Source organism: Podarcis melisellensis, assembly GCF_964234715.1.
Source record: "Podarcis melisellensis genome assembly, chromosome: 10".
Lineage (NCBI taxonomy): Eukaryota > Metazoa > Chordata > Lepidosauria > Squamata > Lacertidae > Podarcis > Podarcis melisellensis.
In genome coordinates, this window is record NC_138542.1 from 24,113,143 (window position 1) to 24,185,231 (window position 72,089).

The 72,089-nt window shown below is 41.5% G+C and overlaps 1 protein-coding gene across 1 annotated transcript; it reads left to right on the top strand.

Moving 5' to 3' along the window:
- The first annotated feature begins 11,320 nt into the window (after positions 1 to 11,320).
- On the top strand, positions 11,321 to 41,494 carry PPP1R3A (protein phosphatase 1 regulatory subunit 3A). The gene is made up of 4 exons (XM_081928941.1): positions 11,321 to 12,186; positions 34,354 to 34,412; positions 34,532 to 34,668; positions 37,031 to 41,494. The coding sequence occupies exons 1-4, from the start codon at positions 11,366 to 11,368 to the stop codon at positions 39,851 to 39,853; spliced, it is 3,840 nt and encodes a 1,279-aa protein (XP_081785067.1). The 5' UTR covers positions 11,321 to 11,365; the 3' UTR covers positions 39,854 to 41,494.
- Positions 41,495 to 72,089: the final 30,595 nt, after the last annotated feature.

A 72,089-nucleotide genomic window follows, 5' to 3' on the forward strand; every position in this document is an offset into this window, starting at 1 on the left:
CTTTGCATTTAAAGTTATAGGGATTCATGGACTCTCCATCTCGGCATCAAAAGATGCTAAACTACTAGGCACATATAGGATAATTATATCACACTTCCGTGATCAAGAGGTGAAGGAATAAAACACCTCAACCATTAATGCCAGGAGCACTGACTTCCACTTTGAAACTGCTGCACTTCTGATGTGTAGATATTGCAGAAGAGACAGAATTATTAACTGCACAGTGATAGGTTTTTGAGTGCACCTTGTCCTTCAAGGTCTGTCAATGAACACAAAGCCAATAACCTGTTTGCACAAGGTAACTGAATACATTTCACCTCGATAACTGGTGATGAACCATAACTTCTCCATGTGCTTCTTTGCAAATGGCGGAACATGGTAGACAAAGGAATGGACATTCAGGGCTGTGGCCTCAATTGAACTGAAGGAGGGAAATGCTTGTGCGGGACATTATCTTGGCACCATTGTCTTGGAATACATTCACGCATGAAGGTGGCAGGAACAAAATGAACAGATCCCTTTTTATTCTTCCTAAAAAGATGACCAGGGGTCTGGAAATCAAGCCTTCTAAGGAAAGGTTGAAGGAGCTGGGAATGTTTAACCTGGAAAAGAGGCGATTGAGAGGAGATATGATAGCCATCTTCAAATATCTCAAGGGCTGTCACATGGAAGAGGGAACAAGCTTGTTTTCTCCTGCTCTGGAGGGTAGGACTCGAACCAATGGCCTCAAGTTGCAAGAAAGGAGATTCTGACTAAACATCAGGAATAACTTTCTAACACTAAGAGCTGTTGGACAGTGGAACAGTCTCCCTCTTGAGGTTGTGGACTCTCCTTCCTTGGAGGTTTTTCAGCAGAAGTTGGATGGTCATCTGTCATGGATGCTTTAGCTGAGATTCCTGCATTGCAAGGGGTAGGACTCTTTCAATTCTACAATTCTATGATTCTATGAAAAGAAAAAAGACAGAAAGGGGGACATGGTTCTTCCCTTCCTTCTGCCTGGTTGGCCTTCTCTCTTCTCACCTTACCAGGTGTTGGCGGTGACAGCAGAAGTCATTGCAACAGCCTTCATCTCCCGCTTTCTTCTCACAGCAGATGGTGCTGCTCTTGTGCAGTGAAGAAGCTCTAGATCAGGGCAGTTAACCCATTATGATCCAAGGGACACATTCACCCTGGACCAAGCCTCTGGGGGGCCAACAATGGATGTGGCTATCCCACACTCTCTCACATACACACTGACATGCACACACATCCCCACAGGCAGGGATGGGGGAGAAATGCAATTCCTTTTTGTGCTTAAAGGCGAATCTATTGAATCTGAACTCCCCAAAACAATATGAAAGCTAACATGCACCCGCCGTTCACAGTTCGCACTTATCTGAACTTTGCGATGCAGTTAGTTAGCAAAAAAAAAGTGTGTATATTAAGTTACACATAAAAATGCATATATTGGTGAAAAGAGCACACAAAAAGCATTAAGTTAGGAGAAACTGCTTGCAAAAATGTGTGCATTACTTCAAGCTGCATACAAATTTTTGTGTTCACTAGGAGAAATTTGCACTAAAATGCTGATGAATTTGCATGAGGATTTTTAAATTATTATTTAAAGGAAATCACAAATGGATGCAGAAACTGAATTTGACGGGGAAAATTAGAAACAGGTACAACTGAAATGGACTGGTCCACCCCCCCCCCATCACAGGATGCACAGAAGCAGACAAATTCCAACTCGGATGATTTGTGCTATTTTCTGCTCTCCATCCATCAATTGATTGTTTTTCTTTTCACATGAGCCCAGAGGCACAGCACTCTGGGAAATGAACCTGATAGGCACAACTGCTTGAAGCGTCTTTGCTCCACAGCAGTAGCAGCCTGTGAAAAGTAAATAAATGGGTAGGGAAGACATTGTAGTCACTGCCAGAGGTGCAACACTGTTCTTTTGTAGCAGGGGCTGGTTTGTGGTGCCTGGTGGTACCATTGGCACACAGCCTAAGGCAAGAACAGCTAGTTCATATAGATAGAAAATGCACAATAATCAGCACGCACTAAATAAAACAAATAGCATTTTTTTTGGGGGGGGGAGATAAACCTTCAATTTAAGATAAGGCCAGGACTGTCACAGAATTAATTATTTGCTAAATGTAGGATAAAATAACATTTCAACCAAGTTATTTTACTTCTGCTTTTGCTTGTTTTCAGTCCTGAAATACGAAATATAAAACCAATGGGGCTGAGATCTGATCAACACATTCAGGAAGATCATTTTATAAAGCCCTCTTGGAATGGTATGACTTAGAAATGCAGTGACCGGTTGCATATTCAAATAATCTCCTCTGTGGCAAATGCCCTGAACACAGAAAACTCTGGCAGGGCTACAGCAGAAACCATTCATCCTAAGAGGCCCATTTTGTCACAGGTGGATTTTTTGAACTGACGCAGCTGAACATTCAGTCAAATGATTTTCCCACAGTCACAAGAAGCTGGGAATAATGTGCTTTCCCCCTGAATATACAAATCAACCTTTACTTCAAGCAGTGTGTTGGGGACTGTCTGCCGGTATAAGAAAAACTGAGCCAGTGGGGCTTATTTATAGGAGTCCGCATGACTTCAGCCTAAGCTATTTATGTCAGTCACTTGGCATTTAATATGTACACTCCAAAAGTAGCTGCGCAGAGAAAAGGATAGCCTCCTGCCTTGTTTATTCGAGACACACACTTGAATTAAAACATATTTGTGCCTTTTTAAAACAAAAACTTTTTATCGACCGTGAAGAATAATGTCTTTGGTTCAATGGGTCCATTTGGCATACTGTTTGTTTGTCGTGTGATAACTGAAGTAAACACCAAGATATTGGAACTAAACTTTGCACATATGTTCAAGACAGAATTCCATACCTGAAGTTTCAGGTATCCACAAAACTCCCACCCCACTTTAATGTGAGGGGAAATGCAAAAGACTATGCAACACAACATTTGCATCCAACACTGAGATGTTGGAATGAAAGTTTGTGTACACATTTTGAACGCTGTTCTAAGTTTTCAGGAGGGAATTTAAAATAGATGGCAATGTGATATCTGAAAAGAGGTCTCTCAGACACTGTGCCTTACTAACTAGTATAATTTGTATTTTCAATTATGGTAATTGTCTCTAAATGGTTTCATCTCAGGTACCAGTAGTTATCTGTATAAGCATGTTATCTTCCATCTCCCACTAACATTTCTAATCTTTCATCAAGTTAAATCTAAATTTATTAGCTGAGTTCTCTCTACACATGTTCCAGCTTCTCAACATCCTTCCTAAATTGTGGCACCTATAACTGGATGCAGTATTCCAATAATACTAGCAAGAATGACTTCTAGAAAAGGATGGCACTTTTTCAGATGGCATAAAAACCCCACACGATGAATAAACATTTATGTCATTGGCTTCCCAGTCCATAGTTCCACATGAGTATGCCTAAAGCATACATTAACTGTATGGTATAATAGCCAATGCTTTTGGTTTATTCCTGTTGAAGCAGAAGATATGAGATCAGACTATCCCCATTACAATGATAAGTTCATTGTTAATAAATGTAAACAATGCAATGAACTTCACACTGAAATAGGACTATACAATGTGTTGACAGTCATATCATCGTTTCAGATTATATCAGCAGTAACTGCAGTTTTGTAAAAGTCAGCAACTCTTGCTATCTTATTGAATAAAGAAGAATGTACTGCACTAACAGCTTAAAGCTTTCTAAACAGTAGCTATTTGCAATCATTATTGTTAAAGATAATGCTGTGAGGTTTGCTAAACAATTCCTGAACAATCACTTAGATGAAATGGTTTGTGATTTCCATGCAGCGATGCTGACTGTATTCTCTGAAGCATCATTTGCAACTGTGGAATATAATATTGACAGTGTAAAAACCAAAAGCGAGAGACTCCCCCAAGCAACAGCTGTGACAATAAAAGACATCGGTTCACTGATTTGCAGTACAATCTCAGTCATGTCTGACCCTAAGCACTCTTAATGCGAAACCAATTTCCATTAAAATAAATGAGACTCATTTTCAACAAAGTCCCCGTATTACACTACTGTCTTTTACAGCAAATATTTTTATCACGTTGTATTTATTACAGTATGAATTGGTCATCAGGGATGAAATGTCCAGCTGAATTGGTCCAATCCAAGTGCAAGTAGCATCCTCTCAGGTTCTGAAAGCTATAGCTGAATGCGTCTCTACTCTGTTGATTGAAAGGGCACATACACAAGGAAGCAGGGGACATCTGTTGAACATTCAGGAAAATGTTCTACTGTACAGTTGAAGAACGTAACCCATAAAACAAATCCACGAAGTTCCATTTTGCTTCACTGAATTGTATCGCAGATGAAAACTTTCCATGGGAAAAACCAAAGTTAACCTCCAGCCCTTGGAAAGCATTTTCACAATCAGCATTTCCCAGAAGGGATCCCAAATGTAGGGATTCATTTGAGAAGGCAAAACAAGTATCAAACAAGAGCAATTTCCTCATGGTGCAAGGTAAGGTGTGCTGTGATGTGGGTCATATTCCCTTTGGCATCCTTGTTGGTGCAGCCTGCGGTGTTGCCGAAAGTCACCACACACAAAATCGTTTACATTTGCCAGATGCTCCAGTAATTTCCTTTGCTGTCTTCACACCTTCCCACTTTGATAAAGCAATCATTTAGTGAAAGATTGTGCCTGACACTGTTTTTCCAGCTTTGGCCTCTTTTCCTGTAAAAAGGAATATTTTCTTCAATATATTTGTAAACAGCAGCTAAGGTGAGCTTCCTTGTAGGTGAGGAAAGAATCTCATTAGCAATCAAAGTGATGTAAGATAGTAGTGGCTTATCCGCAGCATCTTCGGTTATGTGTTTTTGATAGACTTCTTTTGGCATATAGCACACCAATGGCTGGTCTGGGAGAAATTCCACTGCATGCGCCTACCTTTTCTTGGTAGGTTCCACAGGTGTTTGGAATGTCTGTGCTGCTCTCAAAGTTGCCAGTCATTGCAGTAGTCCTGAATTCCCGGGTTACTGCTTAGGCTTTACAGTATTTTATGGGAAGATTTTTGGTAAAAGTATTCATTTGATACAGCCACTTGCAGCCAAAGTAAATGAGGTACACACAACCTAAATGGGTGTTCAGCTTCAGCTCATATTCTGCTCTCTCTTTTATACTGGGTTAGCTACTCATATTTACAAGAAATCAAGGTGCAAATGCTAACTGAATAGGGGAGGGGAAATGAAACAATTATAGCAAGAAAAGCATGAAGATAAACAGACTGCCATTCCCTTCTGTATAATCTGGGAAAACACCCTTCAGTGTTCCCCACTGAAAGCCAAGGACTGAAGGGAAAAAAGATCACAGTTTGATAGCATTGTGAAAGGGTTGGACCATGGTAGGCAAATTAAGGCCTGGGGGCCGGTTCCGGCCCAATCATCTTCTAAATCCGGCCCACGGACGGTCTTGCAGTCAGTGTGTTTTTACATGAGTGGAATGTGTCCTTTTATTTAAATGCATCTCTGGATTATTTGTGGGCCCTGCCTGGTGTTTTTACATGAGTAAAATGTGTGCTTTTATTTAAAATGCATCTCTGGGTTATTTGTGGGGCATAGGAATTCGTTCATTCCCCCCCCCCAAAAAAAAATAGTCCAGCCCCCCACAAGGTCTGAGGGACAATGGACCAGCCATCTGTTGAAAAAGTTTGCTGACCCCTGGATTAGACCCTTCGCTGACATGCAGAACAAACTGATATCACTGCTTGGCTCCTGTGCGTGACACCTAGTCAAACATGTTTGCATTTGACAGAACACATGCTTGCCTGATAGAAAATACAAATTGAAGTGAAATTTGTTGCGGACTGGGCTGTAATTATTTCCAGTCTATTGCACAAAATCAAAACAGAAGCTTTCATCTCTGAAGCCCTTCATTACTGGTAGCCTAACCAGGCATCCCCAACCTTCAGCCCTCCAGATGTTTTGGACTACAATTCCCATCATCCCTGACCACTGGTCCTGTTAGCTAGGGATTATGGGAGTTGTAGGCCGCAGGTTGGGGATGCCTGGCCTAAACTTTTGTTAGTGCCTGACCAGGTCCAGTCCAAGAAGACTCCTGAGGAAGAGCAGGACTCACAGCACTTCCAGGGTCTCTGAAGAGCAGTTGGAGCCTGCCATTCCAACGACACCCCGTCAGTAGCACAAGAAGACCCCACACCATCTGCCTGCCTGATCCAGTTTGAGATACCACCACCCCTCATCATTCTAGGCCCTCCTGGAGCAAAGGCTATGATGAGAAAGATTAGAATGAACAATGAAGCACCCCGTTAGCTGCATAAGGTCCACCTACCTATAGTCCTGTTTAAAAGATGAGGGATGTTCATGTAGGCATGTGTTCAGAGTGGGATCCAGCAGAGAGCCAAGAATAGATGGAACAGCCAACTCTATGTTGGTCCAACAGGTCCTTGTAGGCTCTCCTGGGGGAGTCAGTGCACTCTCTCTCTCTCTCTCCACCCACCCACCCACCCACACCAGGTGGCCGAGGAAAAGCACAGTCTTTGAGTTCAAACCTTTCTTCTTGGTAGCCCTTACTCATGATGCTGGTCACAACAGAGCAATGATCTGTAAAAAAAAATCTGCAAAAACAGAGTTGCCAACAAATTTAAACTAGAGGGAATTGCAGAGGGAATTTGGAAGTTTCCTGCTGAAGCAAAACAATCATGTTTCCCCCATGCAACTGAAAGGCATGCATGCTGCCCTCAGCAGACTGCACAAGTGAGTGGAAAGGAGCCTGCCAGCTGGCCTCTAAATAATTATGAACAGTGCTCACAATTGGTTCATTGGGACCAAAATATTGTTTGGAGACAGGCCTTGGCTCAGACCAGAGAGAGAGAAGACTTCACCTCTCTGGGTGAGCCAGATCCTTCTCCTTTTACATGGATTTCTGCAAAGAATACTTCACTTTACTCAATGTCTTAGGAGGTGTCTTTTTTGGTATGATTATAGCATGTATTTAAACAACCAAACTAACATGTGGTAGGCATCTGCTATCTCTTCAAGAACTTAATAAAATGGGTGGTAATGATAAAGTTCTTAATAAAATGGGTGCAAATAGACTTCTTCAATATTTCCAGATAAAGAGTATCAGTAAGAGGAATGAAAAATTACCTCAGTTTGGGAAAAGACAGCATCTGAAACATTAATTGCATCAGTTAACTCAAAAGGTTTAGCTGGGAAATGATATTTTTCATCAGATTCAGATACCAGAATCTAATTACATGCAAAAATGGAAAAAGGGCATTGGGATTAATATTCTATAGAGAGAATGGATCTGAATGTACAATAATACTGTTAAAAACTTCATAAGTTGTTTGTTGAAGGAAACCTTTATTAAAAACACAGCTTCAATAGCACCTCAATACCTTAACCTCAGGATAACAGAAATGTATGAAAAAGCTGCCATTGATAAACAGTTTTGTATAGTGCTATTTTTATTTATCATGCAAACACACCAGTCCATGAAATGCAAGTTTAGCAGGTGATAAACTGACCACTACTAACGTATCAAGTGATTGTGCAGTGTGGTCCTGGAACATGTGGTGCTAGCCAGGACCAGCCCAGTACATTTTGGCACCTGAGGGAAACCACAAAATGGCGCTCGCCCATCCACCAGGGAACAAGAGGGGACTAAAAATATCTCTGCCAGGCACAAGGGGAGGAGTGAAGATCTACACGAGGCACAACTGTGGAGTGCAGTGGCAGCAACAATGAGCAATGCATTTCTTGGAAGCCAGATCTGCCACCTAAGGCAGCCACCTCACCTTGCCTCATGCTGTGCACCAATTGTGAAATCTTCAGAAAACCCACAGCTGGCTTTTGGAGCTGGAGATACTGAAGAAAAGAGGTGGTTAGCTAATAACGCACATGTGAACTGTTGAAGCAGAGATGACTTGAATATCTGGAGGGGGGCCCTCCTGAACTTGTTGGATGCCAACTCCCATCAGTCCCAGCCATCATGGCCAATGGTCAAGATAATGGGTGATGTAGTTCAACAACATCTGGAAATCCTCCCTTTCCCCATACCAGGATGATTTTTTGATAGCTTCTTGGTTTTTATTCTTATGAGGCTGCTTCTATTTCTCTTGTGGAAAGGCCAAGGAATTTGTTTGCTGCAAATGAGGTTGCCTTGGCTCAGTGAGATACAGTTTGATACACAGCACATCTGATCTAAACACACCCATGGGATAGATCAGACTGGATTAATATTTTAGCAGTTTTCATTACCTATTTTGGTGTACAGAAAGACTACACACACATTCGCCTTTTACACATGTCTCATGCATAATGAACCACCTTTTATATACATATAAAAAACAGCTGAAGATTACAAAATGAACACCTAGGACAGAGGCCTTTTCATCTAGCTGGAAAAGGGTATTCGAAAGATTGCATCAATCAATTAGTTAATTAACACCGATTCTACCTTCCCTTATGGTCCAGGGACTTCCCAATTATTTATTTAAAGAATGTGAAACAATCCTAACCACAAGAACTTTAAACAATTAAAACAACAACAACAACTAAACATTACAAAATAAAAAAGCCACGGCGACAAAAAAAATCCAGTTTACAAAGGGCCAAGTCCCTTACAAAACCATTTTACGTTCCGCTTGCCAATGTAATGTATCTAAGTACATGAATGAAGCCTGAAAATATACTATACAAAACAGAGACGTTAAATGTCAATATGTTGTGACTACCAATATGTTGTGACAGTAAACTGGACAGAAAATTCATGGATGTTGGTGGAGCCACATGTGAGACCAAGTCAGAGAATTCTTCCAACAGAAAACACCCCTGTTTTGAATTTTTCTTGCTTGAATTTTTCTTGCTGAGATGGTGAAGAAATTCAGAGAGGGGTAAGACTTTTTTTATGCAGTGTGTGGTGACTGCAAAGAAAAAGAAAGGAAAAGGAAATTCCATGTGAGGGAATTTGGAAATGGATTAAAAATAAAACCATCAGTATGATCATTCCCTTAATACAAGTCTGCAGTGTGGATCACAAGTGCAATACAGTATACAGTTCTGCTCACCCCATCTGAACAAGGACACGTTGAGCTGGAAGGGGTGCAAAAAGGTGCAATCAAAATTAAGAGGTTTGAAGTAGTGTCTATTTGGAAAAGAAAGCTAAAGCATTTGGCCCTTTTTTACTTTTAAAAAATGTGACGGGGTGTGGATAAATGCTAAGCATTTTAATAAAATTAGGCATGGCGTGAAGGAAGCAGATAGAGAAAAGGTATTCTTACTCCTTGTCCCATAATAGAAGAATCTGGGGTCATCCAATGAAGCTGATTTGTTGGAGATTCTGAACAGACAAAATAATTTGTAATTTATGGGATTTTGTGGCAAAAGACATAGGATAGCCTCTGGGTTAGATGACTTTAAAAAGGCTTAGACAAAGTCACATGGGGTAAGGGTAGCAGTGGCTGCTAATAATGGTGGCTATATGAAACCTGCATGCCTCTGTATGCCATTTGCTGCAGAGGCATGTCATCCGGGGCTTGTTGTATTCATGCCTTGTTTTTGCGCTCCCCAGAAATACCTAATTGGCTACGGTGGGTAACAGGATGCCAGACTAGACGGGACTTCAGTTTAATTCAGAATTGATTCTGAATACCAGTATGGAGCCTGATTGTGCAATAAACATGTAATTGCACCATATGCAGTTCCTTGTTATTCAGATGTAACTGACATCAGTGTATTCACATTCCCTGAACAGCTACATTTCTGCATCAGTTAATAGACTTTTTTTAAAGTCCTCATGGAAATTACTGTTATTGTTGTTATTGTTATATTTCAGGGCAGTTCACAGCATAAAAAGATCAGCATTTCTCCTAATACACACATTTTTGCAGGCAATTTCCCCCAATACAATGCATATGCAATTTTCTTTAAAAATGTATTTTTTGCAAACTGTCCCCTAAGACACACATCTTTGCACACATCTGATTGGAGAAATTTCAAAGGACAGATGAGTTTTGGCTCATATATTGTTTCAGTTAAGTGCAATTTAGGTAGGTTCACAATAAAATCCTAACCGAACCAAATTTATTCCCCATCTGTAATCTATTCAGGGTAGGCTTTATCTCTTTTGCACAATGTGCAGGTGCTTTCTAATGCTGACACAAAGTCATTGCATATATATATGAATGGGCGGAGAAAGACTATTGTAGGGGCTGGTCAAAAGATGACTCATGCAATGCCGAGAGCTACCTGATACAATGTAGTATTCAGTTATAATGGGATTATATCTGACAGGCACCATAGCAGGGCAGATTTGCCACACTTGCGCCACATAGGACACATCTGTTTTGCAGTTGCTAGCTGGCAATGATCACAACCTTTTATTAAAATCCTACAACATTCCCGCTGGCCCTCTCTCCCTCCTTCCATCTTCCCCACAGTGCTTCATGTGTTTTGACATGAGGCAGTTTCATCCTTTGCTTCAAGTGTAAGGGTTAGAATCAGTGCTGTTTGTCTAGAAAAAGAAGTGCCAGAACTCACCATGAACACCTCGGTTGTTCTCTTAGAACGGCAATGGAACCCACCTGAGAGGTGCCGGAACTGAGTTCCATTGAGTTCCTGTTGAAAAAAATGCATTTGTTAGACTCTTACCTTTTGAAAAGCATTTAAGCTGAAAGTATTGTGGATTTCAGGACACTATGCATTAAACCACAGGGCAAAAACTATATAGAAAGGATATTAAATGAAACTTAAGGCAGCTATAGGAATGACAGAGACAAGGAGTGGCATCAATACCAAATTAAACCAAATTAACTGATTACAACCCTAGGAACTGTCTGCAAAGCGTAGATTAACATGGTTCACGGAGGGCAGATACTGGCTCCCTGCCCTTAAAAAAATACACGTATGCAAGGCAAGTCAAACTGCCTATTTTGTGCATAAGATAGAAATCTCATACAATATAGGAATCTTCAAGATGACAAAATAAACATCCCAGATCAGGAATCTATGGTTGCTTTCTATCACTTGGAATGTCAACTTAGTATATTATGGATACGTATGCTTTTATGTTTGCTTTCATGATGAAAGTGGTTTCAGGTTTTAAGTTGTTGGCTGGTTGACATCTGTTTCAAAATGGATGTTTTCACAGTAATGCTATCAGACTGAAGGCCTTTGGAGAACAGGCGAGCATAGTTAAAAAGCCATTGCTTCTATTAATAGAGCAGAGTCCCTTCTGCAATGTCAACTGTAATATTAATCCTTGTTTCAAATCACAGGTCTCAAATATCAGCTGCCACTACTCAGACGGGTCTCTTTCGGTTTATATCAGAGAACCCAATGGAGTCTTTTGAAGAACCTGGTCAGGTTAGTAGGGAGAACTTATTAGAAGTTCCCACTTTAAGCGATTCTCTCTCAGAAGATGAAGATGTTAAAGCTACACTGCAGCACCGCTTCTCCCCCAGCCCCCGGAGGCGGAATTCAGATTCTTCTGAAGAAATGGAAGCAGAAGCCCCATCCAGCATTGCAAGAAAAGTTTCATTTGCTGATGCATTTGGTTTTGACCTTGTATCCGTTAAGGAGTTTGATACCTGGGATGTTCCAATTACATTACCAAATGACGACTTAGAAGATGAAGTTGTGCCTGTGGAGGAATTCTATTTATCTCCACTGTTTATACTGCCTGCCACACAAGAAGAGCTTTTGCAAAAAGTGCGTGCACAGAAAGTATGGCTAGAGTCTGTCGAGTTCCTGCCAGGGATAACATGTATGAAGGGCATCATCCGTGTTCTGAATGTATCCTTCGAAAAGCTGGTCTATGTCCGAATGTCTTTGGACAACTGGCAGACTTATTATGACATCTTAGGAGATTATGTGCCTAATTCTTGTGATGGCGAGACTGACCAGTTCTTGTTCAAGATTTCATTGGTTCCTCCTTATCAGAGAGAGGACGCTAAGGTTGAATTTTGCATCCGTTATGAGACATCGGTGGGAATATTTTGGGCAAACAATGACAACCGTAATTATATTTTGATCTGCCACAAAAAGGAAACTGCGCCACCAGTGGAAGAGAATAAAGCCCAGGGAGAAGTTACAGATAAAGTCCAGGAAGGTGTTACAGACAAATATATCAAAGGCTGCTTAAAGACAATACCAAGCAGGTGAGGTTGAATCTTACACTTCCTTCCTTTTAAAAAAGTATTGTAAAACTTTCAATGATAGTTTCCCCAAAAGATGTCCCTATCTCTTCAAAGAAGGAGATGCTGTTAATAACTTTTTCAAAATCTGTCCCTGTGGTTAGTTTTATGCTTTGATACTACTCTAAATAAAATGTATATATATATATATATATATATATATATATATATATATATATATATATATCCAGAGAGGTTAACTTGAGGGAAATGTAATTACCGTAGTCTTACATCCTAAGTGTATTACCAAAATAGTATGAAAGTCATAACTACTAAGTAAAGGTGAAGCAGTTCATTACAGGTGAAACAGCTCATTCCTGATGCCTAAAATGTCGAGCATAGTTAGACTTTGATCACTTCCTATTTAATTTCACTGTAGAAATTTAGCAATAAACCTGCATAGTTGTTGTATACTCCTGAGAATTTAAATGGGTTTTGACGATAGTTGGGAAATGTTTGAAGTGTTTTTAAAGGCCCGTAATCCTTTAAAAACAATTATATTGGTCATAACAGAGCTCTGATAAAGAATTAGTCTGACCAGGGGACACTTTGAGATGGGAGAAGAGGTGGGAAGACCACCTAGTATATGTTATGCCACCAAGTTCTGTCGCCACAGAGACCAGCTTATCTTTCACCTTTAGATTGGTAACTTGTGAAGGGGCAGGTAGCAGCATCCTTGCTTGAGAGGTCTGCAGCTGTTGACTCATGCATGAGAGGAATATAGCGGAATGTATTTAGGATTTTGTTATATTTCAGTCATAAAGAAAACACACAATGTAAAGATCTATGTTTTGGTTGCTCTGAGAAAAGCAATAATCAATTTTGTTTTGTTTTGTTATTAACCATCATCTAGGCCAGGGATGGGAAACCTGTGGCCCTCTGGAAGTTGTTGGACTCCGACTCCTATCAGCCCCAACAAGTAGGCTCAATAGCTAAGCATGCTGGGAGTTGTAGTCCAACAGCATCTGGAAGGCCACAGGTTCTGTACCCCTGATCTAGATTCTGCTGTTTCCTATCTGTTACCGGTATATGTTTTGACCGGAAGTCTACAAGTGTATATTGCAGATGAAATGTTGGGTCCCTAACAATCTCTCTGTTATCTCAGAGATCTTAGCTATCTTTTTGCAGGTTTAAAACAAGCAGCCTGTAATGGCGCCTGCTCTGGTTATATAGATGATTTGCTTCGTTGCCATGGCATAAAATAATGCACGGAGATGCTTTCTTTTGCACAATGATCCATTAGCCCTGTTGTGGTCACAATCAGAGCTGGCTCTATATCTGAGCCGCAAAACATTTGCCTAATGGACTCCTAACATTGGCGGGCTGCCACAATATTGGTGGCTCCTCTTTGGGCATATTAGTGGCAGTGGGCAGCAGTTGTGCCATGATCTGTAACAAGGAACTACCATTTCAAAAGTCGTTCCGTGCCTTGTGATAATTTTGGCTGCTGTTCCGTTTCACGAAGTAAGATGGGCCCAAGGGAGCACAGGTGGGTAGGCAGGCCCAGTTGACAGAAGGCATCCACAAGTGGAGATGCTCAGCAATTACCTGAGGTGCCAAGGGCTGGTGGTGGGATTCTGCAGATTGGATTTATAAGATTAGATCCAATTAAGAAGAGCCTTGCTGGATCAGACCTGACCTATCTTTTCTAGCATCCCATTCTCACAACCACCAGCCACATGCCTACAGGAAGCACACGAACGGGATATCAACAGAGAGGTGCTGCTGAGAGTCCTGCTGCAAAGCAGTGCTTTCGGACATCCCCTTAGACTCACAACTTGTATGGTGTGAGGAGGATGTGCATGAAACATGAGTCCAAAGCCCTTTAGGGTGTGGGGAACTAGTTGTGCAGTTCTGTTGGATCCTGGCCCTGACCTCCAAAAGCATAACACCTATGCTGCCTTTCATCATATGTTAGACCTGCATTTGATCACGAGTTTTCTGTAAGCTCTAAACTAAGCTCAGGCACCTGCTCCCTTAATAGTTTGGACCCTAAGGGGATATTTTGATAACAATGACCTATTTGTATATAGTTGGTCATGATTCTAAGGACTCAGATATAAGGCTGACAATTTGTGACGCAACTGAATTAGTCTTAAGGGTTGAACTATGCAGGACAGTGGCAGGGTTTTCTCCCCCACATGCCTGCCTGCCTGCCTTGTTCACAGATGGGGGGCAAATGTATTCATCTTAATCTGATTTTGCTGAATTAGGATGGCTTCTTCTGTGGGCCTGATATAACATGTATGTTGTCGCCATGGTTAATCTGTGATATTATTATTATTATTATTATTAATAATAATAATAATATCTTCCACACCCTCCCCAAGGATATACAATTCAACAAATACATAATTCGAAAACCCAAAAGAAAAATATTCTAAAATGGATTAAAACATTCCAAAAACAATTACAGTTAGAAACTTCTAAAAGGGACTGCAATGAAAAACCTCTTTCTATCCAATGATCTTGAGGTAGCCAGGAACAGCCATGAAGGAGCATTTTCAAATTTTTCCTAAAAGTTAATAACAAAGAAAAAAGCACACCTCACTAGGGAGGACATGTCACAAATTTATGGCGAAAGACTATAATCTCTCTATCTCTCTATCTAACAATTGGAAGTGGTAGGATCTGACTGAGCACTAAAAGAAGCGCATAGGAAAGATGTGCTAAATCCTCTTTCCTGCCTCCTTTCCCCTCAGTCTGTGGCTTAGACACTTTTCTCTATTCCTTGCTCACTTCTAGTATCAAAGCTAAGGTGGGAGAAAAGTACTTGGAGCAACTGCGTGAGGGGAGATCAGGTGGTGTATGTGTCAGGGGGATGCAGTGCCCCTCTCCCAGGAACAGGTGGTGTGCTTACTGATGCAATAGAGGCGCACGGTGGTGCTGAGATTGGGGGTGCCCAGCCACACCTCAGAATCCATGCAATGTTCCCATTGGTGTGCTCATCTTGCCCTGACCTCTCAATCACCTGGTGGCCCATCCTGTTAAGTGGCAAAAATGCTGCTTTTGGGGAGGGCGACCACTCAGTACCTCTCCAACTCACCAGATGCCCCTTTGTGCTCTCATATATTCCTTTCAAAGGTTGCCTATGTGGCATGGATAGGCATACCTGCATCTGTAGAGACCTTCCTTGGTACCCACAGGGTTTCTTTCTTTGGCTTCACCACCTGCAGAAATTAACCTTGAAAGAAGAGCCAATAGGATAGTTTGTGGTGTGTGCTTTGTTGCAGGGTGTGTGTGGTGTCCACGATCCAAAGGTTTTACTCGTAAAATAATGCCCCGTCTCACAGGTTGTATGGGAATAAGGGAGATGTGTGGCTGACACCATCACCATGTTTTTTATTATTATTTTTTGTGTTTTTTATATTTTGCTGGAAGCCACCCAGAGTGGCTGGGGCAGCCCAGTCAGATGGGTGGATGATGATGATGATGATGATTTGTAGTTTCAGATAACCTGTTAACCTCTTTTATGTATTACAGTGGTACCTCGGGTTACATACGCTTCAGGTTACATACGCTTCAGGTTACAGACTCCGCTAACCCAGAAATAGTACCTCTGGTTAAGAACTTTGCTTCAGGATGAGAACAGAAACCATGCTCTGGCGGCGCGACAGCAGCAGGAGGCCCCATTAGCTAAAGTGGTGCTTCAGGTTAAGAACAGTTTCAGGTTAAGAACGGACCTCCGGGACGAATTAAATACTTAACCCGAGGTACCACTGTAATTGTAAAATGTAATCTGTTGCAGATTTTTATATATATTCACATGTACTCATACATTTAGAGAAAATACAGAGTGTTTATTGGGCTGTATCTTCAAACTACCTTTCTTTCTCCTTCCCTGCCCCATGTAGTTTAAATTGTTTGCTAACGTTACCTGGAATAATTTACAATTGTTACCATTTTTCCCCAGACAGAGATTAGGGCCCAACATTTTGGGCAAGATGAATCTTCATATTTTTATAGACTAGCCATCATGTGTCTCTTTGTTTTTAATAAAATGCTTCACTTGTAACAATGAGGTATCATTCAAAAATATGCAGTGAACAGAAATACCTGCTGTAACAAAAGTAATTAATAGACCTTGACATTAGAATTTTGAAATCTCCCCAATTACACTTACAAGTCACCTCCTGGACTCCAATTTGTTTTATCCATTGGCGATGTCACAGCAATTAAGCCAATGGCACCCAGGTATCCCCCTCCCAAACTTCCTGCTTGTGGAGCATGAACATTCTGGTAATCTGATTTAGCGCAGTGCGTGGAGACTCGCCGAATGGGCGGCTCGGTTCGGGGGTGGCTCATGGGCCAGTTAAATAACCCCCATGGGCTGCTTGTGGCCCATGGGCCTTAGGTTGCCTACCCCTGATCTAGATGGTGCTGTGAAAGTCATTCTGTCTCTCTCAGACTAATGTCTCTCACTCCATAGTAGTGAACATAAATGAGACAATATGGCAATGTGTTCTGTACACATTGTTTTCCTGAGGCTGCTGCCACTCCCCAGTAATATGATTGTTGTTGTTTAGTCGTGTCCGACTCTTTGTGACCCCATGGACCAGAGCATGCCAGGCACTTCTGTCTTCCACTGCCTCCCGCAGTTTGGTCAAACTCATGTTGGTAGCTTCGAGAACACTGTCCAGCCATCTCGTCCTCTGTCGTCCCCTTCTCCTTGTGCCCTCAATCTTTCCCAACATCAGGGTCTTTTCCAGGGAGTCTTCTCTTCTCATGAGGTGGCCAAAGTATTGGAGCCTCAGCTTCAGGATCTGTCCTTCCAGTGAGCACTCAGGGCTGATTTCCTTCAGAATGGATAGGTTTGACCTTCTTGCAGTCCATGGGACTCTCAAGAGTCTCCTCCAGCACCATAATTCAAAAGCATCAATTTTTTGGCGATCAGCCTTCTTTATGGTCCAGCTCTCACTTCCATACATCACTACTGGGAAAACCATAGCTTTAACTATATGATTAGAAAATATTAATAATATAAATATATAATAAAGCAGCTCACTGTGCCTGGGAGCTTGGAGTGCCCCCTTTCTATACCTTGGCCCCACACAATTGAATCATCAGTTTGTCTCAGTCATGTCTGGTGATACTCAGAAATGTTATCAGCCATGGATGTTGGCAGACTGAGATAGAAAATGGGAAGTGAGGAGGTTGGCTTTGGTATGGGGCTAGGAATTGGTTGACAGGGCTGTCGCTCTACATTGCCTTCAAGAATGGCTGAGACATGGCCATGTTAGGAGTGGGCAGAAATGGCCAGAAGTCATGAGAAATCTTATCAGGGGTACTGAGGCCCGTGGGATGGTTCAGAGAGGTTGAGGCAGAGGCCAGAATTCCCTCTCATGAAGGAGTGAAGGGGATGGCAGTAATATCTGAAGCAGACTAGAGGGATCAACTGCTAGCACAAAACATATCACTATGGGGTGCTGCTTCTAACTGCTTTAGGATGGGGGTACTTACCTATTTTACTTACCTGAACTAGTCACTTCTACTGTGTACATAATGAAAATGCATAGTAGTATCTTTCCTGAGCTTGTTGCATCATTCAGCGCTCCAGGGAAGCAGGGCGCATTCCTGGATCACAGTCACACATTTTCAGTTTGCCATATGATCTGATTTTGTGATCTGTTCTTTTTCAAAGAAAGGCACAGTCAATAATTTTTGTCATCACTGTGTTAAGATAGTCAGATATTAGTTATATAATTCTTTAGAGCCCAAGTTGATGCATCTGAAATGTTAGTGAAGGATTTTTTTAAAAAAAGAGGTAATATGTGATGGAGTACTAGATCTATTCTGTCATAGGTCTAAGATAAACGAGAGACCAAATATTTTAATATTGAAGTGTTCTATCACAAGGAACCACAACTAAAATACGCATGTAACAGTGGTTGCTGCCAATGTAGGTAGAATTTATTATATAAATCTGGACAATTATGCAGGATTTTGATTTGCTGAAACTGTCTGCTTTCTTTTAAGAAAAAAAACTAACTCAGCTGCAAGCAGCTGTGGAAATGTTTAGAAATATTAAAGTGATGGGTTCTAACCCAACTAAGTTCTACTCGGAGTAGACCCATTGAAATTACTGGCCCTCTTAGCCATGCTCATTCATTTCAATGTGTGTATTCTGAGTATATACTGTAACAACGGATACAACCCAGTGTCTGTAAAAGCCTTAGTACTAATTCATACATTTAGCAAAAGTATGGGGTACAGATTATCCCAAGATTACAGCATGACTATATATGTGTGTGAGAGAGATCACAAATCTGAGTGTATCACCTGATGATGATGATGATGATGATACCTAATACTGGGAATCGTACAATAAAGGGAAATAATACAACCTTGCCAATAGCTTACACCTATAAAACCTCATATTGAATTCTGCTTGCATGTGCAAACCTGTCATTCCTAGGAGCCAACTCCTAGGGGCCAAGGTCCCTTCAGCCTCCCCCATAAAATATTTTAGGGGACTGCCCCCCAAGTTGATGGGCGTTGTCATTCAAATGGTGTGCATGTGCCGTGTCATGTGATTGATTATGTGGGATGGGGCTTACCTGCCCTCCAATGTTTTGTTCAAGTTGGCACTCCTGCCAACTTAGGGAGAAGAACTGGTTGCAAATATGTTTCTGGTTGTAATTCAAAGTATTTGTGATTAAAGCCTTTAAGTGGCTTAGATCCAGGATACCTTTGGACCTAAAGTATAGGTCTAAGGCTTACAATATTCCATATTCTTCTGCTTCCCTATCAACCTGCCTGTTCCCTAACATCAGAAGTTGAGGCTCCTCTCTCTTTGTTCCACCTAGGATGGCAAGAGAGGGACTTCTCAGTGGTTGAACCCTGTCACAGAATACCTTGCCCTGAAATGTTTGGTGTGTGGGGGGGTTATTTTTTGTTGTTTAGCTATTAAAGACTGTTTTATTACAATAGGCTTTTTTGTTTAATTGGCAGCTGATATTCTCCTTGCTTGCTTGTTTTATATTGTTGCTTTCATGAAATTGTAATTTTAAATGTCGCAAGGTGCCCAGAGTGCTGCTTTTGCACCAGGAGGGCAGGATACCAATGTATAAATAAATGAATGAAAGAACAAACAATGTTAGCTAGACTTTTTCCTGTGAAATAACTTGTTTCACATGCAGGAAGTTAACAACCGAGTCAACCTATACATATCTACTAAGAGTAAGACCCATTGAGTCAAATGTTGATGGCTCCCAAGTAAGTGTGTCTAGGATTGCATGTGTTCAGAGGTGGCAAAATCCTGTAAGGGCTGTACCATGAATTTCAGTTAACTTTTTGAATCGGCTCTCTGTTCCTTTGAGTGTCGGGTCATGCATGCACAGAGCACCCAGTCATGTTATCATGTGAATGCACCCCTGTTGCTATTAATTCACTTTTGACTTTTGACTTTTCTCCTGCCATCAGTCTGCTCCTCAAAAAACAGTTAACTACAAAATCTCAAAGAATCAAACAAAATCTCTTAAACAAATGATGCATGTTAAGATGCTGGAAAACAGGCGAATGCATATAATTTCCTTGCTAGGATAAGTCAGAAACGTGGGGTGCTCATCTTGCAGAAGCAGGCTGGGTTTTTGTTTTTATTTTTAACAGACCTTTGGGTACGTCTTGTCAAAGCCTTCACTTGATAATGCCGACAGCTGCTGATCTTCTCTCTGTTTAAGAAAACTTGTTTGCCTTGTGTTTTCCTTTAAATGATTGCTCTCCAGCAATTAATAACCTTTTTCTCGACCAAAGAAAGACGTGTGTTAAAAAGAGTATACGTCTTTGCATAGCTCGGGATTTTTGCTCCAAGCCCAAAATTGAAAGAGCAGCCTGCAATCAGCCTGTGGCTTTGGCTAAAGCCCTTTGCTATTATTAGGAAGTGATGATGTACACGGTCTTTTCCAGTACATGGTCTTTTCCAGCAGAGCAGCTGTTCCCTGCTACTGTGAGGGTGGGCTTTGCATTTACAGGGTGACAACTGAGAAAACAACACTCTCGCTGTTCTCAGATCCTCTTTAATATTCTTTACACTAGACCAGCAGCTACTGCTAAGAAATTCACGGTAATTTTTGGGCAGCTAAGGAAGTCTCGAATGTTTGGGCACTTCTGGCAGCGAAATTGTAAAAAGAAATACGGTAGATTGATTTTTGCAACTTCTTTGGGCCCAACACATAAATAATATCCAATTGACATTATTATTATTATTGTTGTTGTTGTTGTTATTTGCCTTTTACACTGAAGTGCATCAAAGCTGCATGCACAATCAAAATAGAAATATATATGGTACAAATCCTACTCACCCCACTTAAAATGATGCACATAAGATGAGGCCACAGATATAGCTAGTTACCCTTCAAATTAAGGACCAAATGCCTGGCTGTAAATAAAAATGCCTTTGCCTGGTGCCTAGAAACAGACAACAAAGGCACCTGCTGTGCTTCCCTCAGAAGAGTATTCCACAAATAGGAAGCTACCACTGAAAATGTAAATGGAGAAAGGACAGAGGGGTTTAATGTGGTGTCCAGGTTGGTTTGTGTGTTGAAACAAAGACTGAGCTAAGTATCAAGAGAGCCCCTTCACCCTTGACTTCCTAGCTCACACCTAGCCTATCACAAAAAGCCTCTTACCTGTTTATTTGCATCCATTTGTCTGTCTGTGCATGTGTGTAAGTTAATCATGTTTTTTCAATTGCCATCAGATTCCTTATGTGCTGTTCAGAGGTTCATAAACATTTTCTCATCATCTCAGCCAACCATTGGAGTGTGGGAAAGGATGGAGAGGTTAACTGACCATCAATAAGCAGTTCCTCTTATTTACAGTACTGTGGGTTGTATTAAGTGTTGGCCGTACTCAGAGTAGACCCATTGAAATTAATGGAGATGGCTAACCTAGGTTCATTTTAATTTATATCCCACCCCTTCTCCCAAAGGAGCCCATTAACTTCAGCAGGTCTACTCTGAGTAGAATTTACTTGGCTACAATCCTAAATCTAAAGAGTGTCAGTAAATGAAGCAACTATAAGGAAAAAAAGGACATAAACCCAATACCAAATAAATCCAGACATACAGAATCTATATCTATATCTATATCATCTATATCTATGAATGAAGGTACAGGTATGGTATTTATGCAGTCACTGTGATGTAAAAGGGTAAGATTTTTGGTAAATGCAGTTACTTATTAACTTATTAAAATATTTATACAGCAATGCAAAAATTTTTAAAAGCAATTATTAAAACGAATGGCTACTCAGGAAAATGGTTAAATTACGTAGATCTGTTGGCATTAAAAAAATATCATATTTATTTAGCAGTTGCAAAAAACCCTACCATGTCTTTAAAAATGCTGACTCATATACCATCAGCCCCCCAAAAGGGAAGTGTTTCTCTTTTGCTCATCCGATCTTGACCATAGTTAATAGAGAATAGTGACAGGAACTGTGGACCACACAGTATCCCCCACCCCAACATCAGGCTCCCAGCTTCAATCAGCTTCCTAATGTGAATGTAAAATGTGCCTTTGGCCGGGATGCTCATTTCCATTACAAAGAGCCTCTCCTCCACTTTCTCTTGCACATGAGAACAATGATCAGGCACTGAAATAAACAGCAAGAGAGAAGCACAAAAGCAAATTTAAATGTGTGTGGAGGGCAAATGCTCAAGAGTGGGCGTGTTGCAGCCATCAGAGAGGCCGGCTCTGTTGGCCGTCCAACGGTGTGTAATTGGCTACAGCTGGGAGGGAGAGCCCTGGCGCCTTTGTCAGACAAGAACCACAGCACACAATAAACAGTGATGTGCTCAGCTTTTCGTTTACCAAGCTGCCAGTATTGCAGTGGGCCATTTTATGTCTTTCTGCCATGAAAACCCATGCTCCCCAAAGCCGTCAATGATATGATTTCTTAGTGAGCATGCTTAGAAAATTGGCCTCCCCGCCAAAAGTAAATTTCTAGTACTCATGGTGCAAAGCAAAATGTTGACTAATGTCACTAGTGTGTGTGTGTGTGTGTGTGTAATTCCTTATCTTTTTCAGCATATGCCATTGGAGCAAATGCGCTCTATTGCTTTGTAATGGGTATGGGAAAGAAGCTGCAATTTGAAAGGTGTTGTGAGAAGATACACACTTCTTGTGCACTGCAGGTAGTGCTGAAACTCAGTTTAGAAGCCATTAGAGCATGGGTAGGCAAACTAAGGCCTAGGGGCTGGAGCCGGCCCAATCACCTTCTAAATCTGGCATGTTTTTACATGAGTAGAATGTGTGCTTTTATTTAAAATGCATCTCTGGGTTATTTGTGGGGCATAGGAATTCGTTCATTCTCCCCCTTCAAAATATAGTCCGGCCCCCCTCAAGGTCTGAGGGACAGTGGACCAGCCCCCTGCTGAAAAAGTTTGCTGACCCCTGCATTAGAGCGTTAAGTAAATGTTCCTTATCTCTGGAAACATTCAATAGGATAAATAGATCTGGAGAAATTATTTGTCAGACTGAAGGGTGGGGAACAAGCAGAGTAGGAATTGGAGTAGAATGAATCTGGTTTGATCATACACATCTCCATGGTGAGCAGACTGGATTGGCCAGTCCAACACACTGTTTCTCCATTCTATTCCCAGGCTAGGAAGCAAGAGCAAAGTTTGCACTGCATAATGGAGTTTTAGCAGTGCATACCTTTTTTTTTTTGCAGGCAATGAATCCTTGCTGGACATCAAATTGGTGTCTGTAACTGCCTGTAACTAATGGATGTAAGCAGCAGGTCTCAGACACAGATATGTTAAAAGAGCCAGAAATTCAGGGGACTCTGCATTTTGATCAACGTGTATCATAGAACTGAAGAGCTGGAAGTGACCCCTAGGGTCATCTAGTCTGACCCCCCCGCAATGCAAGAATCTCAACTACAGCACCCATGACAGATGGCCAACAAACCTCTGCTTAAAAACCTCCAAGAAAGTAGAGTCCACAGCCTCCTGAGGGAGACCGTTCCACTATTGAAAAGCTTTTATTGTCCTAAAGTTCTACCTGATGCTTAGTCAGAATCTCCTTGCTTGTGACTTGAAGCCATTGGTTCAAGTTCTATCCTCCACAGCAGGAGAAAACAAGCTCGCTCCATCTTCCATGTGACAGCCCTTTAGATATCTGAAGGTGGCTATCATCTCTCCTCTTTTCCAGCCTAAACATACCCAGCTCCCTCAACTGTTCCTCATAAGGTTCGGTTTCTAGACTCTTGATTATCTGCACTGCCCTCCTCTTAATACTTTCCAGCTTGTCAATATCCTTCTTAAATTGTGATGCCCAGAACTGGACACAGTATTCCAGGTGTGGTCTGATCAAGGCAGAATAGAGTGGTACTATTACTTGCCTTGATCTGGACACTATAGTTCTGTTGATGCACCATAGAATAGCATTATTTTTCGTTGTTGCTGCTGCATCATTGTTGACTCATGTTAAGCTTGTGGTCTATTAAGACCTCAAGATCCTTTTCACATATGCTACTGGTAAGCCAGTTGTCTGCCGCCTTATATTTGTGTAGGTGACTGAAGTATGGTGTACCAATAAACCAAATAATTTGCCTTTGGTACTGTATCTGTTGTTTATCCCTGGATATGCTTTACTCCCATACCCACTGGGTTGCTAAAGAGCAAACCCTGAATTAGATCACCAAATCAACACTTTTAATAAAAACCTTAATTCTCATTGATATTTCCATATTCTATGCTACATCCTGACACTATAGATCCTTGGAAAATTCAGTATTTGTGAATTCAGATCTGAACTGCCCTTTCCAGAGTAATGTGCAGACCACAATGTGGCAATTCATTAGATTTCACACTTCTCCAATTACAGCGATGCAGTTCTCAGATCAGAATGCATTTAAAGAGCTGCATTTTGAGATAAATGCACTAAAAAAAAAAATGTACACCATGAGAGAATATATACCTACAAACGCCCTTTTGCAGCCAATTAGATTTAAATACACACTTAAATGCAAACCCCTAGATTAGTGCAGAAATAGAACATGTTTATGAGTGAATGCATGCAAAGTGACACAGATGAAAAATAGACCAATCTGGTGGTGTACCAATCTGGTCACCATAAAGAAGCCCATGAAACAAGACAGGCCAATTGTCACAGCACCATGAAGAGTTTTCTCATTAATTTCTAAAACTTTCCAGACTCACGTTTTAAATCCCCTCCCCATTGGTCACTTACCCTCTAAATATTGAATATGATCAGCATGCTAAACAGCTCAAATATCATGCTCAAATATGCTCATCTGCTAATCATCTCCCAAGGTGGTAATCTGCAGTGACCTTAGGCATGTAAGCCTTTAATGTTAGTCTAATATATGACTAGATAGACCAATATTCTGACCCATACTTATCTCTGGAGACACTCAAGAGCTGGTTTCCATGTAATACACTACTGGTTTAGACGCCCTGTCCTACACTTCCTGTCTCTTTCAGGCATGTACTTTATAGATGCGAAGAGTGTGTAATGTGTGGTCTATTAGGAATGTTTTGGAGCTCTCTGCATCATAGAAGAAGGTGCTACATTCTGTGCTGCCTGCTCTTTTTCACACAGGGTGCTGATCACATGAGCCAGCTGCTCATATGAGTTGAAAATGAGATAATCAGTGGCAGAACCTTGTGAAAGCATTTGTCTTCATGTTTGCTGCCATTCATGCAGCAGCCTGAAGCTAAGGATTTACAAAGCAAGAATCATAGTGAACAATGTGGATTAATGAGTGTAATGCCCCCTTTATTTCAGCCAAATGGGTCTTGGAGTTGGACTTGGGGTACCTTGTCTCCCAGGTCCAATGCTTGTCTTTTAAGCTCAGGGTATGGACCTTCTGGGTGGCTTTGAACAAGAACACCCTGTCTGCATTACCATTGCTCTACTGAAGCATTCCCAGGGTGACCAATTATGGACTCATCTGAAATAATGCTCCAAAGAACTCTGGTACCTCCTACCATGGGGACAATCTGATGGGACTGTAGAGAACATCAAGAAACTCCAGTGTACAGCCTGAGGGCACAATCCACTGAGAACCAAACTGTTGAAATGAATGGGAGCTTTGCAAGAGTTCTTGCAAGGGCAAGGCTCCATTCATTTCATTGGGCTCATGCAGGAGAAGGTCCTTGGTCCACTTGGCCCCAAGAGCTTAACATGTTAGTATCTCAACAATTAGAATATTTCCCCCTTGTTGTTAACCCTTATTGACAATCCTCCTGCAGTTTAAACTCAGTGCTTTTTGTCCTGTTATCAGGAGGAAAAGTGGAATGGTTGAGCCCTCTCTTTGTCAGAGATAAGTTTTAATATTTGCAAACTGGCAGCTTAGTCTCAGGGCTGTCGCAGGCAGAAGTATTTGCAAGTGTCGGGTGAACTGAAACCATCTCTTGCCCAGTTTCTGATAAGCCACACTGGAATTGTGCCAATCCCTGCTAGTCCGAGCCGATTAAGAGGATCAGTGCTGGCTGCACAGCCGGGCTGTTGCCAAATCCTGCTTACCAGATGGAATAAGGCCAGGTTCTTGGCCATGCGATGCTGGCTATATTGTCAGGGAAAGAAACACATCTTGCACAGTCACCTTAAAAAAACCATTCCTCCTGTGAACTCAGGCAAACAGGTGTTGAGCTGAGTAACGAAGGTGAACGCAAGCTCACTGGTGATCGGAGATTGTGATGCAACTTTTAGATGACCTTGTCATGAACAGGAAAATCATGGCTAAGACATCTGCACCTACATGCCAAAAAGGTTATGAGAACTGGCCGTCACTTGATACAACGTAATGACTACCCAGGAATGAGGTCATGTTCCTCAGCATGAAGAAGCCTCCAATTCCTATCTTATGCCTCTGGCACTCTGACCCTGGGTATACGCATAGAAAAGATAAGGCACAGACTGGAGCGCTACCCCAGTGGTATCCTATGCGATGTGAGGTCAGAACTCTCCTGCCACCATGTCTGGTTCTGGAATAGTACATTGCTAATATGCTTCCATCTCTGCCCGTTTGGGGGTGGTTGCTCTTCCCTAATGTAGCAGTCGCTCACCTTGCTGAGAGAGCATGCTGAGGCCCAATGGTTATTTTGCTGCATCTTAATAGTTATTGAGTGGTTTAGTGGCTCACAAGAGCAGGGCTTAAGATCCACTTTATTCTAAGAAGTTAAAAGAGCGGTCAGCATAAAAGCATCTCAAGAAGTGTTGAAGAGTCTGAAAGTGGAGGGCCTGTTTCTTACAATGGGAGGATCAGTGCCAAATAATGCAGGATTGCCCCTTTTTAGAAGGCAACACTCTTGGTGATACTTTAGAAATATTGCTCTTGGGGATACTTTAGGAATAACCAGGAGAAACGCAGCAAAAATGCCTTACCACTTGTACGTCCTCCTCTGAGAAGATGTTGACCTTTGCTAACTTACATGAATCCATGATTCCTACAAGCACTAGTGGCTCTGTTCTTTGGCGAACAAGAAGAGAAGTGTTTCTACACCTCATTGCATGAGTCAGTCAACTCTGAATACCGACTGAAGCTTGAAAACAGCAAAACAATCTGTGCAATTATCTGACAAGCATAGGATTTAATTTGCCTCCAGTTGCTACTGTAACCACACCTAATCCCTTGTCCAAACTTAATGTGGTCCAGTGGAAAACTGACATTTCTCAAGAAAAGCCAAACCTAGTGTGCCAGAGAGTGGCACTAAGGTTTTGATCTAGAATGGAACCCCTACACTGGCCAATCTGTGTAAACAAACAAACAAACAAACAAACAAACAAACAAACACTACACATAAGGGTACAGCTACATAACTAATATAACATCTAATTTCACAGGAACAGGATTTAAGCCACCTTTTGCATCTGTGGCAAATAGTATAGGTTTGGGTTTGCACCTACTTAGTATGGAGGAAGTGAGACAAGTCTGACATACATGGTGTGAGGAAGAAATATAGCATTTGCTCGTGAAAACTGGAAACAGGATCCTTGGCTTTTAATGGAACAGGGAACTGGTGACATGATACTTGCATCCTGCACTACAGATATGAGGCATCGCTCAGCACTCAGAGCTGCTGTGTTTACTGCTATGTATGTTTACGGGGTCATTAGCAGAACAGATGCGATTACAAAATTTTGACTGCTTCTTCTTTTTCTGTGGGGTCTGTCCAAAGCTATACTTCTCTTGTCCTAAATCCAGCACTCTGCAGGCCCCACATCAGTTGTCTGTGCTTCCTGATCTTTTAAACAAGTCCATGTGTGGAAAAACCTCATTTTGTCTTTCCCTGGGCTTTCACTGAAGCAGCAGACATCTGGGAATGCTGCAGAGTAAAAACCACCAAAGAGAATATTCATAGAATGAAAGGACATTCATCACTAGCAACCCATGCCCTCCTCAAATGTAAGGGAAGCAAAACCCAAACCCTGCACCTCGCCCACGAGTATTTCACAGAAATATTTTCTTCCCTTGAAATATTTTTCAACACCTCCCTCCACCCCTTAACAGAAAAATGTGGGAGACATATTCAGCACAGCACTAGAATAATACCTTGTAATTAAATATGACAGATATTTTAAAAGTCATTCCATCGCCTCTGTAAGAACCTGCACATGAGCCAATAAGTTCTTTACCTTCTTATCAGCTACACCTTTTATGAAATTCAAAACTTCACTGAAATTCATAAAACACAGAATTTGGATTAAATATTAAGGTTCCTGTGGTTGTGGATGTTGATTATACCAAAATCCCTTTCACATGTTTAGCTCTGAACTGGCATTTTTTTCTTGTTGTGCCATTCTTAGCTACCACCATTAGTCATTCCTTCAATTTCTCACAATATATGTAGCCTTGTTAGCTTTTAAGCTCCATTTGTGGTGAGCCATCTCTGCTTTATCAGTCCCATAATATTTACATGAGACCTACTGAAAATGTGAAAGCTGCAGCTGCTTGATGTCTTGCCTTGCTCCAAAAAAGATGCCATAATCCTGCATAGCGCAAAACAAGGCCAGTTGGAGATGGCAGTTGGAGATGAGCAGAAAACAGTGGGTAGCCAGGATCCAGGTAAGTCAGACTAGGTAAAGGTGACTCTGAGAAGGCTAGACTTGAGAAAGGAACCTGGGACTAAACCCAGAAGCAATGTAAGATGCTTAGCAGAGGACTGAGCTCACCTGGGCACCTAAATATTGACACAGAACCCTGCTTACCCCTTAAAAGCATAAGGGTAGCAAGAATTCAAAGAGGGCAGTGCTGTGGCCTGTGGTGCTCCAAAGCTGGAATGCCTCTCATAGCACCCCAGGGAAAGAGGGGTCCTGGGCAGCTGGAGATACGAGGGAACGGTGAATTCTGGTGCCTTGGTTTAGCAGTCTAAATCCCCATCACCAGAGGCTGCTGACCTTCCCTAAAAGTGGCTTCCCTTTCACCTGAATCACTGAGATCTAGAAGCATCTATAGTTTCAGAATGGACAGCTTATGCAAAGCCCATGATGAGATGTGTTGTAGAGCAAGATACCATGTGTAAAAGGCAGAGTCCCTCTATAATACATTGGCTCATGAACAGAAATGAATGCACATGAAACTAGAAGGTAGAATCAAAGTGAAGGATTGATACAATACCGATAGAATGAAAATGTACCGTAACTGGAAGCATCTACAAATGTCCACAAGGCAATGGTTTTTGCCCAGTGGCTGTGTCAATCGAAGGCAGCTTGCCCAACCAATCTTCACCTTCCCCATCTCTTTCTTGCAGCCCCCAATAACCCCAAAAAGCTTATTCAAGGGGACCTACTGATCATTGTGGGTTGTGCCACAATGTAAAATGGGGAAATGAGGATGTGGGAATCACCTAAACCAGACAAAGGAAACTTACACAAGCAGAGCTCTATTGGGGAAAGGTCCCTTAGTCCAATTTTGTATCATTTCACTCTCCGTACTGCACTTTAATTGATGGGGTCCGTTGAAAACGGCTTCTCTATGCAAACCAGGAAGTGATCTCTCCAGACAATGGTATGACTTTTATTTTCTAATCTCAGTGGCTGCAATCTCCTGTGTGACATGGACACTATTAGGCAGTTGAATGTGCATGTGTACTCTGTCCTTTTCCCTCCTTCCTTCCTGTCCCCCTCAACGCAGCCCCGGGCACTGGCAACCCACACTACGCTACTGATTTAGCCCGCAATGTCCCCCAGATCCTCTGAAAATTGCAGATGGTGGAGGGTAGGACAGATGAGGGGAAAGGTAAGATTGATTTTGCAAGTTGTCTTCCACTCCCAGAACCATTGGATACAACTCAGTGGATTTTCTGTGGGAAGCGACCGTATGGTGCCAGGAAATTGGAAATATATATTTCCTTTTGTGGTTTTCACATATGCAGGGCACCTATCCAGGGCAGAGATGTTGCTTGACGATAGAGATACTGTTTAAATAAAAACATTATTTGTCCAAAACAACTTTTCCCACTGCGAATAAGATACTGGTGAACTAAGGAAAGAAGTAAAGGCTACATTATAAATTTAAAAAGGTGGTGACAGGTCATGTGTAGATTGTTGTAGCCAAGTATAAATTTAGCAACCTGCAGCTGAATATTTTTGGAGAATTATTTCAGCTTGCCTGCAAGATGTTTGAATAAAATGGAATGGAAAAAAATGTATAATTCATTATAACTCCAGGATTTTCCCTAACGGCAACACATAAATGCCTCCCCTACCCAAATGGAATTATATAGGGCAGAATCTACAAGACAGCTCTCCTACAGGAGAAGTTCCTAAAGTTGGGAGGAGGGAGGGGAATAAAACTGGAAAACTGTAGGGCTGGAAATGGAGCTGAAGTCCGTCTAGTCCAGGTTAGGATGTTGTTGCAAACACCCCTAAAGCAAGGATGCAGAATCTGTAGCCTTCCAGGTGCTGCTGAACTACAGTTCCCATCATCCCTTGTCTTTGGCCATGCTAGCAGTCATGCATTTGTTTCTCTCCATTGCCATGTGGCAGCATCAGAAGTAAATGTTGCAATAGGAAAAAAATACAAGAGGCCTCCATATTTAGTTATAAAGTACGTCTAACTATTCCAAGCGAAATAAGCACTTGCTACAGAGGAACCTGCAACCTGTTTACTGATTTAGCTTTGTAGCAGACTCCTCAAAGGTATACTAAAGGGTGGAGGAGAAATTTGGTTTTGTTTACATTTTAATGAGAATCTACCTAGTTCACAGTTTTTGAACCAATGCACGAACTGAAACAAAGCTATCCTAAGAAACTCACTCTTCTCTGAATTTCATGATGCAGTTCTTTAAGAATGCACATGTCAGAGGGTCATGCATAAAAACACATTATACTAGTGAACATAGCATTCTGTTAAGGAAATAACATGCAAAAGTGTATATTTCAGTCACAACTCTGTACAAAAAAGTGTTTAATATGGTAAATTTGCACCAAAATGCTCATGAATTTTCATGAGGGTTTTTTGTGTGTTTTTAATTGCAAATTTCTGCAGAAAGATAGGAAGAAAATGAGAAACGGAGAGACCAGGAGCTGACATATCTGCCCCCCTTACTTATACTTGATCTAAAACGAATGTCCCAAAGGGTATTTCTGTTATAATACTGTGGCCGATGCTGTAACTGCTGCTTTTGCCGTTGTTGTTACACAATTGTATGCACTGCTTTTGCAAATTAACAAAATTGTTAGCCAAAATGACAAATCCCTGATCAAAGTGATTGCAGTGAACTTGATCTTATTTATTTGCTCCTGATGGAGTGTAGGAATAGATCTTGGACAAATTTATTTTTAACAGGGATCATTACAAACCCTTTGTCCATCACTTTTGCAGGGGTTATGTTCTGGGTCTCCACACACATAAGTGAAATCGCATAAAGTGGGGAGCACCCTGGAAACACCCTTTAAACGCCCTCTCTGACACTCTCTCTTCAATCCATGCCAAAAATACTGCATCAAAAATTATCCACAAATAGAATTAAAGCTCTTGGGCTGGCAGGAGGCTGGAGGATGCCCAGGAAAACTGCTGCTGCTCTATCCCACACACCAGCTGTTAGACGGGGAGGCTGAGCAGCGTAAGCAAAGCCCTGCTGTGCCTCTGTCTCTTTGGGGCTTCCTTCACCCTCACTGATGTCCTCTTCAGGCTGTAGGAAGGGTCTTGTCACAAGGCACAAGGACTCTCCAGCTCTGTCCTGCCATTTCCAGTTAGGAATTAAATTATTTTATTATTTCCTGGTGCCACGTGCATGCATAGAATATGTGTATGTGTGTGGATACCTGTATGTCCTTATAGTCAGGGCTTTTTTCAACCAGAATTCAGTTCCGGCACCTCTCAGGTGGGTGCCATTGCCATTATACAATATCAAGGGAGGTGTTCATGGTGAGTTCTGGCACCTCTTCTTCTAAAAAATATCACTGCTTATAGTGCTATTAAAAGGATACAGTGAGAGGACCTTTTCCGTTGTAGCTCCATGTCTCTAGAATTCATTGTCAGCTCACCACACTCTAGCCCTGTAGAGAGATTCTGAGGACCTCTTTGTTTCAGGTGACCTAGACATGAATTATATCTTTCATTGCTGTAGTGCTCTTTGAACTGGAATAATAAGGGAAAACAATGTTTTCCTATTTGGGATTGAGCAGTGTTTTCCTATGGCATTTAGTGCTGGGGTGTTTCGTACAAATCATCTTATATTTTATATTTTTGAATGTTTATCATGAAAGCTGCCTTGAGAGCTTGCTACCCAGAAAGGCAGCCTATAAATACACTCAAAGTAAAATAAAATATATTCTTCATTTCTTCCAACTTCCATCTATACTCCACCTCCTTGCCATCCTGGAATTCAAAGCAGCAGACTTGGGGTTCTCAGGAGGTCTCCCACTTAGTCACTGACCAGACTGACACCTGCTTAGTTTTAGCAAGGGGGGTGCACTGTGATCAGTTGTGTGCCAGCTGACTTGTGCAAAATTCCCAGTGATGCGATAAATAAACAAGTGATTTTAGGGACACATTTGGCCAGGGGTGGGTAACCTTCTTTGGCCCGAGGGCTGCATGTCACTTGCACATGGGGCCATAGGCAAAGGTAGTCAGAGCACCAACATGAATTTTCCCACCCTGGCACTGTGTCTACCTATTCATCACCACTTATTGGCTTACTCCACAATAAAACTGTCTTTGTCCTTTCCAGCCAACATAATACTACATCAGGGGGAAAAGCGAAGATCAGTAGGGCTAGGATAAAAAATATGAAACCTTTGATTGTTTGAACTGAAGCCTTTGTTAGTGAGCTACACAGCTAGCTTGTGAGCCAGTTGTACAAAACATTTGCTTTTGTATACCAGCAATGATGTAAGGATAGGTGTCACTGGAATTACTTGGGTTTCCTTCCTTCCTTCCTTCCTTCCTTCCTTCCTTCCTTCCTTCCTTCCTTCCTTCCTTCCTTCTCTGACCATCACAACAAACATTCTTTGTATTATCAATTTCTAAAAACGCTTTCATTCATGTAGGGAAAGACACTGGCATTTCAAATCAGAATTCTCCTCAAGCTGCGCCAAAGCAGTCTTTCCCAAGGCACAAGCTATTGAAGAGCCTGGGTATAAATAACAATAAAAGAGAACAAAACAGATGGCCCACCTTTCCTTGTCCTCAGCCACAGAACGTGCAAATTAATCTGAGAATGAAGAATGCATGAGACAACACAATAATTGACAGCATTAGGAACATAGTGTGTTGTTGGAAGCTGTCTTCTAATCAGTCAGAATTCAAACAGAATCATGCTCCTGTTGTAGAAAGTGCTGAGCAAGTGGTTCTTGATATAGTTTGGACTACTGCAATCCGTTCTACGTGGGGCTACCTTTGAAGGTGACCCAGAAACTACGACTAATCCAGAATGCAGCAGCTAGACTGGTGACTGGGAGCGGCCGCCGAGACCACATAACACTGGTCCTGAAAGACCTACATTGGCTCCCAGTACGTTTCCAAGCACAATTCAAAGTGTTGGTGCTGACCTTTAAAGACCTAAATGGCCTTGGTCTTCTTTAGGGGCACAGAATCGCATGAGCAACCCCATATGACTCTCTTCAGGATTAAGACACCACTATTTGTCACCAGGGCTGTCTTAAGCATATGTGGCACTAGGGTGCAAAGATCTGCCCGGTGCCCCCCTCCAGGTTGCCCAGTCCCAGGCACTCAGGAGGGCGGAGCCAGTTGGCCACCTCAGTGTCTCGCTGGCTCAGTTGCCCCCGAACTCACTGTGCAGAGCCTCCCACAGCAGAAGAGCCTGCCGCGGCACTCCGACCGACGGGCGGGCTCTTCCCCGGACTCAACTCTCAGGCTCCGGACTCTTGGCCTGGCACCCTGAGAGCCTGGCACCCAGGTGCCCCACACCCATAGCGCCTATGGATAAGACGGCCCCGTTTGTCACATTAGTTTGTTGATCGGGCATTGACCTGGATAGATGAGTCCATTTACTATTGCATTTTAGCAATGTTATTTTTATACCCTTATTACATTTTAATATTATATGTGGGATTAAAGTTGTATACCCTCCCTATACTATTTAGGAATACTTAGTATCATTTTTTTGTCTTCAACGATCACAGCTTCTGAGTTCAGCTTTGGAGGTCAGTACATCATTTGTTGCGTCTTATATGGAGTCAGACCAATGGTCCATCTTGTTCAGTATTGCCTACATGGGCTGGCAGCAGCTGTGCAGTTTCAGGCAGGAAGTCAATCCCAGCCCAGTCTGGAGATTGAACCTGGAAGCTTCTGCATGTACAGCCATTGATCTATATGGCATACACAGAATGGACCCCAGTGAATTGCAAACAATGTGATTAATGGACAATTGCCTCGTGGATATGGCCCAAGAAACAACACAAGGAATGGGATAATCAGTCTTGGGGGGGGGGAATGTTTTGGCCCTCTGCTTTCAGCCCAACTCATTTGGAAAGGACACAAAGATGTTAGGCTACCTCTGGCAACTATGGTGGCCTCAGACAATGATACTTCAAGCCACATGGGAACCCTGATATTTAAAGTTATGTTTATGGAGAAATGCTAATGGCTTATTCTGCCTCACTAACTTTGATGCCATTAGCTTTGCAGATAAAAAGATTTCGAACTTAAATTCTGGGGAGCATCACTGACTTTCTTTTCTCTTTTAACAGTAAAGAAGAAATATTGCCAACAGCTGATGAAGACATATGGAATAATTCCAGGAGTTCAGGTACAAAACCCCATTCAATTAGTTCTTCCTTACCGCACACCTTAATTTTTAAAAGTAACAAAACACCCTGATATATATAGGTGTGTGTGTGTGTGTCTTTCTGTGTGTTAACTCTTCAGAGTCAGACATCCCCAAAATTCTTTATTCACACGTGGATGATAATGAAATTCAACAATGTAAGGAAAATGTAAGCAGCAAAGCTGTGGAACGTAACGAAGATGATAATGAAGATAATGAGAAAGAATTAGAGTTGTTGGTAAGTGTTGTGCATTATTCACTTAACGGTTTGATAATTTGAACCCATTTATTCCTCAAAGAAAGTTAGTTCTTCTCCAGCTTCAACAGTGCTGATAGGTACACAGAGATCTGCCAGTGCTATGCCAACATCAGAGCTTTGATTGCATCTTTAACATGATTGGTGGTAAAAAGTGCATTGATTCAGTCTATTCCATTATGTTCTGCTGCCCTTAATTCAATAACTTATCTCTTTTCTTCTTTTTATCACAGGCGATAAGGGACAATTTGAGAGCCCTAGAAGACTATTTCAAAGTCCTGTCTCTCTGGTCTCTCTGATCAGTGTACACATGTATACAATTTTTGTTCAGTAGACTTCCTTTGTTCTACATGTAGGCTGCCTCACACAGACTATGACTGGATGTAGATGGCTGTTTGCCCTGCAGTGGCTGCTTGTAAGCTCACCACAGAGCAACAGCAATGATGTGGGGAGTCAGTTATCTTGGCATCCGGCCAATGGGTAAGGTGAATCATGCTGTACCCCACACCCCTGGTATGACAACTTCCTCTTTTCTTCCTGCTAATGAACCTCTTTAAGAGCAATATTTGTGCACATATTGGTCATGAATCTCACCTGCCAGCTATAAAATATACATTCCCAGCACCTCTGATTCATATCAATTCCCTTCTAAACGGCAAGCATTTAACCTGTGTGGGTCATCCAAAATAGGCTGCCTTGCGTTTTGTGGGAAGAAATGACAGCAAGTCTGGAGCACATAGCTAAATAAGTATGGAATATAATACTGTTTGTTTGAGAACACAGGAAAGCTGAAACCCACAGCAGGACTTGCAGCCCTTTATCAGTGAGCAAGAAAATGAATTTTTCACATATAAGCACGAAGACTCCCTTTCTCTAACTTTAGGGTAGTTAAGAGTTGTCACCCAATGCAGGAGCATTCACTGTCTGAAAATCAGCATCTTTGTAAATTTATTTTTTTAAACTTTTTTTAAAAAAACAAAAAGACAGAAATAAGAAGCTGGGGGTGGGGGAAATCACAGGATACTCTTAGCATTCCCTGAGACAATGAATACACTAAAATTTAACAGTTTTTAACAAGAAGGGAAAATCAAAGTGATCATCTGTACAATAAATGAAGAGTGTATATGTATGTCATTCAGATTTTAATTTACCTTATGTGCTGCGTAATGAATTAAACAATGGAGGCCTATAATAAATGGAAATGCAACCAAATCTTTGAAACCCATAGGCAATTGCTCACAAGACAGCTCGGCAGTTGACAAGTAACATGAGCCTTATGTGAGAAGAAGGGAAAATCGTAAGATTTGCATATAATTATTGAGATCATGCAAATGTCAGTTATGAGGAGGGAGAGAGAGGAGGGGGAAAACCCAGCCATCTCACTATTAAATCCTGACAGTTGGCATCACTGAAGAGCTCAGATACATTTGAGCGCCAGTTGGCAGAGGGTCATTAAAACAGAATTTGCAGAAACATTAGTTCCTTCACTTTTCTTTGAGTGACGTTTTACTATTAATAGTTTGCAGAGGCTTTGCAGAAAACATATTAATAAGAGTCACTGTAATGGGGGTATCTGCAGCAAGTGTAAATGTAATAAGGTGGCCCCCAAGAAGCTATCCTCTAATTGATTGGTATGAAACCATCAGCCTGAGTATTCGAAAGCACGGAGAGAATGCCATGACAAGGAAATGCTGTTGAATTGTATAATGCAATATTTGGAGGAGAGAGCGAGAGAGAGGGAAGAAACTTACTCATTCCTGGCCTCTCCTTTACTAACTCCTTTTACAGTTTCTGGAACTCTCAAAACATTCCGGTATGCAGCCTGTAAAATGGGTGCTGAGAGGAATGAAGAAAAGGGAACCCTTAGAGTATTTGTCAGTGTGCAAATGTATCTTTATTTTACCGGACAATACCATTCATTCTCTAGCTTTGATATGCGGTGTCAATGCAGTCAGTTTAAAATAAAACATGCCTGGGAGGGAATGTGCTCTGTGAATGAATTAGCTTCTCTTGTAGAGAATATTCTCTTTTGGATTCATTTGTCTGAAATGGACTTGCAGCTTACTGAGCTCATGAATAAAGAGGGTGGGGAGATGGGGGCGGGGGTGGAAGCGAGAAAGAGAAGGGAATCAGGGCTATTTCATTTCTAGCTTTTACACAACCTTCTAACACCCTTTATTTTAAAGAGGACACGCAACATAAAATCTGTAACTGATTTGTTTTCTCCAAATCCGTCTTACTGAATACAAAACTTTCCTGATTAAATCCTTCCTCTTATATATCTAAGTTTATGTGTATGCACACATGCATTCTGACCATTTTTTTTCTTATTCTGTTCTTTCAGCTAAGGCAGCACTTCACTAGAGCCAAGGATGAAAGGAATTTATACACAACCGAGCCAGTTAGATTTCCAAATGAACCAAAAGAACTGGGGGGCAAGATAGACTCTGGCTTGCTTAGGCAACCTCTGGTGATAAGTTCATCTGAACGTGCTTTACAAGACAAAGGTCTGCACAATAACCAAACATCTTCCACAGGAAATGATTTTTGTATGTTACCCCCAGAAAAATTGACTGCACTGGACTCGGTAAACAATAGGGCCCAGTCTTCAGAAAGCTTTAGTACTATTGAAACCCTTTCATCACTGGAGCACTGGTCTGGAACGAAAGAAAAAGAGACCGACCGTTTTACAGATGTTATCTCAAGTAAACATGGGGTGTGTCCTGCAGATGTTCAAAAGCATGAATCTGAAGATGCCTCAGGAAGCAAAACAACGGAGAGTTTGTTAATCAGAGAGGATAATTATGATCACCACAGAAAGGCATGGGAAACAAGACCCAAAATAGTTCCCTTAGAGTATGATGAAGCCATTGAGTTAAAAGAGGAAGTATTGGAAAGAGTGGATGACAAGGTCAAGCCATTTCTTGGGCAACATATGCAAGAAACATCTTCCCAAACTCTTGAATCAGTTTTAGAAAGCATTGACAAAAAGGAATTCAAAATTGAGAGATATGGGAACAAAAAGGTGTATTTAAGAGGAGAATTTAATACCAATACCTTAGCTGAAGCTAATGTCACACCAAGGTCTTTCACAAGTTTGCATACCGAAGATGACATTGTAGAAGAAAAATATAAGTCTGAGTATAATCTTGATAAGGTGAAAGAAATAAAGTTGAGCATTTTAGAGCAATCTTCAGAAGAGGCACAAGCATGCCCTACCAACAGGCATGGAAAAGATTCCGCTGAAATACAAAATCAACAACCATTGTTGTTCACACCCAGTAACAATGAAGGCAGTACAATAGAGAAGTTTTCTCAAAGAGAAATGATGAGTCCTGGTGTGTTAGATGTAGCAAAAGATGAGGAATTACATGAATCCATAGATATATCATGGCTAAATGCTGGAGAAATCTCAGGCAAAAGAAATAAGCAGGAAAGCACAGCTTCTGTTGTAGGTGAATTAAGTTATAATTTAAAGGGAGCAGAGAGTAGTTACCCAGAAGACATTCAGACTACAAGTGGGATTTGCTTGAGCTACCCAAATTTGGTACAGGCAACTGATGAAAGTATATCCACATATTCTGCATCAACAAATGTAGAAGATGTGTTTGATGCTGGAGGAAATTTAGAAGAAGGGAAGCACAATCAGGGCTATGATGTATCAAACAGAAAGATGTTTCAGGCAGAGCTGTGCCAAAGTGATCCTGGCAGGTTTACGGAAGATGATCAGAGCAGCAGGGTCACATGGGGGGATCAAAGTTGGAGAGGCTTAGGAAGTCAATTGGCAGAAAAGGAAAGCGAAGGAGTGCAGGTGGAAGAGCTAACAGGTGGCGAAGCTATGTGGGGAATTAAAGACGATACAAGATGTTTGGATGTAACTCCCACAGATGAATTGTTTACCTGCCAAGACCCGGTGAGATATGAAGAGTCTTATGTAGTGGAGCATGATAGTATAAGGGAAGCAGAGGCAGTTACAGCCTCTTATATAATTAAAATGACATCAGAAAGCACTCCAGAAAAAATGTCTGCTGGTGAAAAAGCAGTAATTGTTAAGCTACCTCAAGAGACTGCACTAAGTGACAGGTCCACAGAGGAAAAGGAAACAGTGTTTGATATACATGAAGGGAGAAGTGATGGTTCACATTATCCTCTTTGTCAATGCAATACAGCGGGTGTATTATATGACACCAAATTTGAAGAGGAATCCGTTTCAGATATTTATAATGCACGCATACATGAAACGGTGCACGGAGAAATGATGTCAGTACACAGTGCAAGCGAAAAGCTTGGTGGAGCAGAACATAGCACTGGGAATGATTCACCACCAGATGAAATATTATGGACTTCCGCTGCAGAAGGAAAAGCCATTTCAGAGCAGGATTTCTATCCTGAAACATCTCCGAAAGCTTTGCAGGGCCTACCGCAAGGCCTATGCAAGAAAGAGGCTGAAGAGGCAAGTGTCTGGAGAATGCTTCCTCACGACGGTGCTAAAGCAGAATGCAAAATTTCTCCTTCTGAGGTCCTTGTTGCTGGCAGCTATTGCGAAAGTTCATCTGTGACATCTTCGGAAGAGTCCAGGGGAGCTCTTCCTGCGGAGGGGGGGCAAGTGTTCCATCCAGACACAGAAGCCTCAGTCGATATTGCAGCTGACTCAGAATGCGGCTTCACCCCAACTGGTGACACAGCTCCCATGATTCCAAATATTTCTTTGGAGACTGAACTCCAAGAACTTCCTGAGAGTTCAGCAGTGCTGCCTTCTAGTGAGAAAGGAGAAAGTAGCACAGGTCTGTTTCCCCATCAGCCAGAGCTCAAACAGGAGAAGCTATTAGGGCCAACCATTTTAATTAGTGAACCCCTAGAAGAAAGAGAAGAGAGAATCTCAGAGTCTGAAGGTTTGATAACTGAAGAAACATTGAACACTGACCACCAGTCTGTTTTTGGTCACACAGCAATTTCTGGCCAGCAAAATGAAGTTTATAGCTTACCACCTGAGTGTCTCGTTTTAAAGCACATTGGTTACAAAATACTTTATTTCCTCTTGTTCGTTGTGTTTTGCGTCACCTTGTACCACTACGATTTAATTGTTTGCTTTGCACTCTACTTCTTTTCATTGTATTGGCTATACTGTGAGGGCAGGGGGGACGAGGAATCGGTCAAAAAAGAGTAGTATAAAGCTTCCAAATGTCTACATGAAGCACTTAACATTTAATATCAGTATATCCCAAAGCACAGTCATGTCCACACAGAACCAACTCAAGATCCCCCCCTCCCCTTGAAACAATGCTTAAAGGAATGTACATGGAGTTTGCTCCCTCCTATAAGTAATTATTCTGCATAGGACCATTAAGTTTGGATCATTAAATACCTATATGAATATGAGTTCTGAAGCACATCAAGTTGAAATTAAATACAGCTGCTGCTCCTTTTCTGGTTAGGAAGATGTGAAGCTTGAGTCTCTTCAGAGTCTCTTACAATTTTATCGCACTCATTTGTTTTGTAGTAAAGCTTTATTTTCTTTCTGAAAGGCTTTTAAAAAATTGGTTTTATATAGCAAGTAAGTAAAGAGGGAATGGCATTATGACTAACACAGTAATAGGGCATGTCCACTTAGGAGTTTCCTGTATTTTATACTTATGCACTAAAATTGAAGGATGAGAAGTAGGCCCCACAAAATAAGGTATTGTGTGGCCAGGGAATTTTGCACACCATTCCTCAGTGTGGACTATATCACCTCCATTCATCCCACGATTTTCCTGTTTTGCTGGGTGAACAGATGGGAAAACCAAAGCTGCAGTATTGTTTGCAGGGATCTGATGCACCGAGTTGGAGCCCTTCTCTTCCTCCTCTTTCAAACTATGCAATGTGGACATGCCCTTAATATATTAATACTGACCATAGGCACAATCCACTGGGATGTCACTCTGCATACACCGCTGAAATTGATAGGAGTTGTGCAAGAGTGCAAGGAATGTGCCCCATATGCATTTCATAATATACAACTAGAATTAGCAAGCATATTTTGGGAGAAAAACCCAACTTTATGGGTTAAGTGGAGCCATCATCAGACATTGCCAATCAGAATTAAGGAAACATATGAGGAGGGTCATGCGGTCAAGTATGCCAGCTCTGTCCTTTGTCACCATTCTCCTCTCCCTCCAAATCAAGGAGGTCAGTCTTCTGAAGCAGAGCCTTCTGCCCTCATGAAGGTTCACGTGTGCTTTAGAACCCTGATTTTCTAACGTTCTAAAGAACATAGAAAGATTCCATGAGTACAAGAGATTCCCCACTTCAGAAGATTGTCCTGTACACACTGGAGGGTGACAGAAATAGTGACAAGTGGGGGGCAGAGATACCCCCAGCTCTGATGTTAACTTAATACTTCTTGATAATGCCTGAAGAAGGCATAGGTGGCTGCTGTTGTTTTTCCCCCAATGTGATGATATTAATAATAAATGTCTGCACAGTTACAACTCTAGACTCCAGTGCAATTGTGATGTAACTTTGTATGTGTAAAAAAAAAAAGTGCTATGCATAAAAAAACAGGCTCTTGTTCACACCACAGAGCTGATATGGACTGATGTAGTCTGAAGGATACAAATTAAAGCCTGGTTGTCTTTAGATATTGTTTTTATATATATATACATACTTTTTGTAAATGAAGACTGTGTAACGCAAGGGAAGAATTTCACTTAATTTTAGCATTATTCCAGTTGGACTTTCTGAATGATGTTGTTTAAACCATGTTGCTTTAGAAAGGCAGTCCCAACAAGTGTTGAATAATAGTAATAATAAACAAATTTTGAATGGTTGGATTGTGTGTGGATTACTTTGGAACCCCGCAAGATAATAATGAGTCCTAAGCCTTCTTCTGCGGGGATGCCATGGTAGAGTGTCATCAATGTGGTTGGACTCTGATTCCCATTATCCTTGATCATTGGCTATGCTGGCTGGGGCTGATGGGAACTGTAGTGCAATGAACATTACTTGGACTGTTAATGGTTCTAATAAGGTTTTTTGTGTTTTTTTGTTTAAAAAAGGGAAATAACCCACGATTTGAGTGATAAGCAAAACTATCTGCTGCATTCATTCAGTTACTTGCTGAGAGAGAACATATTTTCAGAGGTACATTTCAAATGTATTCCCAAAACATAAAAAACCCTTCTACATGACAATTTATTGTCTGGGAATGTGACAACCCTGGGAGTGGTATTCTATTTCCAAACATCTCCAGTTCCTGCTGTATTTTCTATTGCTACAGGGTTGATGCTATAAAAGTTTGGATCAGTTGGTAAGCCTTGGCTTTGTGAAAATTATGGAAATGCTAATAAAGAAAGAATAAATGAAAATCAGTTGCTTTGGTCAATATATTTCCCCTAAGCATCCATATTGGGCCAATCTTGAAAGAAAATTCTTTCTTTCTTTCTTTTTGTGGGAAGACAGGTAGATTTACCTTCTATTGCCACAATGGTTTCCATCAGTTGACAGACTCCAGACTCTGTAACTGGTAACTTTGAAACCCTTTTAAAGTAATATCCAGCATTTCCCGATATCCCTATCTTCACATGTGTGGAGCTGTGCACCGCATAAGAATTCTATGGCTCCACTCCCCACACCCTGAGCAATATACTTACATATCCATGCCTTGACATTTGTATACTTGTTTTCTTAAATGATCAAACTGTTTCATGCAGATTTTCTCGGTAGAGCACATTATCCCCATTTAACAGACGAGGGAGGGTATGCTGAGGCTGATTGTACCTTGCCACCTTGTGCATTTAGAGTAAACTGAGGTTTGAGTTAGAGACTGGGAGTTTATGTTATTAACCACTGCATTACCTTTTCTCAGTTTATCCTTTATATTAAAATGGGAAATGAAAAGTTGTGGATCCAAAATGGTGGTCAAAAGGTTGACAGCTTGGTTACCTAGATTCTTATCTAGTTGTTTGACTTTTAAAATATGTAAAATGCACTGGGACCTGCAGATAAATATTTCTATATATTTCCATGGCTGATGAAGTGAAACAAATATATATCTGAATAATCTGTACTTGAATAATCAGACAAAGGTGTAGTGGGCAGGGGAGCGATAAAATGAATTAAATAAATATCTAAATTTCAGATAAAATATCTGCCACAAAAAAGTAATGAAATAAAATACATATTCTACATATTTTTGCAAGAGACAGAATTGTACTTCTCTTTTTAGTGACAATGACAAAACTAAATAACTTTCAGGTTGTTGTGTTCTATTTATTTCTTCTAAAATATTTTTCATTGCCTTCTTTTACCTCATCAGCTATTGTCCAGAACAATTTTATTAACATGTTAAATATGTAAGCATACGTTTTGCATTTCCAACCATCATTGCCCACCTTTGAAGCTAAAGGGGTAGCTTTTTCAAAAAAAACACCACCCTACAATATACAAATATACAAATGATATATAAAAATATAAATACATATATTTATCTCTATGAAAATTCCAAGAGTCGCAGGCCTCAACTAATCATCTTTATATATATATTTTTTAAGCATGTGCAATTTTCAACATTCGCAAACTATTTGGTATCTATGGAAGAGCTGGATCTAGAACTTTAAAACACATAAATAACGTCAAACCCCAAGAGTCGCATCTGAAGAGATGCTGATGGAGAGGGGAACACATCCTGTTTTCTACAGAGAGCAGGAAGGAGTTGCATGGAACAACCAGCATGTGAATATGTGCTGCAAGCCAAATTTAGGGAAGGCCACCGCTTTCTCCTCTTCATGTGATAGATAGCTCATAACTACCATGCCATTTCTGGGCTGCAGCTCTGACCTTTTGCTTTAAATCACATGTCGAAATGCACCGTAAACCCCCCAGAATAGCACGGCACTGTTTCACTAATTTGATAATGTGCAAGGTGTCATGGAAAAGCACTGTTTAGACAAAACGGTTCGTTAATTTAGAATTGTCAAACATCATAAGGTGCAGAGTGCAAGAAATTCAACACTAGCAAATCCTACCATGACATTTTAGATTAGATGATGTGGTCGGACAACCACCTGCAGCTGTACGTCAAGTCTTAGTGCAGGCATATGGCTCGCAAAGCAAATAGAGTTGCCCATGATTTTCTATGGTGGAATATATAGCCAGGAATGGAGGATTCTGTCAGTTTTGATTTCTCTCACTTTTCCCATCTTAAATTCAGTTCACTATATTTCCTCATCAATTTGCAATTTTTAAAAAGTCTGTACGAAAATTCAGTGGCATTTGAGTGCACATTTCTCCCAATATACCATTCTTTTCTATGCAGTTTTGCCTAATACGCCATTTTTTGCAAGTATTTTCCCCTAATATAATGCATTTTTAATGCAATCTTCACCAATATATGCACTTTTATCCACACTTCCCCGATATATACTTTTTTGAAACTTTGGGTTCATGTTCATCAACTGCCTTCAGCTATTCACCACAGAAAAGACTCGATACAAGGCCATCTTCAAACCTGGCAGTCGTAACAATATTCTTATACATGACAATTTGGCACCGTTTGGATTGGTACCCAAAGAAGCTAGAAACAATAGCACAACAGGAGCTAAGCTTTGAGGTTCTCTTCTTTGGGACATGATGCAATGGTGTTTAGAGGCAGGGGACCGCGTTACAATGACGTCTTCTAATGGCAAGATGTGCTCTCTGTCTAGAACAAATAAACATGCATCCTGTTTCACTCTTTCCTGTGTCACCTCTCATTGCCTCCCATAGGAACACAGCTGCCTTACACTGAAACAGACCATTGGTGGTCCATCTAACTCAGTATTGGCTATATTGGCAGTGGCTCTCCAGGGTTTCAGGAATACTAGTCCTACCTGGAGATGCTGGGGATTGAAATGGGGACCTTCTTCATACAATGTAGATGCTCTAACATCTACTGGTACTTATAATATTGCTTACAATATGGAGAACAAGAACATCTTCAGTTAAAGGAGACATCACAGAGAAATCATGTAATGTCTGTCTTCTTGTCAGGGGCTGGACTGAGGACGAATGGTGGGGACCACCCCCCGTCTTCTCCTGAACCTTCCTGAGAACAGGAGAACAGTATAGATTTAGATCAGCGGTTTGCAGAAGGACATAGTTCAGAGGCTGCAGAGGGGAGAAGTTGGGAAATATTGGAAAAGGATCAGCAGGAAGAAGAAGCAGCACCAGGGGAGAGACAGCTGACAGACTCAGTGTCCTTGGAAAGTATTCCTGACCCCCCCCTTCTCCCCAGGACCAGATGGGCATTGAGGGTAGTAGAACAGAGAGCACAGTGGCAGAAGGCTCAGATTAGCCGATGCAGGACTGACGTAGATTAAGGGAGACGAATGGGGGGTGGGACTTTACTTGGAGCAACACCATCATTGCATAGAGACTACATCCCTTTGTCTTCCTCTGTGAATACTGAATAAATTACGTAGTAAGGACTCTTAGTGTTATCTGCTTTTTTAGGAGGGCTGTCACCGGTGGAGGGATAGTATTCCCTGAGCCTTGACACCTCTGTATAACCACCTTGATGCCAGTGTGCCACATCCAACCTGAATCAGTTTGTTTCACAGCTCCCTCTGATAATGTAACACTCTGCAGTCCACATTCAATGTTATGCAAATGTAAGCCATCTCCCATAATGGAGATCTGCCAACCCTCCTCCTACTGCAATTCACTGTCCCATTTGTAAAGCCTCTCCTGAGTGTTGGGGATTGGGCATGGTGATGGCAGTAGGAAAGTTGGAATTCAGGGGTGAGGCTGCCTTCTTGCTTGCTCACCCAACGCCTGTGCCGACTTTGATTCCAGGCAGCTCTGGACTGTCAGCAGAGCCCAAGCCACCAGTCTAGCATGTTTTGATCTTTGTTTTATACATTGCACATCAATACATCCACTCTCATTTCTTTTCGCATCATTATTGTTGGCAACTTTGAACTGCAAGAGACAAGAAGAGAATTAATTCTGAGATCTTAATTAGAAGAGAAAATTCCTCATGCCAAATGTTAAAACTAACAGTTGAATAAATCCTGCAATAATTTGTTCCAGGCTTGTAGACAGAATGCAATTTTTATTTTAATGTCTCCAGCTATTTCAGTTTTCATAAATTAATGTATCATCAATAACAATCTGCAATACACAAGTTTGCCTACAGCATTAGATCATTTAAAAATGATCTAGCAAAGAGATGTAGTATTCCCAGATGCTCAATGCAAAGTTATTAACTTTTGCTTTATTTCTTTCACACACTCAGTCACATTTATTCGCTCCAATCCATTTTAGTCAGCCAAAGCAAAGGAGTGAGCCAGATATGAAGAGATAACAAAACTATCCATCATTCACTTATTTATTTCATCATCAAAATCAATATATAGTCATTCAGAAGGACCAACTTTAACCTTCATCTTATTGTTCTTGATTTGCTTCTTTTTCAAAAGTTTCACTCTTCGATATAATCCCTGAAGCTGAAATATTTGTGGTGTATTTTTACACAGAGTGGATTGATCCCGGACCTCTGTTACCCCTGGGTTTTCTGGTGCCAATACAATGTCAAGTGTAATGAGTTGCTGTTGCTGGTGATGGTGATGGAAGGGGTGGAAAAACCGTGGCCCTTCAGACATTTTTGGACTCCAACTCCCATCAGCCCCAGCCAGAGTGGCCAGTGGTAAGGGATGATGGGAGTTGGAGGCTAATGCCATCTAGATTTTCCATCCATGTTCTTATCTAATCCCATGTCCTCAGACAGAAAATACTATATCTATAGCATCCCAGGAAGACAAAAATATCGACGACTCCCCTTGCACATCAATTTATCCAGTGCTGCGTTGCTTATAAGAAGTATCTCCTAATCTTTAACGATATATTTCCCTCTAATTTAAAACCAATGGACTTCATTCTGTTAGGTGAAGGCGGTTCTTTTTCTTCTTTCTGACATCCTATAGGTAAATATTTTAATGTGTCCCTTCTAATTGTTCTGTATGTCAAGCAAAACTGTTTCCCCCATATGACTGAATATCCTTGTTGCTTTCTTCAAAATCCTTCCTAATGTGCCAACATATTTTCTAAACTTACATTGCTTTGGGCTGACCATACAACTCCAGGTTTTACTGTTGCTGAACAGAGAGCATCAGTATAGTCTCTGCATCTTCACAGTCTCACCTCCATTGTGGAGGACCGACAGTTTGCACAGGTTTGTAGGTGACTTGGGTGGAGGGGCATGTGAGTGAGTCCAATACCATAGCATCCTCAGCCATTGTGTGCAAAATAAGTCATGCTCTGCCCCAACTCTGCTAAGTTTAATTTTGCATAATTAAAATGCAAAAAGTAAATACAGATGTACAGGTTAAATAGCAATATACATTGAAACAGTAGGCACAGCACTTTTTATCAAATACCATTAACCAAGTCATAAGGAAAGCCTGACTTAATGAGTTATAAAAGTTTCCATATGAACGCAATAATCATTTACAGTTCCTCTTGTTGCACAGTCCATTTATCCCTAATGCACCTTTTCAAAAACTGCTATTCCTGTATAGTGATTTTTAAATGATTTTGACACAAGTTTGTCTATTCAGAAAACAGTGCCTTTGCTCTGAATTGACTCTGAATTTGACTCAGGGACATCATCACACGGCCAAAACTGATTGGCTGCGTAGTATCACAGTACTGTCCTATTTATTATAAGATCCTTCTTGACCAGAATCAGTCATGTATAATTTAGGAAGCATCACCCTCACTTTAAATTAACTTCATTTGACTCAGTGATGTCATCACAGGGCCAAATAGCATTGGTTAAGTAGCCTCATGAAGTCATTCCAGGTACTACCTAATTCTTGATTGGCTGGGGTCACCTGTTTGGCTAATCCATGTAGACCAGTGATGGCCAAACTTGGCCCTCCAGCTGTTTTGGGACTACAACTCTCATCATCCCTGGCTAACAGGACCAGTGGTCAGGGATGATGGGAGTTGTAGTCCCAAAACAGCTGGAGGGCCAAGTTTGGCCATCACTGATGTAGACGAAAACAAAGTAGAAGCAGTAATTTGAACAAGCAGCACCCAAACTGAAGCAGATGGAGGATATACTAGCAGTGAACAGAACTCAGCTGAATGTCCCTTTGTTTACTTTTTGCACCAAAAATAGAGGTTTAGGAAAACCATTAATCCCATGTTTTCTGGAACCTATTTACAGTCATTGTTTCTCTCCTGGCTAAGGCTTCACCATTATTTTTGCTTTCTGTTTCGTAAAATGCCTTCCAGTCTGGTATCCTCTACTGGACATGATGGTGTCATGATGCTACATAGACAACCAGAACAGGATATATGTTGATGTCACCAAGGACAAAGGAGGCCTGTTTCAACTTAGAACAATACAGTATTTCCCAAACTGGTCTCATGGATTATCCTAATCAGTTGTGGATCAATCTGAGGTTAGGTACATATGACCGGCTTAAAAAACCAGCAAGCTTGTTTTTTCTCTGGGTATTTCAAATTGAATTTGTATTCTGCTGTACACAACAGCACAATTCAATGTGTATCAAAGTCTCCTGCTATATGTCCACACCAGTGAGTGGAAATGGGATGTGTGTGGATGTGGGTGTGTGGGTGTGTGTGCATTACCCTGCATTACCTGGCTGGTTTCCCCACTCCATCTCTGTACCCAGAAATCTGCTTTTTTTTCAATTGTACACACCTAAATTCACTTGTGCATTGAGTAAGCCTACAGTTCTCTTTTTTAATTGGGTTTTATAAACAAGAGTAATGTTATACAAACAAGTATACCAAGTTTTCTGATGTCATTTGTATATCACAAAAATAGCATAATAAATATCTACAACATATGTTTCATTATTATTTCTCAAGTCAGAGTGAAGCTGGCTTGGGGAAAATGGGATCAAAATGCAGTATTTCAGAGGAAACTTTGAGATGCATGAGGTCATGAGTAATGTCATGTGTCAACAGATTAAAAAAACAGAGGTGGGAATGCACAGGAGCCTGAGTAAATGGCAAATGTGTACACAGTCTAAGAATCAAATACTTTGTCAGACCCTGAAAATGCTGTTGAAGAATGAAGGACTTTTGATGTGAAGGGATCGCCCATTTCGTCTTAAAGGAATAAACAAGAGTGAATATTCTCACAGCTAAGTGGTTTGTAGGGCAAATGTTTCTGTTCCCATCGAAAGCGCTACTTTCAAAATGGGATCTCATTCGGGGCTATCTGCCAAGCAATATTGTTCTGAAAGGAAGGAGCTGCCAAGGCTCTGGGCATCTGTAGCTTCCACGGGATTAGAAGTGCTGCCAAAGTCCTCCCAAGACAGGCTCTCATTGGGGAAAATATGCAAAAAATATCATGCAATTTAATAAACTAAATAATACAAGGTCAACCTAAAAATCTAAGCATGGTATATGCATATCTATATCTATATGAGATCCATGTTATTTATTTAAATCCCCCCATGTGTATTCATTAAATTATGTGTTATTTTTGCATACTTTTTCCTGTTAGCCTTTTTGTTCATTTTGGGTTCATGTCGGCAGCTAGATCTTTTTGTTTGTTTGTTTGTTTGCCTCAGGCAAGGATGTCATTAAAGAAAATCTTGCAAGTTGACTGGCAATGCCCACTGGTGGCATCTGCAAAACTCTGGAGCCTGGTGCTATGTGAGAATTCTGTGCCTACCTTGGGAGTTGCAGTAGCAGCCCATCAAAGTGGTACTTGAATTCAGAGAGCTCAAAAGGCCTTGGATGTCATGTCCAAAGACGCTCAAAGAATATGGCCCTGCCAAATAGCGCCTCAAGCGTCTGTTACATCTTTCCCTGCCCTGGCCTGCTCATCCATATCACTTTAAACAATGACGCAGGCGAGCCAGTTTGTTTATGCCACCGAGTTTGGAGCATAATTTATTTTTAGATTATGAAATGTGCACAGAACTGTTTTCGACGGCTGATCCTGATTTCCTGCCTGTCTCTCTCTTAAAAAAAGAGGAAAAGCAGAACAATGAAGATATGGCTTGCCAAGAGCACTCATTAGGCCAGATCCCCACCACCACTAAAACACACACATTGTAAGTTCCATTCTGAAACACTCTCCAATTCTGACACTAAAATAACATTCACAATAGCATTATGCTATTCGTGCCTGAAATGCCCCTAAACCAGAGGAAATGAAGAGGGAGCAAGGCAACGCGATTCAGCCCCTGCCATCGATCTAGACGTGAGGAGGGATGGAGGAGAGGCTTCTTGGTCAGCCAGATGGACAGCTCAGTTACGTGTGTCAGAAAAGCGGACGTCTTCTTTTAAGCTAAGGCTTGACTTTTTTCAGGGGAGAAAAACCTTCACGAAGAAATTAATCCTTGGTTTCGAAGCAATGCATCCTGGATGTAATTGAATGCCGGAGAGAACAAACACACTGTAAACAAACAAACATGAAAGATGCTTTTAGAATTGCAGCATTTACTGTAGGGGAAGAGTTTGTATTTACTGTGCAAACCGAGAGCCCCTGTAAGTTCAAGGAAGAATGCCGCATGGTGGCTGGTGCATTATGTGTTCTGGAAATTCTAATTTTATGTAAATTTAGGAGGGAAATGTATGCATGTACCGGGGCTGGTCTTTGTTCTTGCACTGTTTTAGCATGACTAAGTAGGAGAGGGTGCCACAAAACACTGTTTTCAAAAACAGCAGATGGGGGTGATTTTTTCCCTAAGGAACCCTAATTTCCCTTGGAAAAACTACTTATATTTGTTATCTTGTCTCAATAGGGATATTATTTTTTGTAAAATCGCCCCCTCCCCGCTCCAGCTTCCTTATATTGAGCCCTTAGCCATTTTTACATTACAAAATGTAAACTAAATTTCCTGCATTTAGAGATTATATTGTATGCTGCGTTTCAAGCTGATTATTGGGTTAAAAGAAAAGAAAAATGAAAACAACAACAACTTTGAAGTCGGCAGTTTTGAGCAGTGCCTCCCTGCAATAGTCATTTTATGCAGATTTAGAAAATAAATGCAGTTTCAATGGGTTCTGCTTTGTTCAGCCACTGTTCGGGCATGTCAGCTTAGTAGCGGATGCCACACAGCAGGGACTATAAAATACCAACTGAGGGAGAAAAGCAGATGAGGTTTAGAGTCATTTTACTCTCTGTCAAGCCCAGAGTTTCTATGCAAAAGGACACAGATTTAATGCGGTTGTAATCAGGGCACTTGAAACCTTTAAAAGGCTTGGTGTTTGTGTTGTCAGATTATTTGCTGCAGTTGCATAACCAAGCAAGCAAAAAATGGCTTATATTTACTGTGTTCTTTTCTATAGCATCAGCCTCAAGAAGATTTATGGCTAACAGAACTTTGATGTGGGATGTTGAATCTTTATCCTTGCAATCCTCACTTTGTGTATCGTCATTCCCGATATAAAATGCAAAGATGGCTCAGAGTCTTGTTGTCAGTCGGATGGAATCTATAAATATTAAACAGGAACCATGTTGTTGGGGCGGGGAGAGAATGGGATTGCTGGATTGCTTTTCCATAAATACATACTTTTCAGCCATATATGCGTGTAGTTGTGTACATATATACATAAACACACACACACACACCCATGATGGGGGTTGTGGTCCAAATGTATTTTGAGGGCACAATGTTGGCTACCAACAGCCTATCCATTTGGAAGCAAAATGGCTCCACGTATAAGTTACGTGGTGGTTTCTACATCCTCAGGGGACTATCCCATTAGCTGATGTAGGCAAGCCTGTAAGAAATATACAAAAACCTCTCTGGGGAAAAAAAAAGGTTTAGTGAGGATAGAGCGTGCACACTTTTTATTGCTGAAGTGTTCCTATTATTATTATTATTACTCCCAGAGAGGTTTGTCTCAGTCCAGGGGCTGTGGGTGCCCCCCTGGCGTGTTCCGTTCTTCTCTGGTGGGGACTTTATCTTCTTTCCATCTCTGGGCCAATAACAGCCGTGCAGCCATGGTCGCATACATAAATAGCCTTTTCTGCTCCCTTGGGATTTCGACACCTAGAATTCTGAAAAAAAAGGCTTCAGGTTTGTTTTTTTATAGAAAAAGTTCTTTTAAACATTTTTTTTCATTAGATATCATTTCCCAAAATTCTTTTAATACCTTACATTTCCACCACATACCTTTCTCTCCTGGATCTGGCCACAGTGATCCATGTGACGGTCACCTCCAGGCTTGATTATCATAACTCGCTCTACACGGGGCTGCACTTGAAGCTGACCCAGAAACTCCAGCAGGTGCAGAATGCTGCGGTGAGGCTCCTTACAGCGTCCTTGCCGTGGGATCACATTCACCCAGTGCTATACCAGCTGCACTGGTTCCCGGTGGAGTACAGGGTCAGGTTTAAGGTGCTGGTTTTGACCTTTAAAGCCCTATGTGGCCTAGGACCCTCGTACCTACAGGACCGCCTCTCCTGGTATGCCCCACGGAGGACCTTAAGGTCCACAAATAACAACACTTTGGAGGTCCCAAGCCGCAAGGTGGTTAGATTGGTCTCAAGCAGGGCCAGGGCCTTTTCAGTACTGGCCCTGACTTGGTGGAACGCTCTGTCACAAGAGACTAGGGCCCTTGACATCTTTCCGCAGGGCCTGCAAGACAGAGCTGTTCTGCCTGGCCTTTGGTTTGGACTCAGTCTGACCCCTTATGTTTCCCTTGCCTTATGGTTTTGATCTATGGGCTACTATTAAAATGAGGCTGCATTTTAAATTGTATTTTAACCCGTATTTTAATTAAATGTTTCCCCACCCCCCTATTATGTTTCATTGTAATTTTATTAGTGTTAGCTGCCCTAAGCCCGGTTCTAGCCAGGGAGGGTGGGGTATAAATAAATTATTATTATTATTATTATTATTATTATTATTATTATTAGATAAAAGGTGCCTTCTTTTTCCTCACATTGGTTCCTTGAGACCCTAACAGCTTAAAGCAGAGGTAGCCAATGTAGCACCCTACTGATATTGTTAGACTACAACTCACATAATTTACAGCCAGTGTGGCCAATAGCCAAAGGTTGCTGGTGCAGGCAAACCCCTAAGAAGAATGGTGGATGAATATATCTTTGAATATGCAGAGATGGCAACATTGACGGCACTGATAAAAGGTACAAATTTAAAAGCTTTTAAAGAAGACTGGAAACCATTTCAGGTCTCTCTCTCTCTCAATTATTTCCCATATGCAAAGACCACAGCAGGGTTTGAAGTGTACGAAAACAACAGAATACATTAAGAAGAATGTTGGAGAGAATGAAATTAGATAAGACAGAACCTTAAAATACAATTGTACATTGTAAATTAGGCTGTAAACATCAATGTTGGGAGAGTGGGGAGTCATCCGTTTTGTCAAATTGGAATATACTGTAATTGTTGAGTAACAAGTGTTATTTTCTACATGGAAAAAAGAATAAAATATTATTATATTTAAAAAGAAATAAAATTTCATTTTCCTTCTAAGAGACAATATATCACAGCTCTACTCTCCCCTAATGCAACCAAACCACTTTCTTCCTCCAAAAGGAACTAGGGCCTCTTCCTGTCTCCAATGCGACTCTGCTGCTGGCTGAGATTTAACTGTTGCCTCGTCCCAACCGCTCTCCCCTATAAACTCTATCGTGAATCTGAAATCCGAGACTCCCTGTTGTTGCTATTTATGCCTAGTGCCAGATTGCTTCTGGAACATTGCATTTGAAGCAGACGATCTATAGCAAATGCCCTTGACCTATCCTGGTTTGGGCTAGCAATGACCTTTTCATTTATATTTGAAGCAGATAGCTGAAGGAGTACAGAAATATGGTCACAGATTGAGCTCATAAAGCTAGAAAATGCTCAGCAACTCATACCATACACACACAAACACACGGGATCTTTTTGTATAGTTGGACTGACATGTGTCTGGTGGACACAGTTTGAAGAAAACAGGGTGAAAGGCAGTGGAAGAGGAGCTCCTAAGAAGAGCCATGTTATATGGCATGGTAGGTCTCTCTGGACTAGGAAGCCAAGCTGGTAAGGACACAGGCTGGGAACTGGGCATCCAGGGCTGTTGAACAGTTGATCTGATGAGGGACTCATCCCAGGAGATCCTTCTGCAAAGAAATGGAAGGTCCTGCAGTAACTACTTCCCATGGTAGGGATAATATAGGTCAGGCCTGTCCAACAGGTCGATCTCAATCTACTGGTCGATCGTGGGGTGCCTGGTCGATCCTGGTCGATCTTGGGTTCCTGATTGATTGTCCCTCCAAAAAGCTCAACAAATTTGGCTCAACCTTCCCCCCAGAAAGCTCAACAACTCCAATGGGTAGATCACTGCCAGTTTTTTATAGTGGGAGTAGATTGCAGTCTCTTGGAAGTTGGATGTGCCTGCTTGATATAGGTGATGACTAAGGGGGCGGGGCAGAGAGAGGTAGGGGATATGAGCAGTATAGTATGAGTTCCATGGATTTGTGATGTGGAATGATGAATGCTAAGAGAAGGTTAGGATCCTGTCTACTCTACACATTCTTTGGCTCTCTTCCTCCAAATCAGAGAGATTGGAACAAAGCCAGGAAGTAGGAACAGAAGGATTAAACATAACATGCCATTTCCCCCCCTACACGACTTTTATTTTTCAATGCATTTTTTTTTACAAATTTTTGTAAATCACCCAGAAGACTTGGCTGATGTCTAAATAAATACAATTAGATATCTATTTTTAAATGTCTGCTTCATAATACTGTACGTGAATCCGTCTCCTGTCCATGTGCAACAGCAGCGCAGTGCTCAAATGCTGGATTACTGCCATGGCCTCTTAGGGGGCCGCCCTTGGAGTTGGTTTGGAAGCTCTAACTGGTGCAGGAAGCAAGTGTAGAATGAGGCAACCTACTATTAGGACGCAGCACCCTGTTGAAGGATCTGAACCGACTGCCAATTGTTGCTGCGTCAAGTCCAAAGTTTTCTTGATAGTGCACAAAGTCCTAAACTATTTAGCACCTGGTTATTTGAGAAGCCACCTTCTCCCATGCTGCTTTGTTTGGTCACTGAGCCCATCTCATAATGACCTCCTGGTGGTGCCACAAGCCCTCAGGATTAATTTGTCTACCACTTGGAAGAGGGCATCTACTTTGATGGCACCCACTTGATGGACCACATTCCCTTCTCTTATATGGCATGTAGTGACAGATGATTGCTGGCTGCTATCAACATGAAGATAAACCATTTTTTTACATTGCTTCTCTGTATGTTGTTCCTATGTTGTAAAGCACCCTGAGATCTACGGGTGAAAGGCAGTATACAAATTTAATTTAGGGTACATCAACAATAACAACAAACAAACAACAATAATAACTGAAATTTAAAACCAGTAATTTATTTTAGCCTTCTTGACATTTCTTTAAATATAGCCACCAAAAATCAGCAGTCCATCTACTACCTACCATATTCTCTCTAGGTGTCAGATGTGACTGTTTCCACTAAGTGTGAAATCTAGGCTGCCGTTTGATAAAAAGCCATAATTTTATTGTGTTTCCCCTAATAAAACCTGAGAAGTGATCTCAGCGATTTCTGAAGTCCAAATAGCATTTCAGCAGCGTGTAATTATTTCTTTCCCCCAAGTTTTTTTTTTTAGCCTGTCACTGTTCCTGTTGATACATTTAACAGCGTATCACGTATTTTACCCTTGAGTCCAAAACCAATTGTTCCAACGATGTAACAAGATGAGCCTGCTTTCTAACAAAGCTGTTAGTAAGCAAATGGCGCAGTGGATCTAATTGCAGCCAATTAGTTCTAATGTCTCCCAGGCCAAGCTGTATTTGTGCTTCAGTAATCTGCTTATCCGAAGTAGATGAACTATAGTTTGCGAAAGTGTATGCCATCATAAATTTGTTAGACTTTCAAAGCACTACAGGATTGTTTTCGGTAACAGCTACCTCTCCCTTTGGAAGGCGATAGAGAATTATTGCTCAGTACACATAAAGGAGCTTATATTGCATCAGGGATGGGCAACATGCACCACTCCACATTTGGCTGAACCCTAGCCATTATGGCTAATAAGATAATCAGAATCAAAGTCCAACAACATCTATAGGACTACAGGCTCCCCATCTCTGGGTTACACATAAACTTTTTTGGAATACAGTGGTACCTTGGTTCTCAAACTTAATCCATTCTGGAAGTCCATTCCAAAACCAAAGCGTTCCAAAACCAAAGCGTGCTTTCCCATAGAAATGTAAAATGGATTAATCCATTCTAGACTTTTTAAAACAACCGCTAAAACAGCAATTTAACATGAATTTTACTCTCTAACGAGACCATTGAGCCATAAAATGAAAGCAATAATCAATGTATTGTACTATAAATAAATAAGACAATTTTGTAGATGATAAAACTTAAAATTATTTTCCCCCCTTACCTGCACTGGTGATAGTCATTTCAGCAGTCACATAATCAATCAATCAGCAGCTGAACTGGGTTCCACACAGTCACAAAAACAAATTAACTGAAAAAGTCTCAGAAACAAAAACGCAAAATAAATAGCAAAAACAAAAGCCTAATCTGTTCCGGAAGTCTGTTTGACTTCTGAAATCTTCGAAAACCAAGGTACAGGCGCCCTGGAAAAAATACTCAACACCGCATCAGACGTTCGGCTTCCGAAAAACGTTTGAAAACCGGAACACTTACTTCCGGGTTTTTGGCATTTGGGAACCAAGGCATTTGAGAAGCAAGGTACCACTGTATGTGACAAAGGCCCCAATTCAATTAACCTGTTCTGCCAGGGAATCAGCACAAGGGATGCTACTAGCGCAATAGGAAGGGACCCTCTCTCTTCCCCTTGCATGACCACTCTGTGTTCCCCAAATCCACTCTGGCATGTTGTGAGAACCTCCAGAACAACACGGGTGGGGTGGGGTGGAATAGGCAAGATCATTTTGCCAGGCAAGCAGAAATGCTTGCACTGGTGGAAGAATCTCCTTCGTGCTATGTTGAATTACACACAGATTTTATTCCTCCATGTAGTTGTATAGCAGTGTTTCTGGAGTTCATGAAAGTGTAAAAGCAGCCTTTATGGCTATTTGACATATGCCCTTTGTGCCTTCGAGGCTCACTGATACAGACAGTAGGAACCTCAACACTTTTGCTGCACCTGGGGCTTCCAGGTCAATACTTCACATAGGAAAGTTGGACAAGGAGTCCAAAGATAGACTCTTAAATATCCCCCAACACCCTTGAGCAGTGTTAGATGTGCAGAGCGGTCTTCCACAAGGATCTCCTTGAATATGAGGATGCTGTGCTGATTTAACAACCTTCCCTTCCAAAATAGAAAATAGCAGTGTCCCCTGTTTGCAGAGAAAGCGGGATCTTTCCTGGTTCCAAACTCTCAGGTTTTCTTTTGTGTGAGAGGAGAGGACTGTTCCTGACTGCCTGCCGATTACAGTTTTTGCATGTTCTTGTATTCATTTATGGGGTTCTTTAAGCTGCCTGATGCATTGAGGACATTTAAAAAAAACAAAAACACCCCCCCCATTTTAGAATGTATTTAAATGATTAAAGTACAGTGGTACCTTGGGTTACAGACGCTTCAGGTTACAGACTCCGCTAACCCAGATATATTACCTCGGGTTAAGAACTTTGATTCAGGATGAGAACAGAAATCGTGTTCCGGCGGTGCGGCGGCAGCAGGAGGCCCCATTAGCTAAAGTGATGCCTCAGGTTAAGAACGGTTTCAGGTTAAGAACAGACCTCCAGAACGAATTAAGTTCTTAACCCGAGGTACCACTGTACCAGACTTGTTGACTAAATGTTGCAGTTCTGTTTTTAAAAGTGGGGGTATCCATTACTCACCTGCATACCCCCCAATTGATTGGTGCCCTAGGATATCTATATCATCTATATATCTATATCTATATATCTATATCATCTATACAGTATCTGGTGGGAGTGAGGCTTAGTATTTGGGGTGGCTTACCCGAGGATTACATTCAGCAGAAATTAACTAGAAAATTGAATGTGATATGTTCTAAGGGAGACAAAAATAAATAAATAGTAAGTGGGTCTGAAATTCAGGAGGGCTGTTTTGATCTAGCAATTAACAAAAATATGTGTCTGTTGACAATTATGTGGTCTCTGTGTGTTTTTCAGTTACCAGGAAAAGCTCTTGATAGCTGCATTTGGAGCTGATTTGATATCTCCACGTTTGGTAGTTGACATTCTGTTTTTATCTTTCTGAGCAGGTGTTTGCCTCCCCTTCTAAGAGATAATCTAGCTCACAGGCTCTGTTTGTTATTGAATATTTGTTTTTCTTGGAATCTCTGAACCAAATGTTTATGATGTGATTTTTTTTCACCAGGATACTCACTATCTTTTTACACCAAATTGATTTCAGAGTAGGGCTACACATATAGCCATGCTATTTCTAGATATTCCCCTCATTAAAATTATTGTTGCAGAGTAAAAGGAGTCTAGAGACCAAATCTCTCCATGGTATGATTTCATTAATGGAGCATTTTAAGATTACGCTTAATTTTGAATTCATCTATTTTACATATCTGTCTATCAATCTAAAAACTTACACAGACCCATAACAGTATCTTCTGAGATCATATTTTATACTTTGTATTAATAAACACACACACACACACACACACACACACACACACCATTCATATGTAAAAGCAAACATGCATGTACTGTGTATTAAACATTGTAATCCTTCTTGCCTGAAACTCTGCATAGAGTCAATGGTTGTGCTTTGCAAGCTAGGCTATCCTTTGTTCCTGAATGCACATTGAAACAATTATCACCTATTTTTCTGAGTCTCCTTTGAACTCCATCTCTGTTTCCCTGTCAGAAATATCTGAGTCAATAATTATGGTGAAAAGGTTCCTAAAATGCAATTTCCCTTCCCAGGGAAAACATCAGTCTTTAAACTGTATGTAAATGAACATTGTTAGTGAAAGCTTCAAAAGAGTCTGGAAATAATTTTGCCCATAGGGGGTTGCAGTGTGTGCCACCATACAAAAAGAACTCTTCCCTTGATAATGGAGAAGTCTTATTGGACCAGAGGTCACAATCGTCACCAGCTTCACTGGGCACATTTGCTTGTAAAGATTTTTTTAACAGGCTGGGCTAAAGGGTGCTGTAATAAAGGGTGCTGTATAACTGTTTATTGCAGACTTCCTCAGCCTGGTGCCTTCTAGATGTCTTGAGGAAGGCTGGTATATTGTATAAAAGAGGGGATTGGGAGCTCTGATCCCTGCTTACCAGTTCTGTGACCAATATGGTTTTCAAAACTAGTGTTTAAGCTACAACTGGAAATGAGACAGTAGCTGGTATCTTAGTTCAAGCTCAATGTAGGCCTGGCTTAAGGTTATTAAGTGCACCATATCCACTATAGGCTGCAGTCCAACTTAAATGCTCCTGTTTGGCTCCACTTTCAATGTTAATTAGAAGTATTAATGCTTCCACATAGAAGCTGGAACTCAATGTTGTACTAAGGAGGTCATTCCACAAGTGCAAGCATGCTGTTCTAGGGTTTTCCCCAACCCTGCTGAGCAGATTTGGGGAGAGTGTAGGACTGCATGGAGAGAGGGGAGTGGGGAAGCCCCACTACATTAGTGGGACTTGTTGCTCTGGTTTCCACTAGTGAAACAACTTAGTTAACGTTTGATGTTTGATCGTGTTTTTAATATCCTGGAAGCCACCCAGAGTGGCTGGGGAGGCCCAACCAGATGGGTGGGGTATAAGTAAATAATAATAATAATAATAATAATAATAATAATAATAATAATAATAGTTGAATCCAGGCCGGAGTTGAATGCTTCAACTGACCCCATCTTTGCTATCCCTACTTAGCACTCTTCGTCCACAAAAATTCCCATTCCCAGAAGGATAAACGCACCTAAATTCCCCTATCACATTTCTGTTCACTGGATTTAGGTTCTGCCAAGTAGCTGAGCCACGCCTCCTTGCAAGACCAGGAACTCCTTTTCAACCCCAGCCCTCACAACAACAGAGTCTTGTTATGTAAGAGATGTGGGCAGATTTAGACATCCAACTTATTGGCTCAAATAATAGGTCTCAGCTATGTGGCATGTCCATTTTGATTTCAAACAACAGAACAGGTTTGTCTGTGCAGTTCTTCTCTCAGAGACCCCGAATGCAATGTAAACTCTTATAGGTTCTAATACCCAGCTGGAATGCCAGTTTTCTTCAGTGAGGCTAGTAAAGGAATACAGTAGTACCTTGGAAGTCAAACGGAATCCATTCCAGAAGTCTGTTCGACTTCCAAAACATTTGAAAACCAAAGTGCAGCTTTTGATTGGCTGCAGGAAGCTCCTGCAGCCAATCGGAAGTCGCGGAAGCCCCGTCGGACGTTCAGCTTCCAAAAATAGTTTGCAAACCAGAACAGTCACTTCCGGCTTTGTGACATTCTGGAGCCAAAACGTTTGGGAACTAAGCTGTTCAGCTTCCAAGGTATGACTGTATTCAGATTGTTTCACGTTCCTTTTGTGACATTCATCACTGACACATATTCTGGGCTTTGGTTGTGAATCTCATACACGATGTACATCCAAGCAGCGGCAATTGACAAAATTCAACAAAGCCAGGATCCAATGGACTGTATAACTTTCTGTGTAAACAATGCGTCTTTCAATTTATCCTACATATATGTGAAGCAGCAGCACCCCAAACAAACCCTGCTAAATGTACCAACCCACCCATCCCTGAGATCTTTCCCCTGTACTCTGCAATGATTTAAGAACATCAATGCTATATCTGATAGTTAATAATTAACAAGTGGCTGGTGCAAATGTAACACTCCTGTCCTGGGCTTGGCAAGGAAGGTCATGGTACAATAGGGGTGGCAAGCTCTGTAAGCACTCTGCTTTATTTGCATATGTCAGACGAGGCTGCGAATACTAACATCACAAGCACTTCACATCTGCTTCTGTTTACTCCCATGCTAACAGCCCAACTGTACAAAAGTACAGTGTTAATTGCTCTGCTACACACTGGCTGTTGACACACTTTCCGCAGAGCTTTTCATAAATACACTGTTGCAAATAAACTACTAATGACTTTGCTTATTTCCAGCCCTGTCCCTGAAGATCCACAACATATACCCGTATTAATGATCCTCCCATTTAGCGGTGTCTTGTTGCTAGCTGTCGTAAAGGGTTGTATAAAGCCAGTATCAATTAAGAACCAATTATTCTCAGAGGGGTCTCTTTTTGGGGAGGAGGGGCGAAGGCATAAATAAGTAATGTGTGACATCCGAGAACCTCTGACAACAACTTGAGGTGAACTCTGAGGCAAGGGCACCGACTAGTGAACAAATCCACTACATTTCCTCCTCTTTTATAGAAACAAGTCCATTCTATAGCTTTGCTTTTTTTTTAAAAAAAGGCTTTTTCAGAAGAACACCCTCTCCCAAGGGTAAAGCCAATGGATGGTGTTGCCAGTTAAAAGGACAGCCTGTTAAAATAACTCCATCTGAGATTCTGGAGAACTATGGTGAGCAGAAGTGGACAACCCTGGGTTATCAAACTTGATATAAGGCACTGCCCTATGTTCCCAGAGTGCTATTCTACAGAATAACTTGCAAAGGACCCACCTGTGGCCATTGTCATTGGGAGAGGGAAAGATTGTATGCTAGCTTCATGTTATTTATGACTGGACCACCTATCATTTGTTGGGGAGATTGCTTGTTAATGGCCCAGAATAATCCCTCAATGTTCATGGCTCCTTCATGGGCAATTATGTCCTCATACCCAATGATTTCTCTTGTTTTGACTGTAAAGCCATTTGATCCCAGGGTATGTGACAAAACCACAAAGCATGATTTATCAAGGAAACTGTGGGGTTGGCGTTGTTGTTGTTGTTTTTTGAATTAACTGTTTTGTTAATTTTGCCACAGCAGGGACAGGAGTTGTTTGGCATGTTCAGAAATCAGTGGCTTTGAAAAGGTTATAGACTGCTGAGAAAGGTGTGTGTGAAAGAAATCCCATTGTCAGTTGGAACAGAATTGGACAGAGAGCTGAGAGATAGCTGAATGCTGGAAGTATCTTGACTGTGCACGGGTCTTTCTGTGGGAAGGGTAGTAGATCAGCTGCCAACACATGTGATACTTGTTTATTTTTAAATAAACTCTTCCAATGACATCGTGAATCAACAGTGTACTCTCGCCCGACAGGAACAAAACCCTGAATAACTCTGAAACTTCTTGCTGCTTGGAGAGTGTCACACAATGGACTGTATGATTGTTTTTGCTCAAAATGGTGGATTCAGGAGATGTGTGCTTCTTGAGTGATCCATGCAGAAGACCTGTTGGAGCCAGTTGCCAACATGAAGTTCTATGGAAACATTCCCTAACCATACATTAAATTTCGGCTGATTCCTACTCACAAGTCTTTCCCTAAAAAAGATTTCTTTAAAATATTTTCTTAAAAACCCATTGTATTGCAGTAGCACCATCATATTCATTCTCTCTCTGTCTCTGTCTCTGTCTGTCTCTCTCTCTCCCTTCTTTCTCTCTCTTAATTTGAAAGTTTATCCCTTGAGATTGATTTTCTAAAATTTGACTCCAATGATTGCACCTTTCTTACAGCTTATGGGAAAGACAGGAAAAGAAAATTGAAACAAAAGACAAGGCAGAAGAAAGGCAAGGGGCTGTGGAAGAAGCTAAGGAATAAAATACACATTGCATTTTCCTTTTCCTTGTGGCCTCTTTGTCAGAAACATGCCCCACTAATCTAAGGTGCTTGCTTAATTGCCTCATCATAAGTGATGGGTCTGGCGAGATTGTGCCCCAGCTGCTGTTCAATATGTGTTTGTGTTTGTGTGTGTGTGTGTGTGTGTGTGTGTGTATTTGAAAATTTAAAAGATTAAGTAATGCAAACTATGCACTCATCTAGAATAAATCTAGAGACTGAGAAACCATGTTAAGGGGGAAAAAAGGTCTGAAATGTAGTTTCCATAGGTTGTTAACGATGGGAGTCAAATCCATTCTTAATATGGTTCAGACTGGAGATGACATTGGAGAGGAGTTAGAGAGCTAAGTCACCTATAAAAAATGGATTTCCAAAAATCTGTACAAACAAGCTAATCATATCTCAATTGCAGGTCTCACTTTGCAATGAAGTTTTGCTATAGGAATATAGTTACTGTCACACTGAAAACAGCCAATTATCTAGCTAGTGGGTATTTTGACAATGGGCTAAATTAAATGCTTCAGAAGAAGAAGCAGTTCCACTCAATGGCTAGACAGTTCTGCAATATTAGACCCATGGAAAGCCCTTTCTTCCTGCCCTTTACCCATTACTAGCTTTCACCCTCAAGCATGAATATTGATAGTCCCCGTAATTGGTATCCTCCCTAACCCTCCATTATTCCTTAAGTCAGCAGTCCTGGTCTGAATCATGCCAAGAACTATTTGCTTCAGTAATATCCAACCTCAAAGAGTTGCAGAAATTAATTGCTTTATTATTGCTGTTCCAAATGCCTTAATTTCATCAAATGCTTTCATGTATATTGAGACAGCGAATGCCTCCACCTAATCCTTGAGCTACCATTTACCTCTTTCCCATTTATCATTTATAAATAATAATAATAATAAATTGATCCGACGTACACATGGGTGGTGCTGTGGTCTAAACCACAGAGCCTAGGACTTGCCAATCAGAAGGTCAGCGGTTTGAATCCCCGCGATGGGGTGAGCTCTTGTTGCTCGGTCCCTGCTCCTGCCAACCTAGCAGTTCGAAAGCACAAAGTTCAAGTAGATAGATAGGTACCACTCCGGTGGGAAGGTAAACGGCGTTTCCATGCGCTGGTTAGCCAGAAGCGGCTTAGTCATGCTGGCCACATGACCTGGAAGCTGTACACCGGCTCCCTTGGCCAGTAAAGTGAGATGAGCGCTGCAACCCCAGAGTTGTCCGCGACTGGACCTAATGGTCAGGGGTCCCTTTACCTTTACACAAAAGCAGGAACAACAGCAGGAGAAGGCTACTTGTGGACTTCTCAAAGGCATCATGAGAACCAGGATGCTCAATTAGATGTCCTGCTTGTGGACTTCTCAGAGGCATCATGAGAACCAGGATGCTCAATTAGATGGGCCTTTGGTCTGGCCATCCAGTCTGTTGCCTTGTGTTAACAGGCCACAGGCAGTGCAAATACAAGGCAGACAAGAGATACACATGTAGGCTGGTCGACAGGCGGCTGTGTGCACAGAGCTGCCCATGAAATGGGTTTAACTGCCAACTTTGACAGTGGGGTCCATTGTTTCCAAGGGATAGGGGAAACTTGAAGAGTCAACAAGGCAAAGGAGAAGAAAAAGGTAAATCAAAATGAGGGATGAAGTGTTACACCTGGTGTCAATATTCTCACAAGTGGGGAAATGCCAACTTTTGGTGATTTCTTGAACCCCTTTGGGAAAGGGTGGGGAACTGTTAATGGCAATGTGGGTGTCAAGGGAAGAGGAAAGATGTCCTTGTAGCTAAGGCCGTTTAATGGACTACTTTAATTAAGGATGTTTTAATGCCCCCATAGGAAATGATGTTTCAATTAATAGTCCTTTCATACATAAAGTATCACATTAATCTTATTCAGTTTCAGAAAGCACACTGGAACAGGGGAAAAAAGTACTCACAGTGTCACTTGTGAAAGGAGCCCTATGCTACCAGCTTTTGCTTCTGAGTGCATGCAATCAATCATTTGTTTTGCGATAGGTGGTTTCGCCACACACAAAAGCCCAAAACTAGCTAAAAGGCAGCTAGAGAGGAGCATTAAACAATAAACAAGTTTAATATACAAGATACATTATCAAGTTCATGACCAATATGTGGAGGGACTTGGTTTAATGCCTACATCACCTGTTGATTGACTCCTAGCAGGCAAACGAAGGCATCGGCATAGTCTGGATGCAATCTGATTTCATTAAAGTCAATGGCTGCTCTGCAGTTGACTTCAAGGGAAGCAATTTGCACTCTCTGCCCTCTGCCTGCTTCCACTAAGTTGGGCAAGAGAAACCAAACCACGTAGTTTCAGAGGAATGAACAGGCTAAAAAAAATCGACTCATTTCGAGAGAGAGGTTCATTAAATCTTTCTTGTTTGTTATTGCCATGTTTTGAAAATATGCAAAGAAACTGAAATACACAAGTAAAAGTTTTGATATGTTCCTGTGAGGAATGTGGGAGCAATCATGGAGGTGGCAGCAGGAGGCTTGCTCCAGCTAAACACAAAGGGTATCATCGCTAGGGTTGCCAGCTTGTGAAATGAAGTATTTTAGTAGCTAGGTGGGTTTTGGTGGAGCACTGTTCTGGGCTGAGGCAGCAGAGCCCATTGCAGACATGTGGGCAGAGCCAGGAGCACAGCAGAGATTTGGGGGTGAGGACATGGAATCTATCTATACATTTAGCTAAAAAGAATATGTTGGTGAAGGGAAAACATTGGTTTTGCCCTTTGCCTGTCTATTAGCAAAACAGGAAAGCAAACCCAAACCAGGCCAGGGTTCTTTCCTAGTTCACTGGCAACCACAGTCATGATATGCACAGAACCACTTACTAAGCCAGCAGCCTAAGTGGTGAAGAGAATTTTGTTGTTGTTTAGTCGTTTAGTCGTGTCCGACTCTTTGTGACCCCATGGGCCAGAGCACGCCAGGCACTCCTGTCTTCCACTGCCTCCCGCAGTTTGGTCAAATTCATGCTGGTAGCTTCAAGAACACTGTCCAACCATCTCGTCCTCTGTCGTCCCCTTCTCCTTGTGCCCTTCATCTTTCCCAACATCAGGGTCTTTTCCAGGGAGCCTTTGCTTCTCATGAGGTGGCCAAAGTATTGGAGTCTCAGCTTCAGGATCTGTCCTTCCAGTGAGCACTCAGGGCTGAAGAGAATTTTACTACCCATCAAATGCAGAGGAACTATAGTTCAGCACTAGAATCTGAACTTTTTATGCAGAAGCCCCCAAGTTCAATTCCTGGCATCTCAATAAAAAGTATCAGGTAGCAGCAGGTGATGGGAAAGACCCTCTGCCTAAGAACTGCTGCCAATCCAAGAGGAAAATACTAGGACAGATTGACCGATAGTCCGGTCTCATATAAGTTGGTTTCCAATATGGATGGTGCTCATCTGGGTTCACATTTCAGATCAAACTACAGGGCAGGTTGGATTTATTAATTTTGATCCAAGGTAAGCTATTAATGTGTGGTGACGATGGAGTGCGAGTCTTGAGCGAACTTTGATTTAATTCTATTCCTCATTTTGGACTGCGCTTTTGGACTACATACGAAACAATGCATTTAGCCATGGAATGTTTTCAGTCCAATAAAACTGCATTTTGAGAATAGTCACATTTTGCCATACAGATTCTGCCAAGCCATATATGCACCAGTCATTCTAATGGCCTACAGCTTTGCTGCTAGGACTTCCTGAGTTCAGGCTAAAAAAATAAATCATAAAACTAATGGGGGAGCTTTAGAATCATACAAAGTATAGAACCAGTTTATTTATCTATTGTCCACTGCCATCTGGGGCAGGCCCTCTAAGCTGTGGAATGACCACAAGGAAAACGAAGGGCAGGCCCAGCCTGAAAACAACGCAGAGAAATCTGTTGGAACTAACAACCCTGGTAAGCAACTCTACATTCTGCTGCCATATAGCCCTAGTGAGGTACTAAGAGCAGTTTCCCTAGATCAGACCATAGGCCTATTGTTCTGTTCTATCCATTAGTCAACTACATACCTCTTGGGAACCCCAAAGCAAGTAGGTTGGCTAGATACAAACAGGGTGGCAGAGCGCATGCACCTTTAATAGCAACACTTGCTGAAATCCCCTCTTCTACACAACAATTAAAAGATGCGGGAGACCTGTCTTCTTTTTCACCTGGCTGCCTAAGTGAGCACAATCCAGAAAGGTGGGTCCACCTACCCAAATGTATCAGCACCCATCTGCATTTATAGAGAAGTGATGCATGGGCAAGGGGGTGTAGAAACCTATAGAACCAGAAAGGTGAGACTCTTGTACACCGGGGATACTCCTGAAAGTACCAGCAACAACAATGACTTGAGGTAACAGAGTGCAATTACCATGGCCTCTCGGTGCAATTAAATTTGCTAGAAATAATTGTTAATGATAAGCAAGAATACCTGACTGAGGAAAGTATGAAGTGACATTAATTTGGATCAGTCAGAGACAATCAGCTGCTATAATAAGCTGAAGAATGTAACCTTCTAAACAGATATGCTTGCCAAATATAAGGTGCCATCTAGTGGCTCATTGTAAGATGAAGACCTTATCAAGACAGATACTTAAAGCAGCCCTCACCAACTTCTTTACAAAGTGTGCTATATTATTTATTCAGTAGTTTGCTTAAAAGTATCTGGAACCCTCAGGTTTTCTTTTTCGTTTTTTGTGTGACAGAAATTCCTACTGCTCTTTGTAGTGACATCTTGAAAGGTCTTATCAGTTTTATGTCAGCTGTGTGTGTGGCAGGTATTTAGGATGGAGTGTTTTTAGCATAAACAGGATTATCCATCCAGTAAGGGCAGTAACAGCATTAAACAGCTTGGTTTCCTTCCCAGTAAAATTAAATGACACAAGTTTTTGTTTAGCATTTCATGTAGATTGTGTTGATTGACATGCCATATATTTTGATACAGGAACATTTTCCAAGTTGCACTAGGAGCTTAGATAGCCTCACAGTTTCTGAGGTATTTTATAAATTAAAAATATGTATGAATTTACTATTATGAAACAGAAAACTGATAAGCTGGCTTTAGCTGACAGTCAAGAATGGGAAAAGAAACAGCACATTGCACCATTTTAAAAATCCATTCCAATCTTCTTCAACACCTATTTTTTTAAAAAAATTGTCTTGGGCTACCTTAACTCTAAAATCTTTCTTGAGGAGGATTAAGAAGGGGACTCAGAATTGACAAACCACAGCCTGAGAAAATAATCCCTTATAGATGCCAAACAGAAAGTTTTGGGGGATTACCAAACCCCAGTCACGTCAAAAGTAACATAACAAATGTGGCCAGTAGTATCACCTGGGTGTGCCATTTTGACCACAATTTATACCTAGCAATAAAATTAATGGAGGATAAGGTTAATGATGGCTACTATACTGTAGCAGCTGGTGAGGTTGCACAGGTGAGAGACTGTTGTTCTTCCAGCTTCCTAACACAGCACGTTACTGGTGATTTCTGAGAGGCAGAGGAGCGAGGAGAGAAACAGAGAGCTTGGCCCAGTGAGGTGCATGGTGGTGGACCCAGTCGGACACCGCCATGTCCCACACTAGGCCAAGCTCCCCTCCCTTCTTGGTAAGCGACAGCAGTGGTGGGTTTGGTTTTGGGTTCTCAAATTTCAGCGGCGCCCTGTGTCGTGCTAAAATTTGGTGCCCCCTCCCGCCTCTCATGATCCATTTTAAATCAATGTTGTGGTTTTCCTTGCGGTGCTGGTGCCCAGTGCAGTTGAACCGGTTGCGCTATACTAAAAAAAAAGAGATAAAGAACCCCTGGACAGTTAAGTCCAGTTAAAGGCGACTACGGGGTTGTGGCGCTCATCTCGCTTTCAGACCGAGGGAGCCAGCGTTTGTCCACAGACAGCTTTCCGGGTCATGTGGCCAGCATGACTAAACCACTTCTGGTGCCATGGGACACCGTGATGGAAGCCAGAGCGCACAGAAACGCTGCTTACCTTCCTGCTGCAGTGGTACCTATTTATCTACTTGCAATGGTATGCTTTCGAACTGCTAGGTTGACAGGAGCTGGGACAGAGCAACAGGAGCTCACCATGTTGCAGGGATTTGAACCTTCAATCTTCTGATCAGCAAGCCCAAGAGGCTCAGTGGTTTAGACCACAGCACCACCCGCTATACTAAAACTGCAGAGGTTATATTTTCTGAGAATCCTCCGGAAAAATAATATTTCAAAGGATCTGTTGGTGGCATTTTACCATTGTACTGTTGAGAGTTTATTAACTTATGGTCTCTGTGTGTGGTTTGGGAGCTGCATGATCAAGGAAAAGACAATGCTGTCTAGGGTTGTAAAGACTGTGGAAAGAATAATTGGATGCACACTTCCCACCTTGGATCAAATCTATGCTTCCAGGTGCCATAAGAAAGCAGCAGAGATAGTGCAGGATAGTGCACACCCCAGAAATGATCTCTTTCAGCTTCTGCCTTCTGGAAGAAGGTAAAGGTAAAAGGTAAAGGTACCCCTGCCCGTACGGGCCAGTCTTGACAGACTCTGGGGTTGTGTGCCCATCTCACTTAAGAGGCCAGGGGCCAGCGCTGTCCGGAGACACTTCCGGGTCACGTGGCCAGCGTGACATCGCTGCTCTGGCGAGCCAGAGCTGCACACGGAAACACCGTTTACCTTCCCGCTAGTAAGCGGTCCCTATTTATCTACTTGCACCCGGAGGTGCTTTCGAACTGCTAGGTTGGCAGGCGCTGGGACTGAGCAACGGGAGCGCACCCCGCCGCGGGGATTCGAACCGCCGACCTTTCGATCAGCAAGCCCTAGGCGCTGAGGCTTTTACCCACAGCGCCACCCGCGTCCTCTGGAAGAAGGTACAGGGTTACAAAGACTAGGAATAGCCGCCTGAGAAACAGTTTCTATCCAAATGCGATTTTAGTTTTAAATGCAGTGTAAGGTAGTCTCTATGGGAGTATATTGTATTTAATTATGGGGTATCAGAGTTTTTAGGGGGCTAACCAGACTGTGATAGCTGGGATAGAAGGGTTGTTGATTTTTTTTCAATTTCGTTGTTCTGTATGGGACAATGACAAAAAAGATTATTGTATTGTATCATATTGTGTTGAGGTGCTAAGAGACAAACAGTGCCCCACCAGCTGCTACTGCTACAATATACGCTACTTCTAGAATCAGCTGCAGCACTCCTCTGTAAGCCACTATTGTGTTCACGTCTTGCCTGTGGGCTTCTCAAGAGTATCTCACTGGCCACTGTGATGAGCCAAATGTGGGACTGATCCAACATGGCTCTTTGTATGTTCTTAAAGCCAATTGGTACTAATTGTATTGCGATACTAACAACATTACAACATGCCGTCCTATCTATACATGTTGACACAAAATTGATGTCCAATCGAGCTCGGTGGAGCTTACTCACACAGCTTAGTGGGATTGCAGTCTCAGGAAGTCATCTGATCTTCCATGGCTGTATATCAGGGGTGACCTTGGGTGAGAACAGGGAGGAGATACCCCCACAAACCCTGTGGTGGCTGGTGCCTGTTGGCAAATCAGAAGGCAGAGGGACCAATAGTATGAGAGGCAGAACCAGCTCCTGACATGTTGTAAATAAGAAAACAGGCCGTTTCTTTTCTTTTTGCTGTGTTTACACTTCATTGTTGTTAATAAGTTAATGGGTTTTTTTTTAAGGCAGGCAAATTTGTGTGGCAGTGCTCCACTGGCCCTAATGGATTTGTTTCGCACTTTACAAACCTTTGTTTCTAACTTTATTTGTTTATTCCTCAGAATAAACCATCCCCCAAGTTATTTGAAGGTATAGAAAAATAACTACAACAAACGTTCTTGAAACACACTGCTTTCTTTGCAACTGAATTGTGAATGGAGAAAATCCATTCACTGCATTTCTGAATGTTTTTTGATTTTTTTCTTTCAAAGAAAGTCTGCACAAAAATTGCTGCACATTTTGATGAAAATTTTTCCTAATATTTATTTTAATACAATTTTCACTTAGCCTATACATTTTGCCAGCAATTTCCCCATAACAGAATGCAATTTTATATGTTATGATCACCAAGATACAGATTTTTTGCACTCACATTAACTAATATACTCATATTTCTATGTATTATTTTGTTGCAGAACTGCAATGCAAAATTTGGAGAAGTGTGAATTTCAAAGGAAAGCTGTTCTGGTTCACATATTGGTTTAGGAAGTGCAAATTGGATACATTTGCACCGAAATCCAAACTGAATGACCCCCCTTTCTTTATATCCTATGTCCCTCTCGCCCATCCTAATATCAATAGCCGTGAGAACTAAAAAGTTGTTTCTTCCTTTTTAAGATGGCTAAGCTATTCAAAATGCTGAATTTTGCAACTAATACAAAATTCCATTCTTTTCTCTTTTTTTGCACTTGAGTAGGAGAATAAAATATGTGGAATCCCAAAGTGTTCTCATTGACTTCAGCTCCTAGTTATTCAAGCTAAGAAAACGTACCTCATATTTTTCTTTCTAAAAGCAGATTGTATAAAAGTAGTCTTTTCCCAGTTGTTCCCATTAGTTATGGAATTGATTTTGGGCTGGATATTCTGGTGGTGGTGTTATAACCAGACTAAAGAACCTGAAATGTCTTAAAGATTGATTTGGGGGGAAATACAGACAGTGTATTTCTGCATGTGCTCCTTTGATAGGCCTGTAGAAAATGTCATTTTAGCAACTTGTATAACTAGGTGCACTTGCTAAAAGCATCATCTGATGAATTTATACCATCTCGGCATATGTTATGAGCATAGGAGCCCTGCTGGAGAAAAAGGAAGCAGCCTCTAGTTAGATGAAGTGACTAAATGGCAAGGACATGCTCTGTTTTCTCTTCATTCTATTTCTTGTTTGTGGAGTGGATAAGAAATCTTCTGGACATTGAAGTCCTGGCTCCTGAGGAGCACCTCATATACAGGGATGAATCTACTATGAAACTAATGAAGCTTAAGATTCAGGGCCCCAAATCCCGAAGGGGCCACAGAAACAACTTTAGTCCACATTGCTTTAAAAAATGGGTCCAGTAGACCTAGTTTGAGTCGCACGAGAGTGGCAGCATGCCTTGGCATTTTACCAGATATGGAAAGGTCATGCCCATGCAAGGAAGGATGCTCCAGGCCAGGAGGAACAGGAAGTTTCGACTGGCTGGACCAAACATTCCCTTGCATGTCCACTCTAGCAAAACAAGGAATGTTGTATTCGACTGCTCCCAGTGGATTACATCCCACAATACGAAGCGAGATGGACCATTTGTCTGAGTTGGTATAAGGCAGCTTCCTATAGTCCCCTGTTATCCTAGACATGTGGCATCTAAGGAGCCTGTGGGCATGATCTTTAAAACACCCACAACAGGCTGAGCACCTGAAATGCTGCAATGAAAGTTTCCGAGACATCCACACAGAACCCCACTTAAGAACCAATAAAAGGAGATTTTACTAAATAGTGCTTCCTGTCCCTCACTTGGTAATAAAGGGGAAAAAACATTTAAATAAGAAATGACACAACTTCTGTTATGGAAAATACAATGTCAAATAAGGGAATTTATAACAGATTGAATTATATTCTAGTATTATTAGTGCAATAATGGAAATGTGTTGCCCATTTTTTAAAGCTAACATTCAACTATAATTACATTGAATATTATAGCTTCCTTATATAACAGGCATAGGCAAACTCGGCCCTACAGATGTTTTGGG

Bases quoted from the DNA above. Each gene is read 5' to 3' on its own strand.
- PPP1R3A (XM_081928941.1), top strand. From the start codon at position 11,366: ATGGAGTCTTTTGAAGAACCTGGTCAGGTTAGTAGGGAGAACTTATTA. The intron at 34,413-34,531 runs GTACAAAACCCC...TTAACTCTTCAG, and splicing joins GAATAATTCCAGGAGTTCAG to AGTCAGACATCCCCAAAATT. The intron at 34,669-37,030 runs GTAAGTGTTGTG...CTGTTCTTTCAG, and splicing joins AGAAAGAATTAGAGTTGTTG to CTAAGGCAGCACTTCACTAG.